At 38.5% G+C, this 64,255-nt stretch overlaps 2 protein-coding genes across 3 annotated transcripts; both read left to right on the plus strand.

Annotated features, from left to right (window-relative positions):
* Nucleotides 1-956: 956 nt before the first annotated feature.
* On the plus strand, nt 957-36,148 carry LOC114688916 (UDP-glucuronosyltransferase 3A2-like). 2 transcript variants are annotated; one of them, XM_028863386.2, is made up of 7 exons: nt 960-1,183; nt 6,885-6,983; nt 20,682-20,796; nt 28,967-29,498; nt 32,520-32,751; nt 34,022-34,241; nt 35,764-36,148. In XM_028863386.2, exons 1-7 carry the CDS (start codon nt 1,090-1,092, stop codon nt 36,038-36,040), a joined length of 1,569 nt encoding a protein of 522 aa, XP_028719219.1. In that variant the 5' UTR covers nt 960-1,089; the 3' UTR covers nt 36,041-36,148. The 2 variants fall into 2 exon arrangements, with proteins under 2 accessions (XP_037065287.1, XP_028719219.1); XM_037209392.1 differs by lacking the exon at nt 6,885-6,983 and having other exon boundaries at nt 957-1,183.
* Nucleotides 36,149-42,715: 6,567 nt separating this feature from the next.
* On the plus strand, nt 42,716-60,439 carry LOC119088763 (UDP-glucuronosyltransferase 3A1-like). The gene is made up of 3 exons (XM_037209583.1): nt 42,716-43,277; nt 51,183-51,281; nt 60,321-60,439. Exons 1-3 carry the CDS (start codon nt 43,184-43,186, stop codon nt 60,437-60,439), a joined length of 312 nt encoding a protein of 103 aa, XP_037065478.1. The 5' UTR covers nt 42,716-43,183.
* Nucleotides 60,440-64,255: the final 3,816 nt, after the last annotated feature.

Raw genomic sequence — 64,255 nt, forward strand, 5'->3', positions numbered from 1 at the left:
CTCTGTGTAGTTTTGTGCCTTTCCTGGAACTCACTTTGTAGACCAGGCTGGCCCTGAACTCACAGAGATCCTCCTGCCTCTGTCTGCCAGGTGTTGGGATTACAGGCATGCACCACCACATCCTGGCAAATCTTTCCATTTTTGTTTATGCCAAAAGGAAGAAGTGTTATGGAATATTAGTTCAAGATGTGTTACATTTGTTTATGCTGTGGAACACTTGCTTAATGATGCAAGGATATGTTGCATTTGCTTAACTCTGTGAAGCTGTGTTACTTTACCTGTCTAAAACATCTGATTTGTACAATAAAGAGTTGAATGAACAATAGTAAGGCAAGAGAAAGTATAGGTAGGATTAGCAGCCTGAGAGATTAAATAGAAGGAGAAATCTGGGAAAAAAGAACAGGAACTGAAAGGAGAAGGAGTGGAGGACTCTATGGTCCAGTCTCCCAGCTACACAAGCCACAGAGTAAGAAGTAAAGAAAGGTACATATTTTATTTTGGGGGTAAAGTTCTGCACTTAGGCCACTAACACATTTTCGTGAGTTTGTGCTTAGTGAGATCTTGGTCAATAATCTTAGGTGTTTTCCTGGGTCATTCGCTTACACTTGACACTATTGGAGATTTTAAGACTGGCACCTGGCATAATGGGTTATCGATATGGCAATAGGATACAAATGACAAATGACAGGGGAGGCAGAGTCTTGTAAGTTAGGGAATGGGCTTGTAAAAGGTTCATGGTACCTGTCACTTCAAGATGCTGTCATTGACAGGATTCCTCAGGGTTCCTTGATTCACAATTTAGAGAGTTAGATGCAGTAAAGAGGATATTTTGGCTAGAGGACAAGGTAAATATTAACTCAGCACCTCTATCAACTCTGGTGAAGGAGGGTGAAACAGAATGTCCAATGGAAAGAGACCAGCAGAGACAAGGCAAAGAGCAAGAGGACATTTGGAAGACCAGAGTAAAATCTCATTTTACCTCAGTTCAAGGCCACAGCCAGTGCTTTGTGACAGAGGCTCACAGGGTCCCTTAGTGGCACACAGTTCTCAAGCTGTGCATCCTGTGCCTGTGCTCCACTTGATTTACAGATGGCTGAGCATCGGATTGGGATTCTAGTGAGCTTATTTCTCCTTGAGGTTCTTCTCTTGGATGCTGCAAAAATCCTGACTTTATCTACAGTTGGTGAGTGCTTGTTGGGAAAATAGAGTCTTATGAGATCAGGATACCTGGGTTAACATGTCTCATGCAAACAGCATGCAGTAGACTGACCATGCAAGAGATTTTCTAACTAGGCTTAGATCAAACCTGAGGGAGGAAGGATGTATTGTAAATTATGGTGCTCAGAAGGGATTCTACCAAAGAGTGGGGAAAAGCAGCAGATGGAAATAGCATCTAATGTGGACACAGCAGCAGAAGACTGAGTAGTTTATTGTAAGGAAGACAAGAAAGGCTTCTCTACTAGCAGTTTAGATTGTGAGTAGATGGGGGGCATATTAGTCAAAGTGATCAGTCTATTCTTCCAAAAAAGGGAGCAATGAGCCTTTCTTGATTTTCATGGGTTTGGATACGTCCATCAACATTTTTGTTTTCAAAAGTATTTCTTGTTCTTCTGAATAAGCACACAGTCACTTAAGTTTGCATGTCATCAGGGTGTCATCTTATTGTAGGTACTTCTATGTTACTCTGAACACCACAAATATCCATGCTCCGTTTTTTGGGCTGAGGTTCATAATAATTGGTTAGGGCTTTATATGCATGAATCAGTGATAAAAGTCAGGGTTGGGTAGGGTAAATGCATACTAGTACCAAAAGCAACACACAACATCAAACCCATATATAGGCTTTGTGAAAACACTTTTTTTTTGTTTACAATTTTTAACCTGTTTCCATTCATAGCTGAATAGGATATCCCAAGGATTAGGACAGGAAAGGACACAGATAGAATAAGAAAGCAGAATTGATGAATGCATTATGTTATTTTAATCCTAATTTGGATACCTAGTGGTTCTGGTAAAGAGTCAAGATTTCAACATAGGTAACCTTAGAGCTTCTGCAAAAAGAACATAGACACTTAATTTGTAATGTGTGAACACAATACACTCATAATAGATATTACCCAAAGCCAAGTTGTCAGCAAATAACTTACATGCTGTACTTTATGACCTCTACAATTAATGATTTTTAAAAGTTAACCAAAAGCAAACGAAGCTGGATGGCTTAGTTAGATTTTTTTTTGTTTATTATAAGGAAGAACATTCTGAAGGGACTATGATTCTGCTCTTACTGACTTCTGACATCTGAGCTGACTCTGTAGCATTACTAAGGAGCTTTTGCAAATTAAGATATATTGTCACTAACCCTTTTGTGCCTACAATTTGTGTATCTATCTGAAACTCTACCTCCTTTATCTGTCATAGTCATAAGGGAATGCTCGTCTATAAGCATTTCATCGTTCGTGCCTAATGCTGCTTTAGAGCAAAGCTATTGACATTATGGATTCAACAATGAACAGTAAGTTAGCTGTATCTGGTCCTCTTCACTACTACTCACTATCTCAGCAAGATGATGATAAAAATATATTCCTATTTGTGCTTATTGTAGAAGTATTTTACCTGCATGTCTGTCTGTTTGCTACTTATGTGCCCAGGCACTGTGGGGGTCCTGAGAAGGCATCAGATCTTCTGGAACTGGAGTTACATGTGGCTATGACCCTCTATGAGGGTGCCTGGAATTGAACCTGGGTCCTCTGGAAGAAGATCCAGTACTTTAAACACAGAGCAAACTCTCCTGCTCTCCCCCTTTGTGGTCTTTTTGTTTTGTGCTTTTTTCTTTTTCTTTTCTTTTGAGAGAGAGCTTCTTTATGTTGTCCTGGCTGTCCCATAACTCCCTCTGTAGACCACCTGGCCTCAAACTTATAGAGATCCACCTGCCTCTGCCTCCTGAGTGCTGGGATTAAAGGTGTGTGCCACCTCTGCCTGGCACATGATAATTATGTAAAGCAGGAGTTTTCTTTCAGCTGCTGTAGAAGTAATCATTACACAGAACTGGGCACTAGAATTTAGATGTACTCCTAAACCCTAGAATAACAGTCTCCTCAGTGTCAGAGGCAGAACTTTGAGAGACTTGCCCTAAATTTCTAACTGTGTGAATGTTAGGAATGTTTTCTTCCAAGGTAAAACTGAAAAGATGACTTGGAGGAAGATTCTATTGTGCCCTGCTGTGTTTCATTTACATTCTCAACATTTGTGAAGATAGATGGTTCTTATAATTCTATATTCTATGCCTTAAATGATATTTACTTTTTGATTGTCTAGGATAATAGAAAGCAAACATTTGGAGGTTTGCTAATATAAGGGGATTATTGTATTGAACCTTTCACAAAGGACAGTGTTTTCCTTTAGATCACTTCCAGTGATGGAGCCTTAGTACCTCAGTGCTGGAGTGAAACACAGATTATAGACATGGGCTTGAATCTTCTGCTCTGTTCTCCCTAGAGCAAAAGACAGATAAAGGGACTGGGCTGCATCTGGCAAGGCTACAACTTACATTTATAATGTCCCGTAATGAATGCATATACATTTTCTTTTTTTTTACAATAAAATTATATTTATTAGAAGAAAATATTAGCAATTAATTCATAAAACTGTGCTTTTAAAGTTTATCAGTATAGATATATTCTTGGTGATTTTATATTTCCTCTATGCCATATTTAATATTTTTTATTTTATAATTTAATCTAATTTTGCATACCATTTTTTTTTTCAAGACAGGGTTGGTTTCTCTGTGTAGCTTTGAGCCTTTCCTGAAACTCACTTGGTAGCCCAGGCTGGCCTCGAACTCACAGAGATCCACCTGGCTCTGCCTCCCGAGTGCTGGGATTAAAGCCGTTCGCCACCACTGCCCGGCACATATCATTTTCTAATGAGTATTGTTACAGTGGGGATTTGCACACTCTTGTTAAAAATCATGACTCCATTTTCCACCTGCTTTTAAAATTATTTCTTTTATTTTTTGAGATTATAATGATATCACTTCCTTTTCTCTTTCCTCCCTCCAAACCCTCTTCAAAATATTTCCATGTTCTCTTTCAAATTCACAGCCTCATTCATCATCATTTGTTGTTCCATGCATACATTCATGTGTATATACACATATACTACCGAGTATAACCTGCTCAGTGTGTATAGTGTTACTATATACACACATATACTACTAAATGTAACCTGCTCAATCTGTATAGTGTTACTATATAATAACATATACTACTAAATATAACCTGCTCAGTCTGTATAGTATTATTAGTATGTATGTTTTTAGGGATGATATGAAGCATTTATCTTAATTGTTCTATTATCAATAACAACTCTGGAGTCAGATACTGGGGTGAAAACCTGATAGATTGAGAAAGCAGCAAAGGAATGATCAGCTGACCCTCTCTTTCCATGTTTCCCAGATTGAAAGTCTCTGCAAATCTTTCTATCCCCTCTATTCCTTCCTGTCTTCTCTATCATATCCTGGGTCTTACAATTTCTCCATGGCTAATTCTCCATATAGTCACAGACATTGCCCACTGATTCAATGTTAACTTTGTTAACACTCTTGGAGTGTCACAGTTTGATCAAATATATCAACACAGTGTCAATTTTGTATTGGATAAGCAATTACTGTGGTCTTCACTAGGTAAGACTGGTTCTCCTATTTTCACCATTTCTTAGTTGACTCTGTATTTTCGTTGTTTGTTTTTGCTGTGTGTGTGTGAGGGGTTGAAGGATCTGTGCTTTCTTACATCAACTTTAGCATTTTTATGTTGTTCTCATTTGGTTCATGTCTTGCTGGTGAGACTTCATGAGTTAGATTCTGATATTCCTAGGAGACACAATCTCACAGCAAACTCCATGTTCTTCTGACTCTTAATCATTCTGTCCCCTCTTCTGAAATGATCCCTGAGCCTCAGGTGCAGAAGTTGTTTCATCCACCTGCTTTTGTGCTGGAATTTTTAATGTAATGAAGGTGAAGACCCAACTCTTGAAACTTCACTTTTTTTCCTGGGCTCACTGGCTCAGTTTGTGCAGTTTGAAATTCTCAGATTTTCTCCAGGATGAGCTCTTTCTTGTGAGTACTCATTAGAATGGCTGTTTCACTGGGCACCCCTTCTAAGTCTAATAAGAACAAGAACAGGAAAATCAGGGTGTAGTAGGCTTTTATCTGTGTTGTGTTATTTCAGACAACACAAATGTGAATGAAAAGAGTGATTCACACAATGTATAGATTCAACTTTCCTGACCTTTTCCTGCTCTGCCCCATTTTAATCATGGTGCTCTGAGTTCTCCCAATCACTTTGTTCTCCCAGCTTTTGTTGTACAAATTCCATTTCTCTTCTTAATTTATCATTCTCTGCTTCAGTTCTGGACTCAAACTATTGTTCTAAAGAAACTGTAGCCACAGAGAAGCTATTGTTTGATGATACTTGTGTAATATTTATACACTGTGTAAAGACATATCGCTGTGATAGGATTAATAAAGAGCTAAATTGTCAATAACTAGGCAAAAGGTAAAGGCAGGATTTCCAGACCTAGAGAGGAAATGGGGAACATAATCAAGGCACAGAAGAGATGGCAAGAAGATTGGGGGAAATCAGACATACAGAATGGAAGAAAGATAAAAAGCCACAAGGTAAAATGTAGATTAATATAAATGGATTAATTTAAATTATAAGAGCTAGTGGGACAAGCCTAAGCTAGGGACTAGCATTATTACTTGATAATAAGTTTCTGGGTCATTATTTGTGAGCCATTAGCCCAAGTTAAAATCCTTCTATAGATACTTGTACCTTTCCTGAAGATCCTAGGATTGTTGAAGAATTTGTTGCCCCAGTTCCTCATGCATCTGATGTTCTTCATGAGCACCCAGAGTTGTTGAGACCTCATGATGACCCTTAATGGCTTTATTCAAAATGGTAGAAACTCAGGTCCAAGAAGAGAAATTTCTTAAGGGCTCAATAAGCATCTCTCCCCATGAAATTTCTTTCACTGAAAAAATATCAGCCATCTTATTGTGATGTATTTTCCATCTCTGGTAATTTATTGAACAAAATGACTGGATGAAGCAACTTCTGGACCTGAGGCTCAGGGATCATTTTAGAAGAGGAGGCAGAATGATTAATGTAGTTATGAGAAGACACAGTGGAAAATGTACATGGATCAAGGATAAAGACTGTCTGTTGTCCAAGCAGAGTAGCTCGTTAATCAAGAACCTTCAGATTTTTTTTTTTAAATTTTATTTTACAATACTATTCAGTTCTACATAACAGCCACAGATTCCCTTGTTCTCTCCCTTCCTGCCTCCTCCCCTTCCCCCCAGCCCACCCCCCATTCCTGGAGAGATGGCTCAGCCATTAAAGGCTAGGCTCACAACCAAAAATATAAGAACCTACAGATTTTTAAAATAATTTATTTTTAAGTTTGTGATTATGAGTCCTTTGCCTACACATAAAATATATAAGTGTATCATGTGCATGAAATGACCATGGAGGCCAGAAGAAGGTGTTAGAAATTCTAGAACTAGAGTTCCAGGTGGTTGTGAGGTATCATGTGAGTGTTTGGAATGGAACCTTAGTCCTATATGAGAGCAGTAACTGCTTTTAACTACTGAGCCATCTTTTCAGGTATTACCTTCCTATCTTTGGTAGTCAGAGCTCTGGGTTCACATCCTGGATATCATCTAAAATGTAATTGAGGGCATGGAAGTTCTGGTTTCCATTTATTCATTATGAGGCTTTCTGTGTCTTTACACTTACTTTTGGATTTCTTTATGTCAGCTATTTATGGTAAGCAGAATTCTTTTCATTAGTCTTCACAAAAATGAACTTACGTTTTATTTCTAGGTGGAAGCCACTATGTGGTGATAAACCATGTGTCACAAATTCTTCAAGACCATGGACATAATGTGACTAATCTGCTTAACGAAAAGCTTATTATCCCAGGTACTTTTAAAATCAATTAATACATTAAGTCACTTTAAATAAAAAATAATAGATTTTGTATAGAACTGTTTGATATAAGTTCTGTATTTGATCTTATTTAGATATAAATTGTGGTATGTGTGTTTGTGTGTGTATGTGTGTGTTTGTGTGTGTGTGTGTGTGTGTGTGTGAAAGTATATATATGTGTGTATATAAGTTTTGGAGATCTCATTAGACTTTGTGGTCTTGTCCTCATATGATATACTTCTGTATTTTACATAGTGGTGTAAGTTGACTGTGATTGCCAGAACCTTTGGTATTGAACATTAGTGATCCTTAAGTATTAGGCCTATGAAGGTATATACTTGGAAAGGAATTACATTGTCCATCCATTGGTAGATATTTTTACTCAGTGGAGTAGGTGTTTATGAAAGAATGAGCCTTTCCTTCTCTGGCCTCTTTCTTCTCTTTTGTCGTGTGGCTCAAGTGCTCACTATATATTAAACACATCACCTTCTGTGTTATGATGCAGTGAAAAGACATCCAGCCAAGGCTCCACACAATAATCATCCTGGAGTGTTAATCTTTAAAACTATGAGATAAATAATTTTTTAGGTTTATATTTATTTTCATTGTGTATATTTATGTGTTATGGTGTGTATTTCTGCATATGGGTACAAGTGCCCAAGGAGGCCAACCCAAGTGGTTGAATCACCCGGACCTGGAGTTAGCCGGAAGATGGGAACTGCCTAATGTGGATTTTGGGAACTGAACATGGGTCCTCTGCAACAGTAGTATACACTTTAAACTGCTGAGTCATCTCAGTAAAATATTAACATGATAAATTAACAAACATCAGATATTTTTGTTGGCATTAAAAACAGATTAAATAACCCATTACTTGAATATCATTCACAGTCAACACTATACATCGTTATTGATCATTTTGAGACATTTTATGTCAAGTATGTCTAAAAGTAGTGTTGATTAGACATATTCTGCCATATTTAGGATTTTAATTATCTAAGGATATCTATATTCAGTGCCACATAAATCTGTTTCTATCTTTAAAAACCTAAAATTTAAGAAATATTTTCTAATTATCTTTTTATTTATGCTCAAAGTTTAGGATGTGTGACTGAGAAAACTCCAGATTCTTGAAGAATAACTGGCTCCCACAAAACTCTGCAGAATGATATTAGAAGTTCTTATCTAGTTTATTGAGTACAGAGAATCATAAGTAAACCAAAACCCAGCAGTCTCTGCTGATAGATTCAGGAAGAAGCCCAGAAAACTTCAATTCTTTGTTTATTGAATGTATTTTTTTTGAGACAGGGTTTCTGTGTGTAGTTTTGGTGCCTGTCCTGGATCTTGCTCTTTAGACCATGCTGGCTTTGAACTAACGGAGATCCACCTGGCTCTGCCTCCTAAGTGCTGAGATTAAAAGCCACCACCGCCTGGCTATTGGATGTATTTATATATTTAATTTGCCTTAATATTCTGGGTTCATAACTGGAGTTCATGCTTATCCTGTTTTGTCTAGTTTCATGACCTTTGACTATTGCTCAAAGCTCTAGACTCTCTGATCTTTTAACAAGCTATGCAGAAAAGGTCTGCAAAGAAATCCTCCATGTCTGTTGAACAATTGTCTTTAATTCTTAGATGCAAGTGTTGTTGACCTAAATTTTCTTTTGTCTTTTATTTTCTTTTTTTTCTCTCTCTCTGTCACCATGCCCTGCTATTTGCCTCCTTCCTGTGTTCTCTTCTTTCTTTTTCTTTTTCTTAGTTTTTCTCAGACAGGCCCAGGCTTTCATGGAACATATTCATATACCCATGGTTGTTCTCAAACTCAGGGAATGCTCTTATCCTAGCTTCTCAACTTCTGTGTTTATAGGCATGAGTCACCAGTCCCAACTCAGAGGTCCTTTTTACTTCCATAAACATTGGACATTTCAGATGTGATAATGGGTTAGACTTTCTTTTTATTTCCCAGTAGACTTTAAGTGGATTTGTGAATATAGAAACAACATTACTAGAGCATTTTTATCCAACCTTCAACTGAAACTCTGTATTGAAACATGTGAACATTAATTATTTGTCTGGATCACTTAATTCTGTGGTTATTCAACCCGAAAAACTGTATGACAGACAACTTGAAGAAATATAGGTATTTGGCATTCACATGATTTGCAAATATTTGATAGTGCCAGGACAGAAGGGTGAATGGTTTGACCTTATAGTTCTTTCGTTTCTATAACAAGCTTCCTTACACTTACTGTCAACCTTCATTGACCTATGCAGATCTGTCTTCAAGACCTGGAATTTGAAGAACTTAAGGAATCAGTTAGACTACTGTCTATAATGCTACAGAAAAATATTATTTCAGTTTCAATGTACTTTATACACAACTGTAACAATCAATACAATGATCCAAGGAAGGTTGTTTGAGTTCAGAAATACATGATCAGGAAAAACAAGGAAATAGACACCAGTGATCATGTATTAAATTTAAGCAGAGTAACTGTTTCCTAGAACTCTCCCAGGACAGGTCAGTTTTAACATATAGTATAGATTATACCTGGGAAGGCACAAAAGTACACCAGAAGGCCATATCCAGATTCAGGATACCCTGAGGAGAGCGCTAGGAATATCCTTTTACCAGATTGGGTTCTATAGCTATGTTCTGACATGCAACAAAAAATAACATATCTTATAAATTGAATTTAAGTATCTGTTGCAGCAAGTATGAAATCATGTCCAAGAACAATGCAAGGAAAAAAATATACTTGAGGTAAAAGGTCCTCTCCGCTTTTCCCTGAAGCTTCTCTCACAGATCCCCAAGGCCTTATTCATAATGTGTTAATCTTTTGACCACATTAGCACTCACCATAAAGAAATCTATGTAACCAGATGGTTCTCTCCTGCCTGCCAGTTCCTGATTATTCATTCAGAGACTTTTATTAGTCATAAATCCTTGGTCAACGGCTCAGGCTTATTACTAGCTAGTGCTTACAATTAAATTAACTCATTTCTTATCTATGCCTTGACGTGTGGTTCGTGACTTGTTACCTCATTTTTCTACACATCCTGCTTCCTTGGCAGCTGGCTGGCATCTGCCCCATCTCTGCCCTTCTTCATCCCCATCTTAATTTAATTGTATCACCTAACCTTATTCTGCCTGGCCATTGGCTAAAACAGTTTTATTTATCAACCAACGACAGCAACACATATTCACAGTGTACAGAAAGACATCCCACAGCATATGTATGTATGTATGTATCTGTCTGTCTATGTATCTATCTATGTATCTAGATATCTACCTAACTACCTACTTACCTATCTATCTATCATCTAGTGAAAGGTTTCCATGTATACCAGGCTGGCTTCACAATTTCTTTGTATTAAATGATAACCTTGATTTTGTGGTCAAACTTCCTTTACTTTCTGAGTTCTGGGATAATAGATGTATGCCATAAATTTTTGTATGGTTCTTGAGAACAAATACACTAGCCAGGCACTATAACAACTGAGCCACATATAAATACCTGTCTACCCCACCTTTCACAAGGAACATATATCAAGCTAAATGTTGTTTTTGTTTTGGGGCACCAGTCCAATAACAACAGAGATCCTCAGTGATTTGCTACAAATATTCAAGCCAGGACTTGTTTGTATATATGTTCTGCTTGACCAGACAACCTTCATCCCTTCTAGTAGGCTGGTTCTTCTTTGTCATGGTAGTTAGTTAAAAAAGCAGATAGAGCAGATATGATGATATCACTAACTTAGAATTTAGTTTCAGATTAGAACACAGGCATTTTGTTCTGTTTATTGACTTTAGTTCATAGGAATGAAATGTATGAAACTTTCATTCACTATGTAAGGTGAAGTTGATTCAATACTGTTGGTTCTACATCTTAAAACATACCATTATCATTAAATATCAGAATTCTCAAGCTGACAGACAGACAGACACACACAGAATCTCTCTCTCATATACACAGGCAGTGACAGAGAGGCAGAGACACACACACACACACACACACACACAGAGTGAGAGTGACAGAGAGAGAGAGAGAGAGAGAGAGAGAGAGAGAGAGAGAGAGAGAGAGAGAGAGAGGATTCTGATAGGAGTTAGAATAGCACTCTTAATTGTTCCAAGCCAATTGAAACTCTTCTGTAAATTAAGAGTTGAATCAAGGACATTCGCATAGAGAGGGACTGCTGTGGATATTATTCTGTATAAATAAAATGCTGATTGGCCAGTATCCAGGCAGGAAGTACAGGTGGGACAAGGAGAGAGGAGAATTCTGGGAACAGGAAGGCTGAGGCAGAGAGACACTGCCAACCACCTCCATGATAAGATGTTAAGATACTGGTAAGCCATGAGCCATGTGGCAACTTATAGATTATTAGAAATGGTTTGATTTAAGATAAAAGAACAGTTAGCAAGAAGCCTGCCATGGCCATACAGTTTATAAGTAATATAAGTCTCTGTGTGTTTACTTGGTTGGGTTTAAGCAGCTGTGGGACTGGCAGGTGAGAGAGTTTTGTCCTAGCCGTGGGCTAGGCAAGACTGGAGAAAACTCTAGCTACAAGGGACCATCTGTGCCTTCTGTATATTGTTCCATTGACTATTTCTTAATCATTGCTGAACTGAGGAGGGATTGGAATATTAGGATTGACCTGTTTCTTGAAAATCTCCAATGAAGGACTTCTTCCCTCTAACATAGCACTCTGTTCTCTCATGCATAACTCTATCCTTGCTGTTCTGTTCTGTAAATTCCAGCCAGATATCAGGTCCTTCCTAAAATCTGAATCCAATCCTCTCACTCAGGAAGAAGGCCTGACCTAATTTGAATATTTCTCCATGAGTTGAATTTTGAAGACTAAGTCCTATTAGTACTGAGTGTCCTGTACTTTCTAAGGAACAAATGAATAACATTTTCCCCACATAGTTTTTCTAGTTTAGTTTTTAATCACTTAAAACACAAAGAAGATCTATTATTTCCTTTTGGTCACATTTCATTTTGTAAAGTATTTCATTGGGTTACTATTGACAAAGTCATCATAATTACAATATATATTTACACGTATATTTATATCTATACCTACCTATACTTAAATATCTGAACACATGTAGATTTATCATCACAGAAGATTTCTCCTCCACGGCTCTTCATAATCTTTGCTCTTGGCCATATTACTTCTCAATAGCTATTGGTGGTCAACAAATAATGTTACTATGTTAGTTTTTGTCTTCTTTATTTTATATAAATTGGATTATAAGTTATATATACTCTTATTATAGTGTTTTAAACAAAGTTGTTATATAAAGGTTCATTCATAATGTCTGCGAATAATTCTATGTGGTTTTTAGTCATATTCTATTGTGTGCATTGCCATAGTTAACTTACTTAGTTACTATTGATAGAGAACAGGCTACTTATAGCTTTGTGTGGTTAAAATTAACCTGTTGTGAATATTTTTATATATACATGCACACACACAGATACACACAAACACATTTCTATATACAAATTATTTTTTCTGCATTGGTAGCTGGGAGTTCAGTGCCTGAAAGTTTTTTATATAATTTCATGCACATATGTAATGCATATTCTGATAAATACTTACTCCTCCATATTTTCTATCTTTTTATCTTGTTCCCTATTTACTTCCCTTCCACTTGCAATTTTTCCTCCCATATTCTTGTCTTGGTGTGTGTGTGTGTGTGTGTGTGTGTGTGTGTGTGTGTGTGTGGTGTGGTATGTGTGTGTGTGTGTGTGTGTGTGTGTGAGTGAGATAGACAGAGAGAGAGAGAGAGAGAGAGAGAGAGAGAGAGAGAGAGAGACAGAGAGAGAGAGAGAGAGAGAATCTTACTGTATTTAATATTTAACCCGAACCACTGAATTTAATATTATCGAAAACCACTGTATTTAACCAGGGCAATCATTGAGTGAGCCTGGGTGTGGAGTTATCTTCTGGAGTTGGGTGACTCACTCGTGGCCAAACCACTGATGGCAATGTCCTTCCCTCTCCCAGTATCCATGGACAGTCAGCAGTTTTCCTCCATGAAGGGCAGAGTTGCATGGGTCATTCCTAATCCTGACTGAAAGTAAGATCCAGTGTAGGCAGACCAAGCTCCTGTGAGATCATGATTGCAACAGGCATGGCATGTTCAGAACGAGAGTGTTTTATGACCCTTCTCCCCACCATCCACCTCTTATCTTCTTTTTTTTTTCTTATTCTGCTGTGTTCCTTGAGTCCCAGAGGGAGGGATATAGATGCCCTTTTGATGACCAAGTACTCAATAGTTATTTACTCTCAGTACATCAAACAGACATGAGTCTTTGCATTTACTGTAGTTATTGTAATTGCTGTAAAAACAAGCTCTTAGATGAATGCTGGGAGCAATGCTTATAATACATGGGTATAATCATACATACCTGGAAGGTCATTTGAAATCTTGAACATTTAGTGAAACAATAGTAGTAGTTTCCCCTGTAGGCTATAAGACATCCTTTGTAATGGGCTTTTGATGAGGTTTACAGTGACAAGTCTTTTTTTCCCCTGTGTACAACAGGCTTGAAATTCAGTCACAAGGAGGGTGATTACCTCTCTAACAGCTCCACCTCTATTACACCACTGGACACATTTTCCCTGTGTATTAGTGTTGTAACATGGAAGGTCAATCGTTAGATAAAAGCCCTGATTTTTCCACCTAGGCCAGTGTAGCACTGTGTGCCAATATGAAAGCTAGCCAGAGTAGAGGAGATTTCAATCACTTCCTGCTTGATTTTCTTCTGCCTGACAACCACACTCTGTGGTGACTCTAGAAATACCGTCTTGTGTTCTAGTTGGGCCATTAAGATCAATTGCAATGGCATATGCTATCTTGAGGGCTTCTGGGCTTCCTGACCAACAAATCATAGGAACCTGTCCCATATCTGACACTGGAATTTTTGTTTGATCACCGTGGCTTCTGAGATCAGCATTATCTAAATAAGCATAACATCTCTATTTAAAAAAGTAAAGAGTTGTTGTATGAGTGTTCTTGACATTAAATTTGTGTACTTATTGTGTGTATGCATGCTCATGTGTGGACACATGTGAAGATCATGGGAAAACCTACTGGAGTTGAAACTCTCTTTCCAGTGTCTGAGTCTTAGGAATCAAACTAAGCCCATCAGGCTTGGCAGTGAGTGCCTTAACCTGCTAAACTGTCTACTGGCCCTTTTAGGTTTTATGTTTTTCTTTCAAAATTAGCTTTTAGACTAGTAGATGTCCATATGGTTTCTGTATAATCTTTAGTTTTGTGTAGTCCTTCTCCACATTTCCCCCAAATTTCTGCCCTCTTTACCATTGAAATTTTGCTATTCTCAGAATTTTCTCTACTTCCTTTTTCAGATGTCCTACTGTCAGTACTATTCTTCAGGATTCCCCTCCCTAGCCATTTCCTCTTTATAGTCTCTACAAACATTTGAAGATTAGAAATGGACACATTGCTAGCATATCCCTAAAACAGGCAGTGAATCTTTTTCTCCCATTTCTAGTCATTTATTCATAGATATTTGAATCCTGACTATATGGGAAACATGACCACCTACAGATAAAGTTAAGAATACATATAGTAACATGAAGTACATTGTCCTAGACTCTCAATCTAGTTCTACCTTTCTGAATCTGTACACATGTGTTCAATTGCCATCTATTATTCTGTTGAATCAGTTTCTTCAAGATGGGGGCAAGCATGGTAAGAGAGTGCATTAACACAAAAAAGATTTCACTACAAATAAGCACCTTCTATGCTTTTACAAAGTCACTAAATATAAAGCTAGAGAAAAATAAAGATTGAACCCTCCTCAGTGAGACTAAGTATTCACAGTCTTAAGTATAAGGTAATTTCCCAAAACATCCCATGATGGGCTTGGTTGTACAACTAATGAATACTAAAGTTCTTAGCACTTAGCTTAGTCAGTTTGACAAAAAAGTAGTGCTATGGGTCCCCTATAACACAGAATATTTAACAATGCTACCCAAAATGGAAGGAAACTGAGCCTTCAATGACTAGAATCTATCAGAAAATATCTTTTTAAACCAAAGATGTTTTGTCCACCCTATTATAGCTGAAAGTTTTCCTGTGTCTACCAAGATCCCAAATCCTCACAGTCCTGTAGCTGCTCAGACCCAAATGAACACACAGAGGCTTAATATTATTTATAACTACGTGGTCATAGCTCAGTCTTTTCACTAGCTAGATCTTAAAATCTTAAATTAACCCATTTCTATAAATTTATACTTTGCCACATGGCTTGTTTATTACTGGTATCTTTACATCTTGTTTCTCATGGTGGCAGCTGGTAGACTCTCCTCTGTTCTGCCTTTCTCTTTCTTCCTCTCTAGTTAGAATGTCCCGCCTAACCCTATTCTGCCTCACCATTGGACAAACATCTTTATTTATCAACCAATCAGAGCAACATGTTTTCACAGCATACAAAACACAGTCCCCCATCAATTCCCTTTTTCTTTCTAAACAAAAGGAAGGTTTTAACTTTAACCCAGTATAATTACATATATCAAGCAAGAATTACAGTTACAATGTCTAGTCTATTTGTATTTTGTAAAATTAAAGAAAATATTTTATCGATTATATATTTATGAGTCTAAATATTATATCTAATTTATCTTTTATTATAACCAAGGAAAACCATAATTGTAACTATCTAGTCTTCAACTACATCAATGATTTCAGAAGGATATAATATTACCTAAGTAAATAGGAAGAGCACTGTAAGCAACTTCCAAAAATCTAGAATGACAGAGACACCTGGCTGCCTAGACAGTCATCCAAAGTTCCTATGTAACATTTGGGCATCCATGCTGTGGGATGGTCTGTATGTCAAATTGTTCTGATTGGTCAATAAATAAAACATTGATTGGCCAGTGGCCAGGCAGGAAGTAGGTGGGACAAGGAGAGAGGAGAATTCTGGGAAGCGGAAGGCTGAGGCAGAGAGACACTGCCAGCCGCTGCCATGACCAGCAGTATGTGAAGATGCCGGTAAGCCACCAGCCACGTGGCAAGGTATAGATTTATGGAAATAGATTAATTTAAGCTGTAAGAAGAGTTAGCAAGAAGCCTGCCACGGCCATACAGTTTGTAAGCAATATAAGTCTCTGTGTTTACTTGGTTGGGTCTGAGCGGCTGTGGGACTGGCGGGTGACAAAGATTTGTCCTGACTGTGGGCAAGGCAGAAAAACTCTAGCTACACATCCATCTTAGGACTATAGGCCTAGTCTCTCAGTCATTTTTTCATGAGTCTTGTAGAATGTCTAGCAGTTTCTTCTGTGAAGCAGGAACCTGAAGAACCATCTTGCCTTGCAAAGATCTGTGGTCACCTTTCTATGGGTCCTGCATGTCCAGTCGATACAACATTTTGTCAAGCAGTCTAGGCAAGAACAGCTTCTTGCCCAAATGGCTGTTTTTGCCAAGAAGATAAACTCCATATGGCCTATATTCAATGCCATTTTTCTCTTTGAAGTAAATAGGTGCTTCCAGGAGCAGAAGTAGTCTAAGTTTTTAAAACATTTTAAGTGCCATATTCTATAGGTCTTTGAAGTTTTGAAGATTGCCTACCTAACTGAATTATATGTATGTATACCTAGAAAAGTTAACATGACTATAAGTTTGACTATCATATAAGACTAATTATTACTCTGTATTTCTTAATTATCCATTACAATTTAAATGAGTTATAGAAACATAATACTTTAAATGAGAGTAGAAATATACATACAGTATAACAAAATTAACTCTAAATTTGTATCAATAAACTAAAATCCATAGCAATGTAAAACATTTTTAAACAAGCTGCTCTTTAAAAGTAGATTCAATAATGTGTCCTTTCATGCTATCATATTTATATCATATCTCCCTTTTTTCCTTAGAAAGATATTGAGTATGACCAATAACAATTTGTAACCAATAACTTAAACAAAGCCAAATATCCACAATCCATTTTTTTTGGGAATGTGGGCAAAGTTTTCTAGGCTACTTCATGCTGATAAAGGGTGCTATATTCTTATGGGGATACTGAGAAAATTAAGAATTATGGTCAAGTCCTTACTGGAGTGGTCTGTGACACTGTATTTCTGAGCCAGTAGCCTTGAAGCTGTTTTTGGATGTTGGATCATCTTGGCCATGATGTCATTAGAGACCTTTCAGGGGGCCGTGGCTTGTCAAATCTGATGTATCTTAATCTAGAACAAATCCATAGCCTCTTGCTTCCTGCGGAAACAAAAGCAAACCCTCCTTTCCAAAGCAACATATTCTTAGATCCAAATTTGGAAGTCAAGTTACCTTTAAAATATGTATATTGGCTTAATTTAGCAGCCTTTACCATCAATGTCTTCCTGCAGTTTAAAATATCAAATACAACATAATCCGATTCTCTGTGTAATATCCATCTTTACATGGCTTATTTTTGTAGTACCTTTACCATCTCTTTAAAGACTTTATTTTTTAAAAAACTGTTTCTTTATATAACTGTCTATATTCATTTTCTTCTCTCTTCCAAGTCTACATGTACATTTTTACACACACTATAAACCATTTAAAGTCTTGTTCCATCTAAATCTGTCTTATTGTGAATCTATTGCTTTAAATTGCATCATTACTAGAGCTGAAATGGAAGCTTTGGCTGCTGGCTCTGCCCACCTGAGTTTTCCAACAGGGTGGTGGTATGGTGGTACATTTACTGCCATCTCTGGGTCTGGAAGCCAAATGTACCATGACCTATCAGAAACAGTGTGTACCGAAGAAATCTTTCATGTATTATTTTTTGTATGTACTAGCAAAGTCCAAATCTACAAAGCACCGCAGTTTATGGCTTGGAGACACCTCTGTGTACTATGGTCGGAATCTGCAGCCATGCTGCAGATCAAGCCCACATGCCATGAACCTGTCATAGGGTAGCTGAAGCCTACAGGATGGCAGGCAGAGTCTCTGTGTGTTCAGATTAAGGGCATGTGCTACCACCACCTGAGTTCTGCTTATGGCTGGCTATGACCTCTGATCTCCAGGCAAATTTTATTATCATACAAATAAAATATCACCACACCCTATCTCCATTTAAAAATAAAGTTTGCAGTATTTTTAGATTTATAAAAAAACAATTCCTGAAACAATATTGTTGCAACTGCTGGCATCATAATAATAAGGGCACGGTATAGTCCATATCATAAGAACACTTTTGTAGAATAAATATTCATGTACTTTGCTTAAGCATGTCAATACGTACTCACTGCTGATGTGGTTACCACTCTAGAGGAAGTAGGGTCTGGTATAATGAAGTCAATAATTAGGTAGACTAGTCTCATGCAATAGCCAGCTTTATTCAGAGCATCAGACAATTTAAACTCTGGAAGTTAAGAAGAGTCACCTGAGCAAAATATCCAAGGGTCTTTGTAAACTTTGTTCTGATGTGCCTTAATGCCATTAATAATGTTTCTACTGGTGCAATTCCTCTGATATTATTGCTTATTTAGAGGTATGAAATGTAAGGAAATTCTTTTGTAATTTTCTCTAAAATTATTGTGTATGTTCGTCTATAACCCTTGACGCACACCCAATTCCTTCTTTTGATTGTTCCTTGACTTCCCTCAGTGATGATGGGTGTCATTCTAAGCTTCTCATATTTATAGCTTCCTCCAGAGAGACCTAACCAGAATTGTCAATAACAATGACAATTTTGAGAGGTCTAAGGCTAAAATCAAGCTCAAAGTGAACCTATGATTGTGTTGTAATGATTCTGTGGGTGCTTTTCCATGCAACATCATTAATAGCATTTTTTATCTGTAGATATGGAATCAGTAGGGATATAAAGGGCATTTTCCAGGATCCTGTGTCACTGTTATCTGTGTTGAGTGGGCATAAATATTCAGTTGGATCTATTAATTGGATATTATGTCGTACAGGGTAGTGATCCTAACTATTTTCTATGAGCACTACTCCCTTGCAGACACAAAGGTGAGAGTACTCCCACAGAGGACACACATTCATAGTGAATGCTGCAATCTACAATCATGACTGAGTCTGAGATTCTAATATGAGATTGGGTTGAGACACATGATTCAGCAACAATGCAAAGGAAATCCCAATCCTATATTCTGTCTTCAAATACTAATAGAAACTACAGGGAGTCTCATGTGAGGATACTGTTGTTGGCCTACTTGCCTTGATTTGAAATTCTTATCAATATCAAGAATGGATGGGTTGAGATTTTTCCTGTAAATGAGAAATATAGATTGAAATTGTCAGGAGTTAAACTTCAATACTGCAATCAGACTGTTAATTAACACATGAGTAATAAGTAGAAGTGCCAGAGTGGCCAGTTAAAGAATGGTGGCCTTTTTCTCTTTCTTTCTTTTCCTTTCTTTCTTTCTTTCTTTCTTTCTTTCTTTCTTTCTTTCTTTCTTTCTTTCTTTCTTTCTTTCTTTCTTTCTTTCTTTCTTTCTTTCTCTCTCTCTCTCTCTCTCTCTCTCTCTCTCTCTCTCTCTCTCTCTCTCTTCCTTCCTTCCTTCCTTCCTTCCTTCCTTCTTTCTTTTTCTTTTCTCCTCTCTCTCCCTCCCTCCCTCCCTCCTCCCTCCCTCCCTTCCTTCCTTCCTTTTTTTTGAACAAGCATTTTGCCAAAAGCTAGAACCCTTGAATTTTCAAACAAACCTCAAACAAACATGGAAACAACACTCTGTTCTGGCACCTGTTTATTCTCCAAGCGCTTGGCTGCCTCAAGAAACAGGTTTGTGAGTTGAAAGCCAATGGGGCCCCTAAACATGACCCAGCCACAAATCAAAGAAACAAATAACCAAACTCCAAACATGAAATGAACAGCAACAAAAAGGCAAACAAGCAAATCCACACTTTGCATATTTCATTTTAATTTTTGTATGAAATTCAGGGACTCTGCAGTCAAACTGACTTATAGTTAACTATAAACTCTAACTCACTATAGTGACAGTTGATGAATAATTTTAGACTGTTTTCCTTTATACTTTCTCACGTGTAAAGTGAAAAATAATAGCCGTGTCTTTAAATGAAAGCTGTTGCTAGAATTTTACATTACTGTAGACTATATAAATGTTCTTGTATTATTGTAAAGTCTCAACAAATGTGGTGATAATTTTTTGTGCTCTAACAAATAAAGTTTGCTGGAGATCAGTGTGTGGAGCTAGCCACTAGTTAACCACAGAAGCCAGTCAGTGGTGGCACACACCATTAATCCCAGCACTTGGGATCTCATGCCTTTGATCCTAGTACTTGGGATTCACATACCTTTACTCCCAGTACTAGGGAGGTGGAGACAGGAAGTGATATGGCTGGGTGGAGAGAGGAATATAAGGGAGGAGAAGACAGGAGCTTGGCCCTTTCAGGCTGAGGAGCTGGCAAGGTAAGAGGTGGCTGTGGCTTGCTCCTTGTCTCTCTGATCATTCAGCATTTACCCCAGTATCTGGCTCCAGGTTTTTAGTCTGATCAGTTAAGATTTATACTACAAATAAATATTGCTGGATTACAGAATTGAATGGATCAAAAGAACAAAATCACTGAAGAAGAAAAACCAAATTTCTTCACTGATATAAAATTAAATTAATTATATTTATCCATAAAATAATGTGTGGTATATTATGATAAATTTAAATTTTACTCAATTGATGTTTTCTTAGAATTTAAAGTGGAGAAAACATCATACCAGGTTATCAACTGGCATCTATCTGAAGATAAGCAAAAAGAAATTGGTAATAGAAGACAACTCCTTGTAGAAGAATTAGTTCATTACAGGTAACTTGTTTCAATTCTTGGAACCAAATATTGCTAATCAAATATTATGCTCACATGATGCTTTGAGTGAGTTTAAGAGAAATGATGACTGGGTGAATTGGTAGATGTGAGGATGGATTTTGTTTGGTGGTGCATGGGGGATGACTGACAACTTGATAAATCATAGGATAATCCATAGAAAGTGGGAGATGAGCCGTCTAGGCCTTGTTTTTTACCTGTCATCTGTGCATGTAGTCTCAATGAAGTCAACTTCTCTATTCAGGGAAGGAGGAGCCACCTTCTTCCATCTACCTTGTCACCTTCTTACATAAGTTCCTTAATGGAGGAAGTCACTTGACATGGCTGGACCATGGTTTGGTCCTTTCCTGTTAAACTCATTTAAAAGCTTTCCTTCTTCCTTTTTATTGAAAGCAGTTTTTTTTCTCATATGATATATCCTGATTTCAGTTTCCCCTCCTTCTATCCTCCCAATTTCTCCCCACCATCCTCCCACCCAGATCCACTCTATTTCTGTCCCTGTGTCACTATCAGAAACCTAACAATATTCTGAGGGATAATAATAAAATATAATAACATAAAACATAACATAAATAATATAATAACATAAAATATAATAACATAAAAATATAATAACATAAATAACATAATATAATAACATAAAAGCAAAAATATCTAGCCAGGTGGCACACGCCCTTAATCCCAGGACTTGGGAGGCAGAGCCAGGCAGATCTCTGTGAGTTCGAGGCCAGCCTGGGCTACCAAATGAGTTCCAGGAAAGGCACAAAGGTACACAGAGAAACCCTGTCTCAAAAAACAACAAACAAACAAACAAACAAAGCAAAAATATCAAACCCGATTTGGACAAGAAAAACAAAGAAAAGGAAAAGAGTGCAAGAGAAGGCACAAGAATCAGAGACCTACTCTTGTACATACTCATAAATCCTATAAAAATCACTAAATTTTCCTCATATTGATTTAGAGGTCCTTATTTTCTTGAGGTGGCCATACCCTCTGGCTCTTTCACTGCCTCTATTTCTCTGGGTTCCCTAACCACCAAAGGGAGAGAATTGATGGAGACATCCCAGTTAGAGTTGTGTGTTCCAAGATCTCTCATACTCTGCATAATATCTGTCTATGGGTCTCTATATTTGGTCCCATCTGTTATAGCAGGAAGCTTCTCTGATTATGTCTGAACAAGGCCCTTATCTACCAGTATTGCAAAATGCCTTTAGAAGTCATTACATTGCTACATTTCTTGTCTTGTTTTTATAGACCAATATTATTTGGTTTTACCCTAGGTCCCTGGGCTATTTAGTTTCAGGTTCTTGATCACCCATGCAATGTTTGGTATGTTTCATCTCATGGAGTGGATTTAAAGTCAGATCAGTTAGTGGTTGGTTACTCTCTCAAGCTTTGTGCCTCCATTGGCCTAGCACATCTTGCAGGCAGGACACCATTGTAGATCACTGGTTTTGTGACTGGCTTGGTGTTTATGTTTCTATTTTGGTACTGTGCAGATTATGTTTTTGTACTAAAGATGCTAGAACCTCAGCTCTATCTAGGCAACAGCTCACTTTCTCCACGTTCAATGGTCTGTGTAGGTGTTGTCTTCAGCAATAGAGCCTTGCTGTCAGTTTGTGGAGAGTAACCTATAGTTTTGGCAACTGCCTGTTTTTTTTGAGGGGACTTCTGTGGGACCCCTTTGTCCAAATCTCAATTAGGCTGACTCAATTATGGTACTGGAAGTTCGTTTGGTGGCAGGAGATGGCGAGTTGGGACTCTGTCTTGTTCATCATTTGGCAATTTTATTGAGATCACCTTCATATATGTATACATTTAGCAAGTGTCTATTATGATAGGTTTCCATTCTACCCCTAAAATGTCCATTTATTTTATCTGTGTCTCCCTGTATTCCCTCCCTCATCACTCTCCTCCCATCCCACTTGATACACCCATCCCAGACCCTCTCTTCTATCCAATAACTATCTAGTCCATTTTCCTTTCTTAATGAGTTTCACCATTCATGTGGTCCCTTACTCTACACCTAACCTCTGTGGTTCTATGAATTGTATCTTGGTTATCATTGACTTAACAGCTAATGGTCAGATGTTTGTTTAAAATTTTTCAATGGCTAGGTCATACAGATGAGTCTGATGGCTTTTAGTCCTTGACTACAGAACCTCCTTTGTCCATATGGATGACAAGTATAGATTTGTCTCTTAGTTAATTTCCTTTTTTTAATATTTAAATTTTTCTTTTCTTTTTATTAAGAGATTTTTCTATTCATTTTACATATCAACCTCAGATTCTCCTGTTCTTCCTCCTCCCAACTCCCAGCCTTCATCGCTCAACCTGCCTCTCCTTCCCACCTCTTCCAAGGCAAGGTCTCCCCTGGGGAGTCAGCAGAGCCTGGTATCTTCAGTTCAGGCAGGTCCAGTCCCCTCCTCCCTGCACCAAGACTGAGCAAAGTGTCTCACTAGGTTCCAAAAACCCAGCTCATGCAGTAAGGACAGGTCCCTTTCTCACTGCCTGGGGGCCTCCTAAACAGTTCAATCTAAACAACTGTCTCACTTATCCAGAGGGCCTAGTCCGGTTCCATGCAGGTCCCTCAGCTATTGATTCTCAGTTCATGTGTTTCAACTAGATAGGCTAATTGTCTCTGTACTTTTCCCAATCATGGTCTCGATATATCTTGCTCATATAATCCCTCCTCTCTCTCATCGATTGGAGTCCTGGTGCTTTGCCTGTGGCTTGCCGATGGATCTCTGCATCTGCTTCCATCAGTAACTGGATGACGGTTCTATCATGACAGTTAGGGTGTTCGGCCATCCAATCATCAGAGTAGGTCAGCTCAGGCACCATCTCAACCACTGGTGGTAGTCTATAGTGGAGTCATCTTTTTTGGATTCCTGGCAACCTTTCTAGCACTCTGATTCTTCCTATTCCCATTTTGTCTTCATTTATCATGGTATTTCTTTCCTTGTTCTCCTACTCTGTTCCAGATCCAGCTAGGACATCATGCTTCCCAGAGATCTCTTTCCCCCAATCCTTGCCCTCCATTAACCCACCCCCCTCACCCCAAGTTTGCTCATGTTGATCTCATCCCTTATTCTGTTGCTGGGTGATCCCTGTGTCTTTCCTAGGCTCTTCTTTATTAGGTAGCCTTCATGGTGCTGTGAGTTGTAGTCTGATTATCCTTTGCTTTACATCTAGTGTCCACTTATGAGTGAGTACATACCATGTTTGTCTTTCTGAGTATGGGTTACCTCACTCCGGATGATAATTTTCTAGTTCCAACCATTTGCCCGCAAACCACATGCTTTCATTGTTTTTCTCCGCTGAGTAGTACTCTATTGTGTATATGTGCCACATTTTCTTTATCCATTCTTCAGTTGAAGGGCATCTAGGTTGTTTCCAGGTTCTGGCTAATACAAATAATGCTGCTATGAACATAGTTGAGCATGTGTCCTTGTGGTATGATTGAGTATTCCTCGGTTATGTGCCCAAGAGTGGTATAGCTGGATCTTGAGAGTGATTGATTCCCAATTTTCTTTTTTTATTTTATAATTATTTTAGTTTTACATATCAGCCATGGATTTCCCTGTCCTCCCTCCTCCACCCCTATTATTCTCCCCTGATCCTCCCCCATTCCCACCGCCTCCAAGGCAAGGTCTCCCCTGGGGATTCAGCTCAGCCTGGTAGATTCAGCTGAGGCAGGTCCAGTCCCCTCCACACTATACGAAGGCTGAGCAAAATGTCTCAGCATAGGCCCTAGGTTCCAGAAAGCCAGTTCCTGCACTAAGGACAGATCCTGTCCCACTGCCTGAGGGCCTCCTAAATAGTTCAAGCTAATCAACTGTCTCACTTATTCAGAGGACCTGATCCAGTTTTATGGGGGTTCCTCAGCTATTGATTCATAGTTCATGTGTTTCCTCTAGTCTGGCCATTTGTCCCGGTGCTTTTTCCAATCATGGTCTCAATATCTCTTGCTCATATAATCCCTCCTCTCTCTCGCCAAATGGAATCCTCGAGCTCCATCTGGGGCTTGGCCATGGATCTCTGCTTCTACTTCCATCAGTCACTGAATGAGGGTTCTATCATGACAATTGGGGTGTTCGGCCATCAGATCAACAGAGTAGATCAGCTCAGGCTTTCTCTTGACCATTGCCAGTAGTCTATTGTGGAGGTATTTTTGTGGATTTCTGGGGACATCTTTAGCACTCTGATTCTTCCTATTCCCATGGGGACAAAAGTGTCCTCCTAAAGATCCCACTGTATCTACACAGCCATATTGGGCACAAACTCTCTGACAGATGAACCTTTGCAGACAAATGATCAGAGAGCTAAAAGAGTATATATATGAATATATGTCAATTTATTCATGGATGCTAAGGGAAAACAGATGCACATATACAGGATAAGGTAGATCCAGTTGCAGAATCCTTCTGTTTTGTCCATGGATGAATTGAACAGCCCTCTAGTCTCTGGCCACACAAAGAGAGAGAAAGTACACACTCCCTCCTCAGTTTTAAACAGTCACATAACCAGAAAAAAATGCCTCAATTGGGCCAGATATCCCAAGGTCATTAGCAGTGTGAATTCCCACAACAGACAAACCACAGCTCTTTTGACTTGAAGTGGAGTTTAAAAGTGAGCAAAAGCAAGCCAGCTTCTGGGCTCCATCTTGTGGATCTTTTCACATAGAATGATATGGTTCACCTACCATATTGCTTATCTGCTAAGCATTGATGTGGAAAATTCCCGGGAAAAGTGCTGTAGCCAAGAGTCATCAGTACAATGACTAAAGTTGAAGACAGTCTTCAGTGTCAGTTTGAGCAGTAGAAGTTGTAAATTCTAACAATAAGCTTCCAGTCACACTTATCTTTCCCATTAGAAAGTTAAGTTTGTATATAAAGTAATAGGCTTTGCTATTGACTTTTTAGAAAACACAAATGCCAGTATCTTTTGTTCTTGGTTCCCTCCTTCCTCCATAGCACTATTCCATGATACATGTATCTCTTTTGATGACTTTGTTATGTACTCTCATTGCCTCCTTTCTAATTTCATCACCTAAAAAGGCACGTGCGCATGCGCGCGCGCACACACACACACGCGTGTACACACACACACACACACACTTATTTTTAGGTTTCATATATAAGAGAAAAAAATGAGTGGGTTTTATATTTTATTTTTCTAACTGCTTAGTTTCTAGGCAGCAACTTGAAACATGATCTTGTTATTCCAATATTATCATTGGAAAGTTCCTTTGTGGGATAAATCATTAATGCAAAGATACGCAGAATTAAAAGAAATTGTGGGAGGCCAGTTCCAACCTTTTAAAGGGTTCCAATGAGGAGAAGAGAGGAATAAAAAACATTTTAGGTAGAAAGATATCAAAGAGGAGAAAGACAGAAACACCGGATAGCTTTGGGAGGACCTGGATCAAAATCCAGCAGCCCCTTCTGCCTCTTCAAAAAGGCTTTTTATAACAATGCCAAGGGGCAGGGCAGAAGACCTCCCCCTTGCCATTAAAGCACACATCACAGTTAAGTGAGAAGCTTCCAAACACCTGGTAACCATGTCCATGGTCTGATCATTTCCTTATGCATCCCTGCTGGCTAGAGCAAGCTCAGATCCCACTAGGAAACTTCTGTGGGTCTCCAAAACTCTCCCTTCTTAATATTTTAGAGGGTCCCTCGGAGTCCTCAAATAGACTTGCCTTAGGTCATTCTTCTCTAGTCAGCCTTACCCTTCCTTGAGATACACTTTCCATCAAGCATACTACTCTGTCTTAGGTTGGAAGCTAGCAAGAAGAATGTTACCTGTCCATGACTACCAGCCTCTGGCAAGGGGAAGTACAGAACTTAACAGCTTTAAATCAGGTCTCTAAGAGCTTGCAGGATTTGGTGAATGCTGTAACACTCAGGACAATGCCACTCCCCCTGAGACAACTTTTCCACTGGACCTTCCTAGCCATACCCGAACCAGTGAAAATGTGCCCAGCAGTGGATAGTCACTGGTGGTGGTGGTAGTGGTCCTTTTATCTAATTTCATTGCAGTTCTCCTGAATGCAAGAATTCAAATAAGTTCAAACAAATGTTGCTGAAACTTCACTCCCAGCTACAGAAGCAATTTCAATTAGCTCTCCCCACAGTAAAGGTGGAATTACCATACTGAGCCACATTTCTTTTCAGCTAGTAAGACTCAGAAACTGTATCTTCAAGGATCCTCTCATTGTTTCACAGCTGGCAATCAGAAGTGGTGTGGCTCTGGGCTCTATTTCATTCCAGCTTTTACATTCTTAGTACTTGAACACCAAATAGTGACAAAACCTTTCTTCCAAACTTCCCCTCAGCAGTGGGAGGGGGGAGGATTAGTCTCCTGCTTTCCCCAGACTGCAAGATGGAACATCAATGTCAGAAACATTGGTTCAGCTGCTCTTACTCCAACTCCTCTGGAGGAGCATCAGCAGCTATGATGTCATCAAAGCTGACATTCCTCTGTTCCACACAGTGCACTAAGTGCTCAGGCAGCCATTAAGCTTCATTTGGTGACTGAGGGTACAATACCTTCCTCTTAATTCTTTGAAGGTGCTTCTTAAGACTGCCATGAGCTCTTTCTACTATGTCTTGTTCTTGATAGACTTTTATTAGCCAAATGTTTCCCTCACTTGCATCTCAGGCAAAACCCCTGTTCATTATGTGCCCTTAAGCTTTTTCTACACCCAAAGCCACTTCCTGGTGTTTGACAGTTCTGCCTTGCCATGAGCATTAATTTTTAAAGGGTCTCAAAGCAGACTGACAAGAAGCATTAGCATTTTAATTGCCTCCTGACAGGCAAGCTATGATCATCTCTTTCCAGTCCACCACCTTAACCTTAATCTAAAACTGGACATGTCTGACTGCTTCCATGGGTTTTTCTACTCTCACTACCTCCACACCCAAGTCCCTGTTCAGGCACCATCTGTGGGAGGCCAGCTCCCACCTTTTAAAGGGTTCCTATGAGGAGGAGAGAGGAATGAGAAACATTTTAGACAGAAAGACAGCAGAGAGGAGAAAGACAGAAACATAGGATAGCTTCTGAAATACCTGAATCAAAATCGAATGGCCCTTTCTGTCTCTTCCTAAGGGCTTTTTGTAAAAAAGGGGCAGGGCAAAAGATCTTTCCGTTGCCATCAATGCACACTGCACAACCAAGTGCAGACCCTTCCAAACACCTATTAACCATGCCCATGGTCCAGTCATTCCCTTATGTAGCCCTGCTGGACAGAGGAAGCTCAGATCTCACTAAGAACCCTCTCTGGGTCTCCACAGAAAATGACTTTAACATTGATGACTATAAAAAGCTGTAATCATGCAACTTACACAGATTGGTTAAGAGAGCAAGATTCTCAACAACAACAAAAAATCCTTATATAATGTGAAGTAAACAGCATTATACACCTGCCCATGGAGACTGCTTCTTTGAGATCTATATCATTGATGGCTTCTACTTCATTGAGATCTACTATAATTCTTGATGACTTCTAAGGCAGAAGAAAATAAACCAACACCTATGATGGACAGGAATAGATCCTTAAAGGAAATGTGATTCAAGAAGAAGTAGTTTGGGAAGCAGAGCTATATCTATATCAGAATAACTAAAGCTGAAGATTTTGAACAACAGCTGTAATTCACATGGAAATGTGGTGCAGCATTATTACCTGGAATATCCTCCCCAACTCTGATAAGCAAATATCATTAGGAAGAAAATAAATAGCTCCCTGTAGTAATGAGAGGAATAGAAAATGAATTCGTATGGACCTATTTATTTTTAATTAAGAATATTTTATTTTATGAAAAGCAATGTGTTTTACATATTAAGTAACACTATAATTTGTATAGCATTAAACAGGAGGAAAAAAATTCAAGCCATAGAGCCTCTTCTCATGAAATATATTAAAAATAATTTATTCTAAGTGTGTTAGGGTTTTATTTAGCTCAGCCTGCAAGACTCAAAGTCATAAGTCTATGACAAGCCTTGAACTTTTGGTACTTCTGTCTCCGTTTCCAGAGTGTTGGATTATAGGCTTGCATTTGTCTAGCTGTGAAATACTTACTTTGAATGTAACAGTCTTCCAAATAGTATTAAGAAGCTCTTCAAAATATTTGTTGTTATTTTTTTATAGGTCTAACCATCACACCAATATAAAGATCTTTGGATATTTTGTGGACTTATGCAGTCACTTATTAAGCAGAAAGGACATCATGGACTCCTTAAGAAAGAAGAAATTTGACTTACTCTTTTTAGATGCAACAGATCCTTGTGTTTTCTTGATCGCTGAGAAACTTGGGAAACAATTTGTGGCTTTTCTTCCCGTGGTATTTAGCATTATAGACTATGGGGTACCACACCCTTTGTCTTTTGTCCCAGGATTTGGTTCCAGTTTAACTCACCAACTGTACTTCTGGGCCAGAGTGAAGAACTTCCTGATGTTCCTTGATTCATCCATGAAGCAAAGAGAAATACTTTCTCAATATGACGGCATCATCCAGGAGCATTTTGCAGAAGGCTCTCAGCCAGTTTTGTCTGAACTCCCATGGAAAGCAGAGCTGTGGTTTGTCAGCTCTGACTTTGCCTTGGATTTTGCTCATCCCATGTTTCCCAACATCATCTATGTGGGAGGCTTAACGGACAAACCTGTTAAACCAATACCTCCAGTGAGTGATCACTTATCCCTCAGTTTATCTTTTATTTGGAGGCCTGCAGTGCTTAGATGGTGTCTTAGTTAAGGTTTCTATTGCTGTAAGGAGACTCTATGACCACAGCAACACTGATACAGGAAAACATTTAAAATTTGGGTGTCTTACAGTTTCAGAAGCTTAATCCATTATTATCATGGTGGGAAACATGGTGTCATGTAGGAACAAATGATATTGGAGAGGGAGCTCAGAGTTCTACAACTTCATCCATAGGCAGCAGGAAGTGAACTGTGACATCAGGCATAGTTGAGTATAGGATACCTCAAAGCCTACCCCCACAGTGACTCACTTTCTTCAACAAGGCCACACTCACTCCTACAAGGCCATACCTATTAATGGAGCCACTCCCTTTGGGGGCCATTTTATTTCAAATCACCATAGAAGAAAATTGTCACTTGGTAAAGATGTCCTGGAAGGAAGGAAGTACTCTAAGGCAACAGAAGAATTCTGAGTCTACATTTTTAGGTTTGTGAAAGTACAATGTTAGAATACCCCATGCTAAGTTTGAATACTTGGTTAGATGGTACAAAATGTGAGTTTCTTTTGTCTCTCTCTATTCCTGGCTGTGGTAGAATAACTCCTTTAGTTATTATTGATATTTCCAATTGAATTTTTGTGGCTGTGATGGTTGCCAACATAAGGAAAATCAGACTTTATATCAAAACTCTCAAAGAAGTTTAAAGACTATATATATTTGAAACTTTGTGTCTATCAAACATTGCAACTATAAAAATATTACTTCAACTGTGAGCTAGTTAACTTACAGAGAAATATGTCATCTATGTACAAAATATGAAAATAAGCATATGAAGAAAATGTAAGGAATTTAAAGAAGAAATAAATAATAACTTAAGACTCAACTCTACAGTTTTAGAATTAGACAACTATCCAGAAAAATTATCACCTTGAATAATACTATAGACCCAATAGAATTATTAGAAATATATAGATCATGCTTAAAATGTATTTGTAAGTGATTTTTTGTGCGTGAGTGCTTGCCCTGCAGGTATGTGTGTGCATCACACTTGTGCAAGTGCCCAGAAGAGGCCAGAAGAGGGTACTGGATCTCTTAGAGCTAGAATTACAGAGATTTGTGGTTGCTCTGTGGGAACTGAACTGTGGTCCTCTGGAAGGGCAGCCAATTCTCTCAGCTGCTGAACTATCTCTCCCGTTCCGAGTGTTCATTCCAACAACAGCAGAGCACAAAATCTTCTCTAATGCACAAAAAAAATTCCTTGGTTCATGTGTTACCCTTCCCACCCCCCAAAACAACCCCAAGATTTGCAAATTCTCAGATTAATGTAAACATCTCTTACCACAGTGGGATGAGTAGAAAACAATATGTAAAATCAAAGGGAAAAATCAAGAGGAACATTTGAAAATATTATATATAAAAGGAAAGGAGACAAAACACAATGGAAAAATGGAGTGCAATAAAAAAAAGATATAGGATATAATTCATAGCTATTATTTTCTCTATTTGTACAGACAAGGTATTTGAAATTGATAATCTAACCCTTCATTATAAGGCACAAATAATGATGAGATGACTAAACAGGACACTAGCAGAAAGAAGGGGCTTAAAATAATCAAAGTGTAGATGATTGAAACAATGAATAGAAAACATTAGAATCAATAAAATCAAAAGAGTAGTATGCTGAAAAGCATTAGAGTCATTGAGAATATAAATAAGAAAGAACAACAAAATAAGTTCTAAATAAAAAAAATTATCCACTATTATTTAAAACAATAAAGATTATAAGGGAATTATACAAACATGATATATCATCAAATTAGGTGATCTACATGAGTGGACATATTCCTATGCGTGTGTGTTAACATAACTGACTCAAGAAAAAATAGAAATTCTTAAAGTTATGGGAATAAATTAGACTGACCAATAATAAGTCTTTCATTAAGGAAGTCTGATATAACATGGATTAACTCGTGAATTAAGTGAAACACTTAAGAATTAATGCCAGTTCCTCTATAAATATTTGTGCCACTTCCACAGGAAAGAATACTTCTCCAGCCATTCTATGAATCTATAATTACTCTGTAAGCAAAGGTAGAAAACAACATCAGAGGAGAAGACATTATACCACACAGCAATTGAAGGAATTTTGTTTACTGAATTTCCAGCATGAAGATAAAATAATACAAAGGATGTCAAAAATAGTTAGGAAGGATCTCAAATTATTAAAGAAAAGAATGCCCTTAGCAATTGTAAACTCTGAAGATTACATTTTAAGCAGTAGAAATCAGTTATTCAAATAATATCTAGTGTATGTATTTGCTTGGAAGAGTAATCTATAAGAGCTGAAAGATGTAGCACAAATTTTAAAAGGTCTTATTGATAAACACAAACCTGGAACTGGGTATTAGGGTGATCACAGAATGATCAGAGAAACAGAACAATTCATCAAACCTCATCTTTAAATTCCTCAGCTCATCTTGTTTACTCAGACTGAAAACCTCTGAGTCCTCATCAAAATGGATCTCAGCTGAACTGCTCCTAAGAGCTAAAAGCTTAAAAATGCTCTAGTTCCTGGTCCTCATGCCTTATATACCTTTTTGCTTCCTGCTATCACTTCCCGGGATTAAAGACATGTATCACTATGCCTGGCTGTTTCCAGTGTGGCTTTGAACTCACACAGATCCAGATGAATCTCTGCCTCCAGAATGCTAGGATTAAAAGAATGTGCTACAACTGCCTAAACCTATATTTAATATAGTGGCTGTTCTGTTCTCTGACCCCCAGATAAGTTTATTGGGGTACACAATATATCAACCACACAAAGTTACTGCTATTCAATACAGTAACTACCCTAGACACAGCCATACAGGGACTATGAAAGTAGTTTTATCATATAGAATACAAACAACCAAAGCATGGGTTTATTTGACAACTGGTATTGTTTCATGTCATAACTGCTTTAACAAACCATTTTTTTTTTCAAATTTCTTTGTTTCTTATAGGATTTGGAAGATTTTATCATTAAGTTTGGAAATTCAGGTTTTGTTCTTGTGGCACTGGGCTCCACAGCATTCCTGTATCAGACCAAAGAACTTATTAAGGAGATGAACAGTGCCTTTGCTCGCCTCCCTCAAGGAGTGCTGTGGACATGTAAGGACACTCATTGGCCTAAAGATGTCAGAATGGCTCCAAATGTCAAAATCATGGATTGGCTTCCGCAGACTGAGCTCCTGGGTAAGAACCTCCTAGACTTCTTACTTTATTTCCATTAATATGCTTTGAGACTTAATAGATAACTGATATCTGAGCACTTGCAGTTGCAGAAAAAAAGGCTGTTGATAGGTGAAGATATATGTCCAGCAGTCAGGTAGAAGGAGCTAGAGTACTTGGGAGAATCAGTCATAGCAACAACTTCCTCATCCTTTTCAACACAGACAGATCGCAATTCCCTAAATAGATATGTAGCCTTGACTTAAGAGTATTTACCGTTGATCACAACAACACAATCTTGACCAATATGTGAGCTATAACTACCCCTTGGGCAGTTGCCACCATTTGTTGCTGCTATTCTCACAAAGATGTGAGAAATCCTTGGTATTTTTAAACACACACACATATAGGTGTAAGCATGAAGACACATCTTGGTTGTTAGAAAAGGGCTGAAAACTCAGACACTTATAACATGGATATTGTGGGGTTGAGAACATAGGGAGATATTTCAGTACCAACCCATGTAAGCCCACAATACAATATGAAGACACTGATTTCTATAGCAACAGAATTCCCTAGAGACACTTCCCTTCAAATTTTTTGTTTCTGTGTGATTTTATGGATACCTATATTTTCTATACTCAGTGGTTGAATCAGAGGTTTGTACCTAAGACTGACTCCAAAGAAGCTGGGAAATTTTTCACATAGGTCTCTGTTCAGTAAAATCATAGGTTACACAATAGGAATAAGACTTGCTTTCTAGGAAAAATGGGTAGATTTTTGTGTGAGGTATAGTTTGGGATGGTTTCTTTATGATCATAAGAAATGTTTGGTAGCTTTCAATATGGAGCAACAGTCAAGACCTGTAAATGCTGAAGTTTCTGGTCTATGATCCCCTTCTGTAAGCTTTTCAAAACAGAGCCGATAATACCCGTAATATAGCCTTACGTGAGATCAGACATGAAAAGCAAGAGAAGACCAAGGTTAGACAAGTGAAGAAGAAAGCATCAGTGGAGAAGATGAGGATGAGCAGAAGGACAAGGAAACTTGCCTGGCTTGTCACTGTCCTTGTAGCTGTGCCTGGGTTCTAGGTCTTAGATAGATTTTTGTCTGAAGTAAGGCATCTCTCTGCAGAGAGAAGGCTGGGTATCACATGCTGGAACATTGCAAATCTCTAAAGCAACATCAGTAAATTCATTCTCCTCAGCACATTGGTATTTCTTGGGTCTGCTGCTTTACCTGGAATCTGAAACGTTGATAGTGACAGATTGGATGATCTTTCTCTTTTGAACAGCTTATCCTAAAATTCGTCTTTTTGTCACTCACGGGGGAATGAATAGCATAATGGAGGCCATCCAGCATGGAGTACCCATGGTGGGGATTCCCTTTTTTGGAGACCAGGCTAAAAACTTGGTTGTAGTAGAAGCAAAGAAAGTTGGTGTTTCTGTTCATCTAGAGACACTCAAGGCAGAGACATTTGCACGTACACTAAAAGAAGTCATAGAAGACAAGAGGTATGCAGCTCTATGGGGTTGGGGTCTCTTAGGCTGAATATAGGCTTAGTATTAATTTGACTGTGTAGTCTGTTTACCAATGAAAGAGAATTTTGTGGGATGTGTTATAATACATGTGTGATACGTGAAAGTCCTGCTTTTCCTTTGCTAATAATCCTAATTTTGGGTGAGGAGCTGAGAATATGCTTCTACCTGATGTGGTGCGATGACTTCTTATGGTCACATTATCTTTATGATCTTTCATATTTTGGGTACCTATAATAGAATTTCAGTTGAAGCAGGAGAGATCATTGGCATGTTCTTTACATGGCTAATCTCCCTGAATCATCAAATACCTAAAGAATTTCTATTGACTCAGAAGTTAATGATCTTAGTTACTATTGTATTACTGGGAAAAGGTACCAAGACCAAGGCTACATGTAAGATAAATCATTTATTTGGTTCTTGCTTACAGTTTCAGAGGGTTAGTCTATGATCATCATGGTGGTGACTGTGTGTGCAGGATGGTACTGGAGCAATAGAAGAGAGCTCACATCTTGATCTGCAGGCAGGAGGCAGAAAGAGCAAGAATGGGCCTGGCGAGGGCTTTTTGATCCCCGCCAGTGAGAAACCTCCTCCAATAAAGTCACAGTTCTTAATTCTTCCTTAACAGTCCACCAACTGATAAGCAAACATTCAAATATATATGACTATGGGAGCCATTCTCATTCAAACTACAAGGACAATTGCATGACCTTAATGGGCTGACCTTCCCTCTTCAGGGTCTTTTTGTTGAACTCACAGAACTATCTCTCCAACGTTGTCCTTAGGAGAACATGTTTTTGGCTATTACTTTTTCTGTTCTTGAGGTCACTCATCATACACTACTTTCTCTTTAACACTTTGAAAGATTTGCAATATCTCCACCATGTGTGTCATTATTGTCTGTTCCACACTAGCACATATGAAGCACGCACCATGAGGAAGCAGTGGTATCAGTTTCTACTCTGTTCCTGGGGCTCAGGACAGGTCTGTTATAATGGAACTCTTTACAAATCTAGCACAAATGCAATAGTAACAGAGACAAAAAGAGGTGACCCACATATTCCTTGCACAACCGGCACAATGATTTCACAATCAAACATGACTAAATACTCAGGTTTCAATGTCCCAATCACTTAATCAGACAGACATCATGTCACACAGGTTCACATATATTTAATGTGAGCATACCTTCAGCACAATAGGTGAAATCCTTACAGACGTTAAAAATGTTTCTCTTCAAGGGTTAATTTTGATCCTTCTTGTATTAGGTTTTTCTTTTTAGCTTTTCATTGAATGTTTTTTAAATTGAACTTTTAGTTGGGACTCAGGTAGATAGTGTCAACAAAAATGTATGCTAACAATTTTGTTAAAGCTGACCTATGGAAATGTACTAGAAACAAAATGTGTGTGTGTGTAGGGGGGGCGTGTGTATATGTTATAAAGTCCCAACTACTGGCACAGCACATTGGTAACACATTCTCTCTGTGTCTGCCCATAGGTTCAAGTCTGCAGCCATGGCTGCCAGGGCCATCAGGCGCTCTCACCCCCTGACACCTTCCCAGCGTCTGGTGGGCTGGATTGACCACATCCTACAAACAGGGGGAGGAGCACATCTCAAGCCCCATGGCTTTCAACAGCCATGGCATGTGCAGAACCTGCTGGATGTCCTAGTGTTCCTGTTGGGGCTCACTCTGGGCACCTTGTGGCTGTTGAAGAAAATGCTGGACTTGTGGCTCAGGTTCCAGGGTGTGGTCAGGAAGGAAAAGAAGTCCTAATGTTAGGGTTGACCTGGGGGAGGATGTTCAGAACTCTGGCTTTTTACAGGCCTGCCCCTTGCCTAAGACAAGGAACTCCCAGGGTTCTCCTCTTTCCCTCTTCCTGCTGCTGGACCTCCAGTTGTCCTCACTATTTTCTGCCTCTTTTCCTAACACTCATACAGTACACTAACTGACTGGTGACTCCACTACCTGGATCGCCTGGCTCTAGTACAATCCTTTCTTTCCCAGCTGTTTCTTCTCTTCACACCTTTCTGCCATTGACAGTGTTATGACAGTTTCATCCTCTCTGTGACTTCTATTCTCTGACTCTAATTTCTCATATTATTTGAGATTAAAAACCCCAAATATTGAACAAATCCAATTACTCCTTTATTTTTCTTATCTTATAATCTCTTTTAGAGTTCAGAATGCCTGGACTGCTCCATTCTACTCTTCCTGTTAGGAAGGAACAGCCTCTGCTAGCATTAATATCTACCAATTTATCTGATAATGACAACATATGAATGCCATCAATTCATTTTTCTTGGTAGAATACAAAATAAAGTTCACAGAAAATTGAAGAGTTTGGAAAAATCATTTTTGATATGACTTATATGATAGGTTTATTTCCTTATGTGTAAAAAAATTAAATAAGTAAAGAAAAGAAACTACAGTCTATCCACTTATTGAAGTAACAGCTATGTGTCAAATCGGATAAGCCAGAGAGAATGAATTTCAATGCCGTTAAGAAAGAAGATACAAAGAGAAGCGATATACATAGCATTCCTGTTGGGATGAACTGTAGCTCAGTAGCAGGACTAGAGGGAGATTCTGGGCTTTGAAGACTGTCTTTGGCCCTGTTCCCTGAAACTAGCAAACTGGGCAGAGGTTTTGTTGAGGGAATGGACTGAACTGTGCCTCTGACAAGGGAACTGTACATATGGTGAGCCAACACCTGGTGGCGCTGTGGTCACAGCGTTGGGAAGGAGTGCCTTCTTCTAAACAGAGTTAAACCTGACAGTTTATACTGTTGTGACCAAATGTCAGACACGCTTTAACAGGGGTTGTGATGTCAGTGAAATCATGACATCATATTTGGAATCTGCGGCTGGATGTGTTTTTCAAACCTCAGAGCTCTGAGTATGTCTCGCCCATCTTTATTAGAAATATGACTCTCTCCTACCTTCCTCTCAAACCTCAAGGTCTTGCAAAATTTTTTTTTCTCTTATGATTTAATATGAGTCTTCAGAGTTCAAATTAAGTTTGAATGCCATCCTAGAGCTTGATTCTCTGAGTTACCCCTCACACTCCTAACTTTTGTCCTAACATGGTACATTGAAAAGAGGACATAGTTAATACTGGCTTTGTGTTGACAAATTGACTAAATGATGGTTAATGTGAGCATCTCAAGTATCGTGCTTGACTGTAATATTCCCTCTGACTTTATCAAGTCATATCCAGAAGTATCTTCCTACATCAGCTCTGGTAGCATTGGTGTCAGGGGGAAAAGTGACTGAAGTCTGCATTCCCATATCTGGTCTTCCCTAAGTCAATATGATTTTGCATGAGGAAGTGGCAGAAAAATACACTTTGAATTTCTTACCTATTGTTACATATGGTAGAGGAGAAAGAATCTTGCTGGGACTCAAATGTCCAATGTCTGTTGTTTGTCAAGACTTATAGGAAAGCCATTGTACCAGTCCATACTTACTTTCCTGCTGTGGTTTTAACGTGTCCTCTCAAATTCATATGTTAGAAACTCAATTCCAAAGTTTATATGTCAACGACACTTTCCAGTGGAAGGTTTGTGATATAATTAAAGTTAAAAGAAGTCCACAGGGTGGGGCCTTCAGGATGGCTACAGTGTGGCTTTACCAAAAGAGAAGAGGGCCTGGGGCTGACATGCTTGTTCTGGTTGGCATATGATGCCCTTTCTGATGGTTACAGTACAGTTTTACCAAAAGGGGACGGGGCTTGGGGCTGATGTGCTTGTTCTGCTATGGCATGGGATGCTCTCATGATGCAGTATGAAGCCCCTCACCAGGTGCTGAGCAGATCCTCGTGCCATGTTGTAGATGTAACCAACCGTCTTATTAAATAAGAAACACAGAAACAATGTAAAAGAGAAAGCCGAGAGGTCAGAGCTCAGAGCTAAATCTCACCCTTCCTTCTGCTGTCCCAGCTTCGCGAAAAGAGAGCTACTTCCTGTTGGTTCGTTTTTTTTTATAGTATGTTGTTCTGCCTTCTCATTGGTTGTAAACCCAAACACATGACTGCCTCGTCACTGTCTGAATGTACAGCCCCCTTGGTCTTAAAGGCATATGTCTCCAATGCTGGCTATATCCCTGAACACACAGATATCTTATGGGATTAAAGGCGTGTGCCACCACCGCCACACTCTTGCTATGGCTCTAATAGCTCTGACCCTGAACACACAGATATCTATAGGATTAAAGGCGTGTGCCACCACCGCCACACTCTTGCTATGGCTCTAATAGCTCTGACCCCCGGACAACTTTATTTATTAACATACAATCAAAATAATAATTCAGTACAATTAGATTACCACCACACCATGTGTTCTCATCTATCCTGTCTACTGTCTCGTCTACACCTCTATTATCATAGGTAGTAGATAATGGAGCCTTTGAGCTCAAACTCATATTCGCCAGGGATGGGTTTGGAGAGGTAAGACCAAGGCCCAGGTTTGTAGGCTTTTTTTGTCTTGTGATCTTCCCACTGAAATAAGAGATCTGAGAACCCAAGTCTGGATTGCCCAGGTCACCTTCTCCCATTTCTGAATATTCTTACAGAAAACATCAACTAGTGGAGGATAGTTGTGTATATGGTGTGTGTGTGTGTGTGTGTGTGTGTGTGTGTTTGTGAGAGAAGTGAAGAGAGAGAGAGCGAGAATGAGAGAGAGAGAGAGAGAGAGAGAGAGAGAGAGAGAGAGAGAAAGAGAAAGAGAAAGAGAAAAGGAGAGGGAATTGTTTTTATCATTTCTTTCCTATAAACCTTGTTCAGTATTCAGGGGCATTAACCTACTAAAGAGTGTGTATGAGTTACTGGTAAGCATCTTTGACAATCATATTGAGAATCTCATTGAAGACAGAAGTAACAGAAACCAGCATTTAAACCACAGAGGAGTACATGAAATGTAGGGTCAAAGGGATATAGGGCATTATATATAACTAACTATAGCTATAACTCTATGTATTACTGTATATATATATATATACACACACATACATACATACATATACACATATATCACAGAATTGGTTTCAGCAAGTGAGTACTGCTAAATTACTATTAATTCCTACTAATGATCCAGGCCTAATGTAATTTCTCGCTTCTATATACACACACATCCTAATTTGTTCAAATATATCATCCTTAGCAGCTTCTGAATGTGTCTTTTGTCCCTATCCCATTCTGCTACAAGAAGCTTTGCTAGAGAGGGTTGGGCAAGACACCGACCTATGAGTACAGTATACATGATTAGGAGCCATTTTACTGTATGTTCCTTTAACAGAATAATAGTATTGGGCTTTCCCCTAGACTCATGGCCAACCTAGTCTCAGGTTCTTGGGCACTTTAGCAGTGTCAGGTATGTGTTCCATCTCATGGTGTGGTACTTAGTCCCAAATCAAAACATAGTTGGTTACTCTCTATGGTGGTATTCTATTTATACTGAAATGTGATTTTAATTGTATGTTAATAAATAAAGTTGCCCAGGGGTCAGAGCTATTAGAGCCATAGAAAGAGTGTGGCAGTAGTGGTGCACGCCTTTAATCCCATAGATCTCTGTGTGTTCAGGGATACAGCCAGCATTGGAGACATAAGCCTTTAAGACCTAGAGGGCTGTACTTACAGGCAGTGACGAGGCAGTCATGTGTTTGTGTAGCAGGAATCTTAAAAGTTCTTATTAAGAAAATCAAACCCGAGGCCAGTTATTGGGGTGAAAACTGGAAGGTCAGAGAGACAGAACAAGCCACAGCTATCTCACCTTGACAGTTCCTCAGCTGGTCCTGTTTCCTCGGACTAGGAGCCTCTGAGTCCTCATCCAGAATGAATCCCAGCTGAACTGTGCTGCTTCAAAGCCTGAAAGCTTAACCAGCCAAATGCTTAACGAGCCAAATGCTTCTAGTTTCTGTTCCTCACGCCTTACATACCTTTCTGCTTTCTACCATCACTCCCTAGGATTAAAGCCTCACTTCCTGGGATTAAAGGCATGAGTCACCATGCCTGGCTGTTTCCAATGTGGCCTTGAACTCACAGAGATCCCAGATGGATTTCTGCCTCTGGAATGCTAGGATTAAAGGCGTGTGCAATCACTGCCTAACTAGTGGCTTTTCTGTTCTCTGACCCCAGATAAGTTTATTAAGGTACACAATATTTTGGGGAACACAATACCACCACATGTTTGGGTTTACAACCAATGAGAAGACAGAACAGAAAGACTATGTAAAGATATACACACAGGAAGTAGCTCTCCTTGGGGAAGCTAGGAGCACCGCAGGAGGAAGGGTGAGATTTTAGCTCTGAGCTCTGACCTCTCGGCTTTCTCTTTTACATTGGTTCTGTGTTTCTTATTTAATAAGACGGTTGGTTACATCTACAACTCTCTTAACAATTATACAACTATTACACGAGTATAATTTTAGGCAAGCTGCTGTTGCAGGTCTCAGGTTTTGTAACTCAGTGATATTGATGAACTCCTTTCTCCTCTGGAAATGTGACATGAACTTTCACACACTATGCATGTTAGTCAAGGTGTGTGTGTGTGTGTCTGTGTGTGTGTGTGTGTGTGAGAGAGAGAGAGAGAGAGAGAGACAGAGACAGAGAGAGAGACAGAGACAAACAGAGAGAGACAGACAGAGAGAGAGAGAGAGGGGGAGAGGACTATGTGTGTAAAATATGTGTGTTTGTGTGTAGATATGAGTGTGACACTTCATATATACATATGTAAACATATATGTGGAAGGCAGAGGTTGACACTAGGTATTTTTAGGTGTCTTCCTGTTTGTTGCTCTCCCTACTTTTGAGACAAGGTCTTTTACTGGGCCTGGAGCTTGTCAAGTAATCTAGACTGTTAGGCCAGCAAGCCCAGGATGTACCTATCTCTACCTTCCTGCATCTGGGATTATAGTTGCCTATCTCTTTATATGAGTACTGAGTATCTGTACTCAGGTCCACAGGTGCTTCATGTACCTAACCAATTCCCCAGTCCTGAGGTCTGATATTGGAGGTGAGGTGAAGATGGATATCTCAGCTGCAGAAAAGGGAGGAAGAGAGAATCTACCTTTCTGTTGTATTTTTTTTTTTTTGCTTCTAGGCCTCAGCAGATGTGACAGTGCAGAGACCCTTTGGATGAAGATGGAATTTCCTTACTCTTTTCACTGATTCAAAAGCTACTGCCATGTGGAAGCAATCTCACACATGGCCAGAAATAAATCTTTCCAAGCTATCTGAATATCCTTTAATCTAATGAAGTTAACAATGAAATTAACCATCACATTAACACATTTGAGAAGTATGAGAACAATAGATTGGGTGGTGATTCGTTGTGAAGAACAGTACAGCCCCCTTTCTCACATTATTTCTCCCTTTTTTGTCTCTTCAGTTGTATGACTGTGAAAGGAGCGTGATTATATATGAATACAATGCTTAAACTCAGACACTGGTAATGACTTGTAGACACAAGATACCATGTTGCAAAGCAGAATTCAAAGCTGTGTTCTTCTACATGCTTTGAAAGTAATGAAGCAGATTCTCTTCCTGCTTTCAGGCTGGGAAATGTCACTAAATCTGTTTAGTGTTCAAATAGAATGTGAAGATGACTGCATAGGCAGTGTGCTCCTTCCTCTTGGGATGATTGATAAGTGGCAGAATTGGAAGCAGTTCTGAGCTTGCCCTGGGGAAGATGGTGTAATACTTCCATTCTGTGTTATGATGTTCACCCAGAACTGCAGGTTCAATTTTAATTGTTTTGACTAAATAGTTATGGTTTTCCTTAGTTATGATAAAAAGTAAATTTGGTATAAAACTTTAGAGTCACTAAGATAAGATAGACAATGCAATATTTTCTCTAAATTGTTAAATACAAATAAATGAACTGAATACTGTAAATGTAATTTTTACTTTAAATGTTTTTGTTGTATATAGTTTTACTATGTTAAAGTTAAAGCCTTTCATTTTTGTTTATACAAAAACCGGGTAATGTAGAATATTAGTTGAAGAAGCGTTACATTATTTTATACTGTGAAATATTTGTTTAATGATGCAAAGATGTGTTGCATTCTTTTATGTTGCATTTGTTTAACTCAGTGAAGCTGTGTACTTTGCCTGTCTAAACACCGGATTGAGCTCTTTATTAAGAGCTGAACAGCCAATAGCTAGGCAGGAGAAAGAATAGGCAGGGCTGGCATGAAGAGATGACACAGGAGGAGAAATCAGGGCAGAAAGATGGGGAGCAAAAGGAGAAGGGGAGAATGACACCAGGGTCCAGCGTCCCAGCTAAACAGCAAGCCATGGAGTAAGAAGAAGAGAAAGGCTAATACTTTGTCAGGTAAAGTGCTGCAATTAGGCCATTAGTACATTTTCATGAATTTGTGAGTAGGGAGAGGCCTTGGGCAATAATCTTAGGTGTTTTTCTGAATCATTAGTTTACATTGACACTATTGGAGATTTTAAGACTGGCACCTGGCAAAATGGGTTGCAGATATGGCAATAGGATACAAATAGAGAAATGACAGAGGAGGCAGAGTCTTGTAAATTAGGGAATGGGCCTACAAAAGGTTCATGGTACATGTCACTTCAAGATGCTGTCATTGACAGGATTTCTCAGGGTTCCTTCATTCACAATTTAGAGAGTTATTCAGAGGCAGTAAAAAGGATATTGTGGCTAAAGGACAAGTTAAATATTAACTCAGCCCCTGTTCCTCTATTGACTCTGGCTAAGGAGTTCAGTGTTCAATGGAAAGAGACCAGAGCGATAAGGCAAAGAGCAAGAGGACATTTGGAAGACCAGAATAAGATCTCATTTTACCTCATTTCAAGGCCACAGCCAGTGCTTTGTGACAGAGGCTCACAGGGTCCCTTAGTGGCACACAGTTCTCAAGCTGTGCATCCTGTGCCTGTGCTCCACTTGATTTACAGATGGCTGAGCATCGGATTGGGATTCTAGTGAGCTTGTTTCTCCTTGAGGTTCTTCTTTTGGATGCTGCAAAAATCCTGACTATATCTACAATTGGTGAGTGCTTGCTGGGAATATAGAGTCTTGTGAGACCGGTATACTTGGGTTAACATGTCTCATGCAAACAGCATACAGTGGACTGAACATGCAGGAGATTTTCTAGCTAGGCTTAGATCAGACCTGGAGGAGGAAGGATGCATTGTGAAATATGGTGCTCAGAAGGGATTCTACCCAAGAGTGGGGGTAAATAATAGACTGAAATAGCATCTGATGTGGAAACATCAGCAGGAGACTTGAGTGGCATATTGTAAGGAAGATGAAAAATGCTTCTCTAGTGGGACTTTAAATTGTGAGTTGATGGGAGGCATATAAGTCAAAGTGATCAGTCTATTTCTCCAAAATAGGGAGCAATGAACATTTCATGATTTTTCAGGGGTTTGGCTGACATTCATAAACATTTTTGGTTTCAAAAGATCTTTTTTTCTCTACAAGCACCCAGTCACTAAATTTTCATGTCATCAGAGCATCATCTTATTGTAGGAACTGCTATGTTACTCTGAACACCACAAATGTTCTTGCTCCATTATTTGGTCTGCAGCTCATGATATTTGGTTAGGCCTTTATATACATGAATCAGTGATAAAAGTCAGGGTTGGGTAGGGGAAATACATATTAGTACCAAAGACAACAGACCACATTAAACCCATATATAGACTTTGTGAAAATATTTTTTTTTCAAATTGTTAATGTGTTTGCATTCATAGTTGAATAGGACGTGACCCAAAGTTTAAGGCAGGAAAGGACACAGATATAATAGGAAGGCATAGTTGATGAATGTGTTGTTATTTTAATCCTAAATTGAATACCTATTGTTGTTGGCAAAGAGTCAAGATTTTAAAAAAAGTAACCTTCAAGGTTCTGCTGAGAAGAAGGTGTGTTCTTTTTTGTTAGGGTGTAATGTTCTGTAGATATCGATTAGTATATGTAGTCCATTTGAGTAATAACATCAGTTAAGTCCCTTACTTCTCTGTTAAGTTTCGATCTGGCAGATCTTTCCAGTGGTGAGAGTGGGGTGTTGAAGTCTCCCACTATTAATGTGTGGGGTTTGATGTTTGATTTAAGCTTTAATAATGTTTATTTTACATATGTGGGTGCCTTTGTATTTGGGGCATAAATATTCAGAATTGAAACTTCATCTTGGTGGATCTTTCCTATGATGAGTATGTAATGTCCTTCTTGATCTCTTTTGATTGATTTTAGTTTGAGGTCTATTTTGTTGGATAGTGGGATAGCTACACCAGCTTTCTTCTTAAGATCATTTGATTGGAAAGACTATTCCCAGCCTTTTACTCTGAGGTAGTGGAGTTGAAGTGTGTTTCTTGTATGCAGCAGAAAGATGGGTCCTGCTTTCATTTCCATTCTGTAAGCCTGTGTCTTTTTATAGGTGAATTAAGTCCATTGATATTAAGGGATATTAATGACCAGTGATTGTTAGTTCCTGTTATCCTTTGATGGTAGTGTGTGTGTACTTAGCTTCTTTGGGGTTTACTGCTGTGGAATTATCTATTGCCTGTGTTTCATGGGTGTATCTGACTTCCTTAGGTTGAAATTTTCCTTCTAGTGCTTTCTGTCGGACTAGATATATGGATAGGCATTGTTTTAATCTGGCTTTGTCTTGGAATGTCTTGTTCACTCCGTCTACAGTGATTGAAAGTTTTGCTGGGTATATAAGTTTAGGCTGGCATCCATGGTCTCTTAGTGTCTGCATTACATCTGTCCAAGTCCTTTTGGCTTTCAAAGTCTCCATTGAGAAGTCAGGTGTTACTCTGATGAATCTGACTTTATAAGTCACTTGGCCTTTTTCCTTTGCTGCTCTTAATATTCTTTCTTTATTCTGTATGTTTAATGATTTAATTATTATGTAGCAAGGGGACTTTTTGTGGGAGTCTAGTCTGTTTGGTGTTCTATAGGCTTCTTGTATCTTCATAGATATTTCCTTCTTTAAGTTAGGAAAGTTTTCTTATGTGATATTGTTGAATATATTTTCTGTGCCTTTGAGTTGGTATTCTTCTCCTTCTTCTATCCCTATTATTCTTAGGTTTGACCTTTTCATGGTGTCCCAGATTTTCTGGACATTTTGTGTTATAACTTTTTTAGCTTTGGTGTTTTCTTTGACTGATGAATCTATTTTCTCTATTGTATCCTCCACACCAGAGATGCTCTCCTCCATCTCTTGTCTTCTGTTGATTATGATTGCATCTGTGTTTCCTGCTCATTTACTCAGATTTTCTATTTCCAGCGTTCCCTCTGTTTGTGTCTTCTTAATTGTTTCTATTTCACTTTTCAGGTCTTGAGCTTTTCCCCTCACATGTTTAATTACATGGTTTTCTTGGCTTTCTTTAAGGGATTTATTGATTTCTTCCAATTTTTTGTTTATCTTTCCCTCAATTTCTTTACTGATTTCTTCCATTTTTTGTTTGTCTTTTCCTCAATTTCTTTATTGATTTCTTCCAATCTTTTGTTTGTCTTTTCCTAAATCTCTTCAAGGGAATTCTTCATTTTTTCTTGGTAGGCCTCTAGCATCTTCGTGAAGGTCGCTTTCTTCTGCTTCTTCTACATTGTAATGTTCAGGTCTTGCTGTTGGAGGAGGGCTAGTTTCTGGTGATGCCATATTGCTCTTTATGTTGTATGTATTTTTGCATTTATGTCTGTTCATTTCCTCTGCTAATAGGTGCAAGAGCTGCCTGTGTCTGAGCGAGTTGGTATTGGTCCACTCTGTGCTTAGTGTGTCTGTGTCTCAGGGGCCCCCTCTAGGTCTAATCTTAGCTCTTGGTCTAATTGTAGTTGGCAGATTCTGTGTCTCAGAGAGCTGCTCTTGGCCCAATCCAAGCTAGCTGATTCTGTGACTCATGGGGCTGCTCTTGGTCTTCTCAGGGCTCTTGGTCCAATCAGAGAAGACAGATTCTGTGTCTCAGAAAGCCTCTCTTGGTCCAATGAGAGCTGGCAGGTTCTGTGTCTCAGAAAGCCACCCTTGGTCCAATGAGGGCTGGTGGATTCCCTGTCTCAGGAGGTTACTCTTGGTCCAATGAAAGCTCTTGTTCCAATGAGAGCTGGCAGTTTGGTTTCCATGTTTCAGGAAGTTACTGGGGTCACAAGTAGATGGATATCAAGGCAAGGCGTAAAACTTGTAGATTGCAGGGTCCAATGGGGGATTTTGGTGGTGGTGGTGGCTTCGCCCAGGAATTTTCCGTACTGTCTGGCAACTGGAGCAGAGTTGGGGCAAGGGTTCTAGAAGACTGAAAATTAAACATTTTTTAAAAGTTAAACAAAAGCAAATGAAGCTGTCTGGCTTACTTCAATTTTTTTATTTGGTAATTATAATGAAGAGTATTCATTCTGAAGGGACTATGATTCTGCTCTTACTGACTTCTGACATCTGAGCTTACTCTGGAACATCACTAAGGAGTTTTTGCAAATTAAGATATTTTTGTCACTAACCCTCTTGTGTCTACAATTTGTGTATCTATCTGAAACCCTACCTCCTTTAGCTGTGGTAGTCATAAGGGAATGCTCATCTGTAAGTATTTCATTGTTGGTGCCTAGTGCTGCTTTATAGCAAAGCTACTGACATTATGCATTTAACAATGAATAGTTGTAATGATATATTGTGTTCCCTAATAAAATTTGCCTGAAGATCAGAATAGAACAAACTAGCAGATTAAACATAGATGCCAGGCAGTGGTGGTACACACCTTTAATCCTAGCACTTAGGAGGCAGAGATCCATCTGGATCTCTGTGAGTTCAAAGCTACCTGGATTACATGAGATTGATTCAGTCTTGGAGAGAAACAGAGCCAGGCAGTGGTGGCACATGCCTTTAATCCCAGTACTTGGGAATCACATGTCTTTAATGTCAGCACTAGGAAGGAAGTAATATGGCTAGTATATAAGGCATGAGGAGACAAGAACTAAGCCCATTTCAGCTGGAGACCTTTTGCCTGAGGACTCAGACATTCATTCAGTCAGAGGATTCATGGAGTTGGTGAGGTGACCTGTGGCTTGTTCCTTTGTCTCTCTGCTCTCTCAGCATTTACCCCAAAATCTGGCCCTTTTTTTATGATCTTTAGAATTTGAGCAACAAATAGTAAGTTAGCTGTATCTGGATCTCTTCATTATCTATCATTATCCTATCTCAGCAAGATGGTGATAAAAAATATATTCTTACTTATGCTTATTGTAAGAATATTATACCTGCATGACTGTCTGTTTGGTACTTATGTGCCCAGGCTGTGTGGGGGTTCAACAAAGGCATCAGGTTTTCTGAAACTGGAGTTACATGTGGCTATGAGCCTCTATGAGGGTTGCCTGGAATTGAACTGGGGTCCTCTGGAAGAAGATCCAGTACTTTAAATACAGAGCAAACTCTCCAACCCTCCCCCTTTGTGGTCTTTTTGTTTTGTGCTTTTTTTCTTTTTATCTAATTTTGATAGACATCTTCTCTATGTTGTCCTGGCTATCTGGTAACTTGCTCTGTAGACCAGGCTGGCCCCCAACTCATAGAGATACACCTGCATCTTCTTCCTGAGTTCTGGGATTAAAGGTGTGAGCTATCTCCACCTGGCAGATGATAATTATGTAAAGCAGATGTTTTCTTTCAGCTGCTGTAGAAGTAATCATTACACAGAACTGGGCACAAAAGTTTAGATGTACTCCTAAGCCCTAGAATCCCACAATTTCCTCAGTGCCAGGGGCAGAACACTCAGAGACTTTCCCTAAATTTCTAAGGTGTTAATATTAGGAATTTTTTCTTCCAAGGTAAAACTGAAAAGATGACTTGATATCTCAAGGAGTAATCACTCTGCTTGCCCTGCTGTGTTTCATCTACCTTCTCAACATTTTTGAAGAAAGATGGGTCTTAAAATTCTGTATTCTCTGGCTCAAATGGTATTTACTTTTTGTTAGTCTAGGATAATAGAATACAAAAGTTTGGAGGTGTGCCAGTATAAAGGGATGATTTTATTCAACCTTTCACAAAGGACAGTGGGTTCCCCTTAGATAATTTTCAGAGATGGATCCTGAGTACCTCAGTGCTGGAGTGAAAAACAGATTATAGACCTGGGCTTGAACCTTCTGCTCTGTTCTTCCTAGAGGAAAAGAAGGGTGAAGGGACTGGGCTGCCTCTTATAGGACTGAATTCACATTATGTCCCCAAATGAATTCCTTTACATTTTCTAATGAGAATCGTTACAGTGGGGACCTGCACACTCTTGTTAAAAATCGTGACTCCATTTTCCACCTGCTTTTAAAATTATTAATTTTATTTTTTTTAAATTATAATGTCATTTCTTTTTCTCTTTCCTCCCTCCAAACTCTCCCCAAAATATCTCCATGCTCTCTTTCAAATTCATGCCCTCATTCTTCATTATTTGTTGTCACATGCATACATTCATGTGTATATACACATATACTACTAAGTATAACCTTAGTCTGTATAGTGCTACTAGAATATTGGGGGATATATTAAGGCAACTCCATGTAGTTAAAAGGGAGGTTTATTTGGGGGTAATGTACAGCAAGTAAAGAGATTGGTTACAGTATCTGGGAGAAGTGAAATGCAGTCCAGTGGTATTCTCTGGAGAGCTCTGATTGGTTTACCACCCAGCATCCAGAATCACCAGGAACCAAGAGAGCAGGCACATCCAGATCATGGGTCTTAAGGGATCCCGTCTTGGCCCCATCTCAGGGTAGGGTCATAGGTAGGTGTGACAGTTACCAGAAGACTCACTGGGGTTAGTACTTTTCAGTCAAAGGTGGTATAGCTAGCTACCCACTACACTAGTATGTATGTTTTTAGGGAGGACAGGAAGCATTTATCTCAATTGTTCTATTATCAATAACAACTCTGGAGTCAGATATTGGGGTAAAACCCTGATAATTCAAGAAAGCTGCAATGGAATAACCAGCTGACCCTCTCCATCCATATTTCCCAGACTGAAAGGGCCTACATATCTTTCTATGCTCTCTTCCCATGTTCTTCCCATGTTTCTTCCCATGTTCTCTATCATATCCTGGGTCCTAAAAATTCTCCATGGCTAATTCTGGCCATATAGTCATAGACACTGCGCCCTGATTCAAGGTTAGCTTTGTTAACAGTCTTGGAGTGTCATAGTTTAATCTATTATATCAAAACCATGTCCATTTTGTATTGGATAAGCAATTACTGTGGTCTTCCCTAGGTAAGATTGGTTCTGCCATTTTCAGTCTTTCTTACCTGTGTCTGTATTTTCGTTGTTTGTTTTTGCTGTGTGTGTGTGAGGGGTTGAAGGATCTGTGCTTCCCTACATCAACTTTAGCATTTTTATGTTGTTCTTATGTAGCTTATGTCTTGCTGGTGAGACTTCATGAGTTAGATTCTGATATTCCTAGGAGACACAATCTCACAGCCAACTCCTGTTCTTCTGACTCTTAATCATTCTGTCCCCTCTTCTGAAACGATCTCTGAGCCTCAGGTACAGAAGTTGTTTCATCCATCTGCTTTTGTGCTGGTATTTTTAATGTAATGAAGGTGAAGACCCAACTCTTGATACTTCACTTTTTCCTGGCCTCACTGGCTCAGTTTGTGAAGTTTGTAATTCTCAGTTTTTCTGCAGGATGAACTCTTTTTCATGAGCACTCATTAGAATGGCTGTTTCCATGGGCACCCCTTCTCAGTCTAATGAGAACAAGAGCAGGGAATTCAAGGTGTGATGGGCTTTCATCTGTGTTGTGTTATTTCAGACAACACAAATGTAAGGGAAAAGAGTGATTTATACAACATATAGTTTTAACTTCCCTGACTTCTCCAGCTCTGCCCCAATCATAGTGCTTTGATAACTCCTAATCACTTTGACCTCCCAGCTTTTGTTGCACAAATTCCATTTCTTTTCTTAGTTTATCTTTCTCTGCTTCAGTTCTGGACTCTAATGTTCTAAAGAAATTGTAGCCACAGAGAATCTATTGTTTGATGATACTTGTGGAATATTTATACACTGTGTGAACATATATTGCTGTGGTTGGATAAGGAGCTGAATTGTCAATAGTTAGGCAGGAAGTATAGGCAGGACTTATGGACACAGACAGGAAGTGAAGGACATAATTGAGGAACAGAAGAGATGGCAAGGAGATGGGGGGAAATCAGACATACAGAATGGAAGAAAGATAAAAAGTCACAAGGTAAAATGTAGATTAATATAAATGGCTATCTGTCCCCATGAAATTTTCACTGAAAAAATATCAGCCATCTTAATGTCATATATTTTCTGTTATTGTGGTAATTTATTGACCCAAATGACTGAATGAAGCAACTTCTGCACCTGAGGCTCAGGGATCCTTTCAGAAGAGGAGCCACACTGATTAATGTAGCTATGGGAAGACACAGTGGGAAATATCCATGAACCACAGGATGAAGAGTGTCTAATGTCCAAGCAGAGTAGCTCATTAATCAAGATGGGAACCTTTAGATTTTTGAAAAAGATTTATTGTTATGCTTGTGTTTATGATTACTTTGCCTGCACATATAGTATATAAGTGTATCATGTGCATGAAATGCCCATGGAGGCCAGAAGAGGGTGTTAGATCTCCTGGAACTAAAGTTTCAGTTGGTTGTGAGTCGCCATGTGAGTGCTGGGAATTGAACCCAAGTCCTCTATGAGAGCAGCAACTGCTTTTAACTGCTGAGCCATCTTTTCAGGCATGACCTTCCTATCTTTGGTTGAGGATTGCTATTGGTCAGAGCTCTGGGTTCATGTCCTGAATATTACCTAAAATGTAATTGAGGGCATGGAAGAGCTTATTTCTGTTTATGCATTATGAGGCTATCTACGTCTTTACACTTACTTTTGGATTTCTTTATGTCAGGTATTTATAGTAACCAGAAATCTTTTCATTAGTCTTCACAAAAGTGAACTTATGTTTTATTTCTAGGTGGAAGCCACTATATGTTAATGAACCGTGTGTCACAAATTCTTCAAGACCATGGCCATAATGTGACCAGTCTGCTTAAAGAAAAGCTTCTCTATCCAGGTACTTTTAAAATCAATTATTACATTAAGTCACTTTGAATAAAAAATAATAGCTTTTGTATAGAACTGCTTGATATAAATACTGTATTTGATCTTATTTAGATATAAATCATGGTATGTATGTTTGTATATGTACGTGTTTTCTTATGTGTGTGAATGTGTGTATGTGTGGGTATATAAGTTTTATTGATCTCATTAGAGTTTGTGGTCTTGGCCTCATATGATAAACTTCTGTATTTTATTTCCTGGTGTAGGCTGACTGTGATGGCCAGAACCAATGATATTGAACATTATTGATCCTTAAGTACTAGGCCTAGTAAAAGCTGGTTGGCCTATGAAGCTATACACTTGGAAAGGTATTACATTGTCCATCCATGAGTATATATATTGACTCAGTGGGGTAGGTGTTTATGAAACAATGAAGCTTTCCTTCTCTGGCCTCTTTCTTCTCTTTTGTCATGTGGCTCAAGTTCTGACTATATATTAAACACATCATCTTCTGTGTTATGATGCAGTGAAAAGGCATCCAGCAAATGCTCCACACAACAGCTCCACATAATCCTGGATTGTCAATATTTAAAACTATGAAATAAATAATTTTTTATATTTATATATATTTTCCTTGTTATATTTACATGTTATGGTGTGTATTTCTGCATATGAGTACAAGTGCCCAAGAGGGCCAACACAAGTGGTTGAATTACCTTGACCTGGAGTTAGCAAGCAGTTGGGAGCTGCCTGATATGGATTTTGGAAACCTAACATGGGTCCTCTGCAACAGTAGTATACACTTAAAACTGCTGAGCCATCTCATAAAATATTAACACTATAAATTAAATAACATCAGATATTTTGTTATGGCACTAAAAAGAGATAAATATCCCAGTACTTGTATGTCACTCACAGTCAACACTACATATCATTATTGATCATTTTGAGTAATTTCATGTCAAGTATGTCTAAATATATTGTTGAACCAACATATTCTTCCATATTTAGGATTTTAATTATCTAAGGATAGCTACACTCAGTGCTGCATGAATCAGTTTCTATTTTTAAAAGACTTACAATTTAAGAAATATTTTCCAGCAGTCTTTTTATTTATGCTCAGAGTTTAGGATGTGTGATTGAGAAAACCCCAGATTCTTGAAGAATAACTGGCTCTCACAAAGCTTTGCAGAATGATATCAGAAGTTTTTATTTAGTTTAGTGAGGACAGAGAATCTTAAGTAAACCAAAACCCACCATTCTCTGCTGATCGATTCGGGCACAGAAGCGCAGAAAACTTCAATTCTTTGTTTATTGGATCTATTTTTATACATTTAATTTGCCTTAATATTCTGGTTTCGTAACTGCAATTCATACTTATCCTCTTTTGCCTAGTCTCATAACCTTTGATACATTGCGCAAGCCTATACACTCTCTGATCTTTTAACAAGCTATGCACAAAAGGTCTGCAAAGAAATCCTTCATGTCTGTTGACCAATTGTCTTTAATACTTAGATGCATGTGTTGTTGACCTAAATTTTCTTTTGTCTTTTATTTTCTAATTCTTCTCTCTCCCTGCCACCATGCCCTGCTATTTCCCCCCCTTCCTGTGTTCTCTTCTTTCTTTTCTTTTTCTTAGATTTCTCAAACAGGCCCAGGCTTTCATGGAACATATTCATATACCCATGGTTGTTCTTAAACTCAGGGAATGCTCTTATCCTAGCTTCTCAACGTCTGGGTTCATAGGCATGAGTCACCACTCCCAACTCAGAGGTCCTTTCTACTTCCATAAATATTGGACATTTCAGATGTGATAATGGGTTAGACTTTCCTTTTATTTCCCAGTAGATTAGTGAATATAGAAACAACATTACTAGAGCATTTTTATCCAACCTTCAACTGAAACTCTGTATTAAAACATGTAAACATTAATTATTTGTCTGAATTACTTTTATTCTGTGGTTATTCAACTTGAAAAACTGACAGACAACTTGAAGAAGTAAAGGTATCTAGGGTTCACATGATTTGCAAGTATTTGATAGTGCCAGGAAGGAGAGTTTAATGGTTTGACCTTATAGTTCTTTCGTTTCTATAACAAGCTTTCTTACACTTACTGTCAACCTTTGTTGACCTATGCAGATCTATTTTCAAGAACTTAAAATTGAAGAACTTAAGGAATGAGTTACACTACTGTCTATAATGTTACAGAAAAATATTACTTCAGTTTCAATGTACTTTATACACAACTGTAACAATCAAAACAATGATTCAAGGAATGTTGTTGGGGTTCAGAAATACACGATCAGGAAAAACAAGGAAATAAACACCAGTAATCACATATTAAATATTAACAGAGCAACCGTTTCTCAGAATTTACTCAGGACAGGTCAGTTTTAACATGTACTATAGATTTTATCAGGGAAAGCACAAAGGCATGCCAGAAGGCCATATCCAGATTCAGGATACCCTGAGGAAAGCGCTAGGAATATCCTTTTACAAGATTGCGTTCTATAGCTATGTTCTGACATGCAACAAAAATAACATGTCTTATAAATTGAATTTAAGTGTTTGTTGCAGGAAGTATGAAATCATGTCCAAGAACAATCCAAGAAAAAAAATATACTTGAGGTAAAAGGTCCTCTCCTCTTTTCAATGGAGCTTCTCTCACAGTTCCCCAAGGCCTTGTTCATAATGTGTTAATCTTTTGACCACATTTTAACACTCACTGCAAAGAAATCTATGTAACGAGATGGTTCTCTCCTGCCTGCCAGTTCCTGAATATTCATTCAGAGACTTTTATTAATCATAAATCCTTGGCGGAAGGCTCAGGCTTATTACTACCTAGTGCTTACATTTAAATTAATCCATATTTCTTATCTATGCTTTGCTATGTGGTTCATGGCTTGTTGTCTCATTTTCTACACATCCTGCTTCCTTGGCAGCTGGCTGGCATCTGCCGTGACTCTGCCCTTCTTCATCCCCATCTTAAGTTCAATTGTATCACTTAACTTTATTCTGTCTGGCCATTGGCCAAAATAGCTTTATTTATCAACCAATGAGAGCAACACTTATTCACAGCATACAGACAGACATCCCACAGCATATGTATGTATGTATGTATGTATGTATGTATGTATCTATATATGTATGTGTCTGTCTAACTGTCTACCTACATACCTATCTGTCTACTTATCATCTAGAGAAAAGTTTTCATGTATACCAGGTTGGCTTCAATATTGCTTTGTAGTAAATGATACCTTGATTTTCTGATCAAACTTCCTCTACTTTCTGAGTTCTGGGATAATAAATGTCTCCCATAAATTTTATGTATGGTTCTTGAGAACAAATGTCGAACTTTGTATATACTAGGCAGGCACTGTAACAACTGAGCCACATATAAATACCTGTCTACCCCACTTTTCACTAGGTATATATCTCAAGCTAAATGTTGTTTTTGTTTTTGGGGGACCAGTCCAATAACAGCAGAGATCCTCAGTGATTTGCTACAAATATTCAGGCCAGGACCTGTTTGTATACATGTTCTGCCTGACCATCCAACCTTCATTCCTTCTAGTAGGCTGGTTCTTTTTTGTCATGGTAGTTAGTTAAAAAAGCAGATAGAGCAGATATGATGATATCCCTACCTTAGAATTTAGTTTCGGATTAAAACACAGGCCTTTCTTTCTCTATCAGCTTATTGACTTTAGTGTATAGGAATGAAATGTATGAAACTTTCATTCACTATGTAAGGTGAAGTTGATTCAATACTGTTGGTTCTACATCTTAAAACATACATTTATCCTTAAATATCAGAAAGGCAAGCAGACCAACAGTCAGACAGACAGACAGACACACATACACATACACATACACATTCACCCAGAGTCTCTCTCTCATATATACAGACTCAGAGAGAGAGAGAGAGATACAGAGAGAGAGAGAGAGAGAGAGAGAGAGAGAGAGAGAGAGAGAGAGACAGAGACAGAGACAGAGACAGAGACACACAGAGAGATATCATTCTCACAGGAGTCAGAATCACACTGTTATTTGTTTTGAGCCAATTGAAACCCTTCTATACATCAACAGTTGAATCAAGGACAATGGCATAGAGAGGGACCATGTGTGCCTGCTGTATAGCGTTCCACTTGACTATTTCTTAATCACTGCTGAACTGAGGAGGATTGGAATGTTAGGATTGACCTGATTCTAGGAAATCTCCAGTGAAAGATTTTCTCCCTTTCACATAGCACTTTGTTCTCTCATGCCCACCTGTCTTTCGAGTCCTTACATTCTTGTAGCTGCTCAGACCCAAATGAACACACAGAGACTTAATATAATGTGTAACTGCATGGTCATGGCTCAGCTTCTAACTAGCTAGACCTTACATCTTAAATTAACCCATTTCTATAAATCTATATTTGCCACATGGCTCATGGCTTACTGGTATCTTTACATCTTTGTTCTCATGGTGGCGACTGGCAGCCTCTCCTCTGTTCTGCCTTTCTCCTTCCTCCTCTCTAGTTAGAATGTCCTGCCTAACCCTCTTCTGCCTCAACATTGGCCAAACAGCTTTATTTATCAACCAATTAGAGCAACATGTTTTCACAGCATACAAAAAGACAGTCCCCCATCACTTTCCCTTTTCTTTCTAAACAAAAGGATGGTTTTAACTTTAACCTAGTATAATTACATATATCAAGCAAAAATTACAGTTACAATATCTAGTCTATTTGTATTTTGTAAAATTAAAGAACATATTTTATTTATCCTATATTTGTGAGTCTAAAATATCATATCTAATTTATCTTTTATTATAACCAAGGAAAACCATAACTATAACTATCTAGTTGTCAACTACATCAATGACCTCAGAAGGATATAATATCACCTAAGTAAACAGGAAGAGCATTGTAAGCAACTTTCAACAATCTAGAATGACAGAGGCAGCTGGCTGCCTGGACAGTCATCCAAAGTTCTTCTGTAATGTTGGGGCATCCATCTTGAGCCTATAGGCTTAGTCTCTCAGTCACTTTTTCATGAGTCTTGCAGAATGTCTAGCAGTTTCTTCTGTGAAGCAGGAACCTGACGTACCATCTTGCCTTGCAGATTTCAGTGGTCACCTTTCTATGGGTCCTGCATGTCCAGTCGATACAGCATTTTATCAAGCAGTCCAGGCAAGAACAGTTTCTTTCCCAAATGGCTATTTTTGCCAAGAAGAAGATAAACTCCATATAGAGTGTCTTCAATGCCCATCTTCCTCTCTGAAGTAAATTGGTGCTGTCAGGAGCAGACATGTCTCATTGTCCAGAAATTCTAAATTTTTAAAACATTTTAAATGCCATATTCTGTAGGTCTTTGGAGTGTTTGAAGATTACCTACCTAACTGAATTATATCTATGTATACCTAGAAAACTTACCATGACTATAAGTTTGACTCTCATAGAAGACCAATTATTAATCTGTATTTCTTAATTATCCATTATATTTTAAATGAGTTATGTAAATGTAATACCTTAAATGAGAGTAGAAATATACATACAGTATAACAAAATTAACTTTAAATTTGTATCAATAAACTAAAATCCATAGCAATGTAAAACATTTTTAAACAAGTTGCTCTCTAAAAGTAGATTCAATAATCTGTCCTTTAATCATATCATATCCCCCTTTTTACCTTAGAAAGATATTGACTATGACCAATAACAATTTGTAACTAATAACCTAAACAAAGACAAATATCCATAATCCATTTTCTAGGAATGTGGGCATAGTTCTAGGCTACTTCTTGCTGATAAAGGGTGCTGTATTCTTATGGGGATCTTGAGAAACTTAAGAATTATGGTCAAGTTCTGACCTGCGTAGTCTGTGATGCTGTATTCTCTGAGCAGTTGCCTGGATGTTGGATCATCTGAGCCATGGTGTCATTGGAGAACTTTCAGGGGGTCTTGTCTGGTCAAACCTGATGTATCTTAATCTAGAACAAATCCATAGCCTCTTGCTTCCTGTGGAAACAAAAGCAGACCGTCCTTTCCAAAGCAATATATCCTTAAATCCAAATTTTGAAGTCAAGATACCTTTTTTTTTCAAGCTTAATTCAGCGGCCTTTACAATCAAATGTCTTTCTGCAGTTAAAAATATCAAAGACAACATAACCCAGATTCTTTGTGTAATATCCATCTTTACATGGCTTATTTTTATACGATCGTTACTATCTCTTTAAAGCGTTTATTTTTTAAAACTATTTCATTATATAACTGCCTATATTCATATTCTTCCTTTTTTTCAATTTTACACACACTGTAAAGCATTTAAAGTATTGTTAGATCTGAATCATTGTGAATTTATTGCTTTAAACTGCAGCATTACTAGGACTGAAATGGCAGCTTTGGCTGCTGGTTCTGCCCACCTCAGTTTTCCAACATGGTGGTGGTATGATGGTACATTTATCATCATCTCTGGGTCTGGAGGCTATGTGTACCATCAACTATCAGAAGCAGTGGGTCTATGCCTCCATTAAAGCAGTGTGTAGCCCAGAAAACTTTTATTTATTTATTTATTTATTTATTTATTTATTTATTGGTCTGAACTAGCAAAGGCTAAATCCACCACACAGCACATTGTGTGGCTTGGAGACACCTCTGTGTACTATGGCAAGAATCCACAGCCATGCTGCAGATCAAGCCTGCATACCATGATCTCGGCATAGGGTAGCTGAAGCCCACAGGATGGCAGGCAGAGTCTCTGTGTGTTCAGATTAAGGGCATGTGCTACCACCGCCTGACTTCTGTTTATGATGGGCTATGACTTCTAATCTACAGGCAAATTTTATTATTATACAAATAAAATATAATCACACCATATCTCTATTTAAAAATGCAGTTTGCAATGTTTTTTTTTTTTTATCTATAAAGAAAAGGTGCCTGAAAGAATATTACTTCAAATGCTGGCATCATAATACAAGGGCACAGCATAGTCCATGTCATAAGAACACATTTGTGTTTTGTGTGTGTGTGTGTGTGTGTGTGTGTGTGTGTGTGTGTGTGTGTATGAATAAATATGCATGCACTTTGCAGAAACATGTCAATACATACTCACTGCTGGTTTGTTTACCACTCTAGAGGCAGTAAGGCCTGATATAATGAAGTCAATAAATTAGGTAGACTAGTCTCATGCAATAGCTAGTTTTATTCAGAGCATCAGGCAATTTATACTCTGGGGGTTAAGAAGAGTCACCTGAGGAAAGTATCCAAGGGTCTTTGTAACCTTTGTTTTGTTATGCCTTAATGGCATTAATAATGTTTCTACTGGTACAGTTCCTCTGATTTTAATGCTAACTTTGAGATACAAAATGTAAGGAAAGTCCTTTGTAATTTTCTCTAAAATTATTATGTATGTTCTTTTATAACCCTTGACTCACACCCAATTCCTTCTTTTGATTGTTCCTTGACTTCCCTCAGTGATGATGGGTGTCATTCTAAGCTTCTCATATTTATAACTTCCTCCAGAAAGACCTAACCAGAATTGTCAAAGAGAGTGACAATTTTGAGAGGTCTAAGACTAAACTCAAGTTTTAAGTGAACCCTGATTGTATTGTAATGATTCTGTGGGTGCTTTTCCATGTAACATCTTTAATAGAATTTTTTAGCTATAGATATGGAATTGGTAGGGATATAAAGGGCATTTTCCGGGATCCTGTGTCATTGTTATTTGTGTTGTGTGGGTATAAACATTCAGTTGGATCTATTCAGCTGGATATTATGTCATACAGGGTAGCGATCCTGACTATTTACTATGAGCACTACTGCCTTGCAGACACAAAGGTAAGAGCCTTTCCACTTGGAGACACATTCATAGTGTGTACTGCAATCTACAATCGTGACTGAATCTCAGATTCTAAAATAAATTTGGGCTGAGACACATGATCCAGGAACAATGAAAAGGAAGTCCCAACCTATAGTCTGTTTTCAAATAATAATTGAAACTCTCCAGTGAATCTCATGTGAGGATTCTGTTTTTGACCTAATTGTCTTGATTTAAATTCTCATAAATAGCAAGAATTGATGCCATGGCTACACAGTTTATATGTAATATAAGCGTCTGTGTGTTTATTTTATAAATGTACTGTCCAACTGCCAGGGCTTGGCGGGACCTGGAGAGAGAGCTCTCCAGATACACACCACTTTGTCCTGGCGCTGTTTATACTCCAAGTGCTTTGCAGCCTCAAGAAACAGGTTTGTGAGTTGAAAGCCAATGTGGGCTACTAAACATAACCCTGCCACAAATCAAAGAAATGAACAATCAAACAAACAAAACCAAACATGAAATGAACAGCAACAAAAAGGCAAACAAGCATATCAACACTTGGCATATTTCATTTTAATTTTTCTATGAAATGCAGGGACTCTGCAGTCAAACTGACTTGTAGTTAACTATAAACTCTAACTCACTATAGTGACAGTTAATGAATAATTTTAGACTGTTTTTCTTTATACTTTCTCACACGCAAAATGAAAAATAATAGCTGTGTCTTTAAATGAAAGCTGTTGCTAGAATTTTACATTACTGTAGACTGTATAAATGTTCTTGTATTATTGTAAAGTCTCAATAAATGTGGTGTCTTTTTTGTGCTCTAACAAATAAAGCTTGCCTGGAGATCAGAGTGTTGGGCTAGTCACTAGTTAACCATAGGCAGGTGGATACAGGAAGTGATATGGCTGGGTGGAGAGAGGAATATAAGGGAGGAGAAGAAAGGAGCTTGGCCCTTTCAGGCTGAGGAGTTGGCAAGGTAAGAGATGGCTGTGGCTTGCTCCTTTGTCTTCCTTATCTTTTACAGTTTATTCTAGTATCTGGCTCCAGGATTTTTTTTATGATCAATTAGGATTTATACTACAAATAAATATGACCAGATTACAGAATTGAATGGATCAAAATAATGAAACCACTGAAGAAGAAAAATCAAATTTTTGCAAAGAAATAAAATTATTTTTATCCCCATAATAATGTGTGGTATATTATGATAAATCTAAATTTTACTCAATCCATGTTTTCTTAGATTTTAAAGAGGAGAAAATATCATACCAGGTTATAAAGTGGCATCTATCTGAAGATAAGCAAAAGGAAATTGATAATAGAAGACAACTCCTTGCAGAGGAATTAGTTCATTACAGGTAATTTGTTTCAATTCTTGGAACCAACTTATTGCTAATCAAGTGTTACAAAAGCGTCACATGACGCTTTGAGTGAATTTAAGAGAAATGATGACTGGGAGGATTGGTGGATGTGGGGATGGATTGTGTTTGAGTTGTGCACTGTGGATGACTGACAGCTCAATAAATGATGGGATAGTCTCTAGAAAGTGGAAGATGGGCCTTCTAGGCCTTGTTTTTTACTTGTCATCTGTGCATGTAATCTCAATGAAGCTGGTGCAGTCACTTCAACTTCTCTATTCAGGGAAAGAGGAGCCTCCTCGTTCCATGTACCTTGTCACCTTCTTACATAAGTTCCTTAATGGAGGAAGTTACTTTACATGGCTGTGCCTTGCCTTGGTCATTTCCTGTTAAACTAATTTAAAAGCTCTCCTTTCCCCCTTTTTATTCCAAACATGATGTATCCTGGTTGCAGTTTCCCTTCATTCTATCCTCCCAATAGTTCTCCACCTGTGCTCCCACACGGATCCACTCTATTTCTGTCAGTCTGTCACTATTAGAAGCCAAACAATCTTTTAAAAGGTAATAAAATATAATAACATAAAGCAAAATATCACATCAGAGTTGCACAAGAAAAGCAAAGAAAAGGAAAAGAGTGTAAGAGAAGGCACAAGAATCAGAGACCTGCTCTTGTACATAATCATAAATCCCATAACATCACTAAGATAGATGCGTGTGTGCATGTTGTGTGCGTGTTGTGTGTGTGTGTGTGTGTGTGAAAGAGAGAGAGAGAGAGAGAGAGAGAGAGAGAGAGAGAGAGAGAGAGAGAGTTGCCTCAGTCTCTCTGAGTTCATATTTGCTTTCCTCATGTTGTTTTAGAGGTCCTTGTTTTCTTCATGTGGCCGAAACCCTCTGACTCCTTCATGGCCTGCTATTTCTCTGGGATCCCTAACCCCCAAAGGGACATCCCAATTGGTGTTGAGTGTTTCAAGATCTCTCACACTTTGCATAAAATCTGGTTATGTGTTTCTATATTTGTTCCAATCTACTACAGCAGGAAGCTCCTGGGATTATGACTGTACAAGGCCTTTATCTAGGAGTATTGCAAAATGCCTTTAGAAGTCATTTCATTGCTACATTTCTTGTCTTGTTTATATAGACCAATATTATTTGGTTTTACCCTAGGTCCCTGGGCTATTTAGTCTCAGGTTCTTGATCACCCACGCAGTGTTTGGTATGTTTCATCTCATGGAGTGGATTTAAAGTCAGATCAGTTAGTGGCTGGTTACTCCTACAAGCTTTGTGCCTCCATTGGCCTAGCACATCTTGCAGGCAGGACACCATTGTAGATCACTGGTTTTGTGACTGGCTTGGTGTTTATGTTTCTATTTTGGTACTGTGCAGAGTATGTTTCTTTACCAAAGATGCTAGAACCTCACTTTATCTAGGCAACATCTCACTTTCTCCACGTTCAATGGTCTGTGTAGGTGTTGTCTTCAGCAATAGAGTCTTGCTGTCAGTTTGTGGAGAGCAACCTATAGTTTTGGCAATTGCGTGGGTTGTTTGGGGAATTTCTGTGGGAGCCCTTTGTCCAACATCTCAATTAGATTGACTCAATTATGATACTGCAAGATCATTTGCTGGCGAGAGATGGCGAGTTGGGACTCTGTCTCCCACATCATTTGGCATTTTTACTGAGATCACCTTCATATATATATATATATATATATATACATTTTAGCAAGTGTCTATTATGATAGGTTTCAATTCTATCCCTAAAATGTCCATTTATTTTATCTGTGTCTCCCTGTATTCTCTCCCTCATCACTCTCCTCTCACCCCACTTAACACCCCCATCCCAGATCCGCACTTACACCAGTAACTATCTAGTCTATTTTCCTTTCTTCATGAGCTCTCCCCATTCTTAGTGGTCCCTTACTATTCACCTAACCTTTGTGGTTCTATGAATTGTAGCTTGGTTATCATTGACTTAATAGCTAATGGCCAGAGGTTAGTTTAAAATTTTTCAATGGCTAGGTAATACAGATGAGCCTGAGGCTTTCAGTCTTTGAACCTCCTTTGTCTTCCACATGGATGACAAGTACAGATTTGTTTCCTGGTTAACTTCATTGGTCTCACTCATCTCTGTCCGAGAAAATTCTAGCTGGGCGGTGGTGGCACACGCCTTTAATCCCAGCACTCGGGAGGCAGAGGCAGGCGGATCTCTGTGAGTTCGAGGCCAGCCTGGACTACCAAGTGAGTTCCAGGAAAGGCGCAAAGCTACACAAGAGAAACCCTGTCTCAGAAAAAACAAACAAACAAACAAACAAACAAAAAAACAAACAAACAAACAAAAAAAATCAGATAGCCGGGCGTTGGTGGCGCACGCCTTTAATCCCAGCACTCGGGAGGCAGAGCCAGGCGGATCTCTGTGAGTTCGAGGCCAGCCTGGGCTACCAAGTGAGCTCCAGGAAAGGCGCACAGCTACACAGAGAAACCCTGTCTCGAAAAACCAAAAAAAAAAAAAAAAAAAAAAAAAAAAAAAAAAAAAAAAAAAAGAAAATTCTACTGAATATTCCAGATGGTTCTCACAGCACCATGATTCTTTTTGGAAATATTTCTCACTCACAGACTGAAAGATCACATATCTTTTGCCATATGTTTGAAAAAAGTCAACTTGCACCTTAGTCTAACATGGTTGTTATTTATTTACATTTTTGACATATATATTGTATTTTCTTTTCAAACTTGAACTCTTGAAGTGTGGTTCAAATTACAAGTAAAATACAGTCAAGTTGATGAGAATAGGAACTTGTTGAGAATTTTATAATTGATTTACTTTAAAGGGATTACCATTCTACTACAGGTATTTAGCGATTATTATATAAAATATGTAAAAAATGGAATTTAGGTGATAAATATGAATTATGCCATGTTTCAATCTACATTCCATTGTTATAACAGAGTAACTCAATTTAGGTGAGTTTATAATAAAAAGAAGCTTATTCAGGTTACAGTTGTAGAGGTTCAACTCCTGGTGTCAACATCAGGCAGGTTGATTGAAAGCATCATGATAATGGCAACATAATGGCTAAAGAATGTGTGACTTGAAAAGTCAAGAGAAGAGAAAAAACAGGATTATGTCTCCCACAGAAGTTAACTCAAAGTCTAATGAGGACTATTTTGACCTTCTATAGGGTAAGGGTTTCTAATAAACTTCTACAAAGGTGTCCTCCTAAAGATCCCACTACATCTACACAGCCATATTGGGCACCAACTCTCTGACAGGTGAACCTTTGAAGACAAATGAGCAGAGAGTCAAAAGCATGTATATGTCGATATATGTCAATTTATTTGTGAGTGCTAAGGCAAAACAGACTCACATATACAGGACAAGGTAGATACAGTTGCAGAATTCTTCTGTTTTGCCCTTGGGAGAATTGAACCAGCCCTCTAGTCTCTGGCCACACCAAGAAAGAGAGAAAGTACACAGCCCCTGCTCAGCTAAATAGTCACATACCCAAAAAATCCATGCCTCTATTGTGTCAGATATCCCACGGTCATTAGCAGTGTGAATTCCCACAACAGACAAACCACAGCTCTTGTGACTTGAAGTGGAGTTTAAAAGTGAGCAAAAATAAGCCAGACTCTGGGCTCTCATCTTGTGGATCTTTTGATGTAGGATGACATGGTGCACTTGTGCATCTTACCAGGTTGCTTATCTGCTAAGCATTGATGTGAAAGGGTCCCTGGAAAAGTGCTGTGGGGAAGAGTCATCAGTACAATGACTAAAGTTGAGGACAGTCTTCAGTGACGGTTTTAGCAGTAGGAGTTGTAAATT

This window comes from Peromyscus leucopus, chromosome 11 (genome assembly GCF_004664715.2).
Source record: "Peromyscus leucopus breed LL Stock chromosome 11, UCI_PerLeu_2.1, whole genome shotgun sequence".
Classification (NCBI taxonomy): domain Eukaryota; kingdom Metazoa; phylum Chordata; class Mammalia; order Rodentia; family Cricetidae; genus Peromyscus; species Peromyscus leucopus.

Coding starts and splice junctions, on each gene's coding strand:
- LOC114688916 (XM_028863386.2), top strand. CDS start 1,090: ATGGCTGAGCATCGGATTGGGATTCTAGTGAGCTTATTTCTCCTTGAG. Junction 29,499..32,519: donor CTGTTAAACCAATACCTCCA/GTGAGTGATCAC, acceptor TGTTTCTTATAG/GATTTGGAAGATTTTATCAT. Junction 32,752..34,021: donor TCCGCAGACTGAGCTCCTGG/GTAAGAACCTCC, acceptor TCTTTTGAACAG/CTTATCCTAAAATTCGTCTT.
- LOC119088763 (XM_037209583.1), top strand. CDS start 43,184: ATGGCTGAGCATCGGATTGGGATTCTAGTGAGCTTGTTTCTCCTTGAG. Junction 43,278..51,182: donor CCTGACTATATCTACAATTG/GTGAGTGCTTGC, acceptor TTTTATTTCTAG/GTGGAAGCCACTATATGTTA. Junction 51,282..60,320: donor AGAAAAGCTTCTCTATCCAG/GTACTTTTAAAA, acceptor ATGTTTTCTTAG/ATTTTAAAGAGGAGAAAATA.